Genomic DNA, 72,089 nt, shown 5'->3' on the forward strand with positions numbered 1-72,089 from the left:
TTAGGTTTGTGTGATTAAAGTGATGGAACTCAGTGTTTGGAGTTGGTGTTGGAATATTATTTTATCTGTTTGAGGTAAGTAACCCTTTATCACTGTTGGTTCATTTTTATTCCTATCGAATCGTTTAAAATCATAAATATTTATTTATAACCTTCATGTTCTCTTAAAATAAAATATAGGTCAAGTATAAAACAATATCGAATATTATTATGAAAATTATTTGAATATTTGGTGAAACTATTCTGAAAATTGTACTAAACGTTTATTCTGAAAATATCAAATGTTTTATTTAAAAGTTGTGTATTGTTTGAATTTTGAACATCACTCTAGTCTGACTATGATTTGGACCCTAGCCAATGGGGGATATTTATTGGCATAGAAACTAGTTTCTTTTGGGGTTTTACCACCGGCCTTGGGCCTTGTCACGAGCTAAATGACCGTAGTCAGTAAGACTTGGGTTTTGTGAATCAAATCATTGAACCATTTGAATATCGAACCATCGATTTCAACAACGAATTACTTTGAATTATCTTGTTGGCTTTTCATTTAAAATATATTGTACATTGTTTATTTTTAGCTATGAAACCATCTTACAAATAATTGTTCATTTATTGAACTGTAGAAAAAATTATATTTATTGGTTATCGATTTATTTATTTATTTTTTGTATACTTGATTCGGCTAGCAGTGATGGTTGGTTATTTACTGGGCTATCTAACTTACCCTTATTTTTTTTTTTTCAGATTCTGAAGAGTAGAGCTGCGCGGGATTTTTACATGTGGGAGTGCCGAGAGTAGGACTATGATTTAAATACTTGGATTATTGTTTTGTTAATGGATTTTATTAGTGGACTTGGTAGATAATTTCATATGATAAGAATAATCAATTTTTTATAGATTTTAGCATTATGATAATTAAGGATTTAATTAAAATATTTTACATTGTTGGTTATGTGTTGGACTCTTAACCTTGCATGCTTACTTGAGTGTACGGCGTTGTCACGGAGCTTGGGGCGTGACATAATGCATACTAAGAAGTTTAAAATAGTTATATAAATTTTATTTTATACACTTCATACAAAATAATGAGTTTCAAAATGTATTAAGCATGATTTTTTTACTTAATAAACTGATCTTATATGAGTTCAAATTTAATGACTTGAAGCTCATTTCTCCTCTTCCCTACAATATACTCCATATGTTCTCTCTCTCTCTCTCTCTCTCTCTCTATATATATATATATATATAAACTCAGGACATTCTTATAAAAATTAGTGGTTAACCAAAAAACTATTTTCACTACAGAATAAAAATTGAGAGCTCTAATTTTAGAACTCTAAAGAGAGCTCTAGTGATGTGACAAGAAGTGAGGGCCACATGTGATGTGATGTGTGTGCCTATATTTTTGTTTTTGTTTTTATTTTTTTCTTATCTTGCCACGTTACTAGAACTCTCTTCAAAGTTTCCCTTATAATCACAATCCTACTTTCAGCATCAAGCCCCCGAATACTGACACAAATAAGAATACGGGTTTCAAATTGGGTATACTGAAAAAATGGAAGAAAGAAACTACAGCTATTGTCAAATGCACAAAATATGGCTTTGCTCTTGCTGATAGATTCAATGGAAACACAAAAACCATGCCCACTTTGGAACTGCAGAGGAGCAAACACACAAGCAGCTTGGCAACGACAACAGATCGTAAGAGAAGCAATAGCTTAAATCGGTGGTTAGATGAATAGATCTATGAGCATTTCAAATATCCGGGGAGAAAAAAAAAATCAGTTATTTAACGGCCTGTGCATGTTGGATTTTAGTCCCCCAATAGCTTTCCCAAAAGGAGAAAGAAATGAATTTTCTTTTCCATTAGCAAAACCTTCTGGCGTCGTGCTCCACATTGCCAACAATAAATAAAAAACATTTTTAACTACAATGAATCTCGGTGCTTAAGAACATCCATCGTGTTCAAATCAAAGGTCTTGCAGACATCTGATATAATGCACTTGCTGAGGCCATCTTGAGCATCTCCACGTTGAATAAGTTTTTCAAGTTCCTGTGATGGCCGCAACACCTACTCACCAAAATGAATAAGCATCTTAGCAAGCAAACAAGTGGATTTCAAACACGTGCACTTGAAAATAAAAGAAAACAACAGAAAAATCCCACAAAAGAAAGAGAGTTGGCAATAGTGATACTGCATATTTTAACACGAGAGTAGAATTAAAACACAGACCCACACACGAAAAAATCCAAATGCATGGTAATAAAAAAAAATTAAAAATCTGCAATAGAAAAATAGAAAACTTCATGACGTTAAAAAAAAAATTCACTCTTGTACAAAAGATCCCTATGAATTACAACACATACTTATCAACCTCATCCTCCGATCATCTCCAAATAATTCAAGATAGTGTGAAATTCCTTACCCAAGAAGGACCAAGTAAATTGTGGACCCCATTTTCAGAGTCATCATGTTCAATTTTACTCCTGTTTGGTGTTGCAACGGGAGAGTTCTGCTTCTCCGAGGAGTCTGAGACTAGCTGAAGAAGTCTCTCGCTACCCTATAAAAACATTATTAACAGACAAAGAAAGTTAATACATCAGGCAACCAAAGTTCCACGCATGGCAGAAAGGAGGAAAAACTGAAAGACCAAATGAAAGCTTCAAGACTTCTTTACGAGACACTAGGGCCAAAATTAGGCTATTCCAGAAGTCTATCATACTTTTAGACACCTAGGGAAAACCAAATAAAGAATTTGGCATGCACCATCCACAAAATCACCAACTGTGTAAAAGGGAAATTACATTATGAGTTGACACTATCACAAAAGTGTGACACAAGACTAGAGCTAATTACTATGTCTGAAAACACTTTACTTACCTGGAGAGCTCTCCAGTGAGAGTAAGTTCTAAATAGGATCCAAAAGAATGGGATATTGGGCAAAGGTAGAATCTAAATCACATTAAAAGAAACAAAAAAGTAATCAGTAAATGTGCACAATACAATATAAACAATTTACAAAAGTAATGTGAGCAATAAGGACATGAGGAAAAAGTATCCAAAGCTTTGTTATCATAATCTTATGATTCGCGATTCGATTCGCAATTTTTGCAAAATTGATACGAATCTATGAAGTGAATCTATTTTGGAAGTGAATCTCTAGTGAATCGCACGATTCACAATCGATTTACGATTCGATTCACTTTCTACAATTCACGAAATTCTTAAAACCATTGTATCCGACATATTTTCGTCTCGTTTTTTCTCCATCTTTCAAGTGAAAATGACATAATACAACTTATAATAGCGTTTTATACCAAAATAACTAATATAAATACATGATTTGTTGTTATTTTACTGCTCATGGAGTTTTTAATAGGATCCAATCAGATTCAGTCAGACCCAATATGTTTTTAACCTTTCTTCTCAGTTTTTTCCTTAAAAAAATGATAATATATCTTCTAAAGATATTTACGATTAAAGTAATTTACACCATGAGTTATCTATTACTATTTTATCAAATTAAATATAGTTGAATATTATATGGGTGAGGTTAGTTATACTTTTTATAATGTTTTAGGCTTTAAATAAAATATCCTAAATAATTTTTTCTTATTATTTCGTCATTGTTAATTGGAAAGTATGTATGCTTATTGTCCAAATATCAATATTGTTGTTAAATTATTGTTACTTTGAAAATGGGAGCTTTTTCCATAAATCCATCTTTAATTACTTATGTTCCATCCAATCCATATTCTTTTTGACTATTCCATTAGGTCCTATTTGAGATAAGAAGACCAAAATACCCTTTTCATCTACTTATGTTCTATTTAGTTCATATTATTTTCTTATGTTTCAATAAGTCCTATGGGTGACATAATTACCAAAATACCCCTAATGTGAATGTTCACACCGTCAATGTGAATGTTCATATCGTCAATGTGTAGGGGCCCGGCCCATGTACAATGTGAATATTCACATTAACATGTTAACATTCACATTGATAGGAGTGCAAAATTAGCCCGCGGCCTGTGGGTAGCTCGGGGCGAACCCGGTCCTGCCCGTGACAATGTGAATATTCCATAAAGTCCCTTTTCTTGATTTACACTATTTTCTTGGACACTTATATCCTTATATTTAATTTTGATACCCTTATAAATATTTTTTGAACGGTTAGCAATTTTATGATGTGAACATTTATATTTTAAAATTCACATTGGTAAGAATGCAAAATTGGCCCTTGAGCGGTCTGAAACCCGTCTGCGAGTCGAGGCGGGTCCGGCCCGTTGATGATGTAAATATTCACATTGACATGTTAACATTCACATTGATAAGAGTGTAAAATTGACTCGCGTCCCATGGACGGCCCGGGGCGAGCCCGGCCCTGCCCGTGACAATGTGAATATTCACATTGACATATTAACATTCACATTGATAGGAGTGTAAAATTGGCCCGCGACCCGTAGGCGGCTTGAAGCCCGCTCGCTGCCCGGGGTGGGCCCGGCCTGGCCCGTGACAATGTGAATATTCACATTGACATATTAACATTCACATTGATAGGAGTGTAAAATTGGCCCGTGGCCTGAAGACGACAGCCTCGGGTCGGGCCGGTGGGCCTAGGCCTAGGCTCGAGCTTAGGCCGGGCTTGGCCATTTTTTTTTAATTCTTTTTAATTTTTTCTACCAAAATTTTATTATTTTCTACAAAAAAAAGACATTATGTCTCAGGCGGGCTGGGCCTTGGACCGAGCCTTGAATGGGCCTTAAGCGGACCGATGGGCCGGGCCGGGCTTCAAAGTGATGGCCTAGGCCCTAGCATAGGGTCTCGGACATGCTCGGGCCCGGACCCAAACGAGCTTGCCCCGGGCCGTGGGCGGGCTTCGAGCAACCTACGGGCAGCGGACCAATTCTACATTCCTATCAATGTGCATATTAACATGTCAATGTGAATATTCACATTGTCAATGGGCCGGGCCGGGCCTACCCCGAGCCGCGGGCGAGCTTCGGGCAGCGGGCAAATTTTACACTCCTATCAATGTTAATGTTAACATGTCAATGTGAATATTCACATTGTCACGGGTCGGGCCAAGCCCGCCTCGGGCCGCGGTCGGGCTTCGGGCTGCCCACGGACTCCGGGCCAATTTTACACTCTTATCAATGTGAATATTCACATTGTCAATGGGCCGGGCTGGGCCCGCCCGGGGCTGCGGGCGGGCTTTTGGCCGCCCATGGGCCGCCGGCCAATTTTATACTCTTATCAATGTGAATGTTAACATGTCAATGTGAATATTCACATTGTCAACAAGCCGGGCCGGGCCCGCCCCAAGCCACCCACGGGCTGTGGGCGGGTTTCGGACAGCCACGGGGCACGGGCCAATTTTATACTCTTATCAATGTGAATGCTAACATGTCAATGTGAATATTTACATTGTCAACAGGTCGGGCCGGTCCCGCCCCAGGTTGCCTACGAGTCGTGGGCGGGTTTTGGGCAGTCACGGGGCGCGGGCCAATTTTATACTCTTATCAATGTAAATATTAACATGTCAATGTGAATATTCACATTGTCAACGGGCCGAGCCCGCCCCGGGCCGCCCACGGGCCGTGGGCAGGTTTTGAGCAGCCACGGGGCGCGGGCTAATTTTACACTCATATCAATGTGAATGTTAGCATGTCAATGTGAATATTCACATTGTCAAACGGGCCGGGCCCGCCCCGGGCCGCGGGCGGGCTTTTGGCCGCCCACGGGACGCTGGCCAATTTTATACTCTTATCAATGTGAATGTTAACATGTCAATGTGAATATTCACATTGTCAACGGGTCGGGTCGGGCCGGGCCGGGCCCGCCCCGTGCCGCGAGCGGGCTTTTGGCCGCTCATGAGCCGCGGACCAATTTTATATTCTTATCAATGTGAATGTTAACATGTCAACGTGAATATTTACATTGTCAACGGCCCGGACTGGGCCTGCCCCGGGCCGCCCATGGGCCGCGGGTGGGTTTCGCGCCGTCACGGGACGCGGGCCAATTTTACACTCTTATTAATGTGAATGTTAACATGTCAATGTGAATATTCACATTGTCAACGGGCCGGGCCCGCCCTGACTCGCAGACGGGTTTCGGGTCGCTCACGGGCCAATTTTACATTCCTACCAATGTGAATTTTAAAATATGAATGTTCACATCATAAAATTGCTAACCGTTCAAAAAATATTTATAAGGGTATAAGTGTCCAAGAAAATAGTGTAAATCAAGAAAAAGGACTTTATGGAATAAAACTATACATACATGGGACTAAATGGGTTAAAAAATTCCTTCATGGACTTTTTGGGTTAAAACACTTCTAAATAGAATTTATCAATAATTTTCCCTTTGGAAGTTGATGGTTTATCTTTATTTACTGTCTTTATTAAGAATGGTTGGTTGATAAGAAATATCTAAAAAAGGAAAGGTAAGATGGTGATCATAGGAACCTTTATTAACTTCTTACCTATTAAACTATGTGATTATCATTCAAAACAACATTTTCGTTGATTTAAGTCTAAATATTTCATATTCATAAAATATATTTAACATCAAAGTGTGTAGTTATATTTTCTAAGTAATTTACAAAAAGTAACTGAATCTTTACTATTCACGATTCGATTCGATTCGCGATTCGGTACGAGGCCATTTTGATTCACAATTCGAATCCTAATTTGAAAACTATGATCCAAAGCGATAGTGAGAATAATTTTGAGAATGAGCAAAAATAACAAAGGGAAATTGAAGTTGATATTTTGATAGCACCCATATACATACGGTGAAAGCAGACGTAAGTGGAAGCAATGAAACTGATCCATAGAAGTATTTCTTGTGAATAGCGTTTCCCCTGGTCATAGATGCAACACTTGCATTAATATATCATCCATTTCTTGAAACCATAAGAACCATGAGGAGGAGGTATACTAAGCATATGCAGATCAAATGACAACAAAAACACATTCAAAGCTCTGATGCAAGTGCATGGTGCATTCGTGGTTATAAGTAGATGAAAGTGCAGGTTGATGTGCTAAAAAGAGTAGAATAGGTCAAAAAGTCTTACCCATGCCACTAGCAGTCGATTACGTAAATCCCATTCCATTGATCTCTCAAGTTAGGCTATGTCTCTCAAAAGATGAGCCAACCAATAATGGAAAAACTTAAAATCCATCAAACAGTCATTACAGTTATTTGTCATGATGAATGACGAGAGAGGAAAGGAGATGCCAGTTTATAGCTGTAATTAGCCATGGAACATCTTCTCTCACCGTTGAGCATCTTATACAGAAACAGTTATTTTTTAATTTGATTCCCTTTACTGTAACTTTTACAGCAACAAGTTTCATCCTAACTTCAGCCATTCTAAATGTTATCTACACTGTTCTTCTTCCATCCGTGGTTCAAAAGAGTGAAATAATACTTTTGTTCTTTGTTAACTTCTAAGTTCATATCATGTTCAGTGGTTTGGTCTCAACATTTCCAGATTTGAGTTTGAACACATCCAGAGTTGTCCTCGGAATATTATAGTTTAAAGGATACAAGGAGTTATAGTAATGTGAAAAGTAATTTTTTTGGGTGAACCAAATATATTGGGTGACCCAAACTCTATTTCCAAATGAAAAGCCACTACAGCATGACTAAGTGATGCAGCACAATTCTTGCTAAAGAATAATGATCAACTCCAAACCTTCAGGTTTTTAATTCATGAAAAGGGTAAATAGTTACCTTATGGCGATATGCCTTAACCTTCGGCGCACAAATCGTGCATTTAAACTGCAACATGACAAAACATTATTAAAATAGTAAACCATAAGTCACCAAACCAAGATAGCTACGCAAATATAGAAATATACACATCTATTATAAAGATAATATTTTTATTGATCCTGCATTCTCTCTTTACATGCATGCCTCGCCATAAAGTGAACATAGTGTCAGGATCACATATAGATCACACCATTATCATGCAATCACAAGAATAGATGATTCTACTTCAACATAATAAAAGGACATGCTAGCAAATCAATAACAATTTGAACAAACTTAGACAATAAAACAATTGAGGATATAAAAAAGATTCAGGGTGCTAAACAATATTCGAGCATTTAAAACTTCAGCAATTAAAAACAACAATGGCCCTGTTTGGTGCAGCTTAAAAGCTGCTTATTTAAGTTTTCAGCTTAATTTAAGCTATTTTGATGTGTTTGGTTTAACTTATAACTTATAGCTTATAGCTTTTTGGAAGTCAGAAATCAGCTTATTCTTTGAGTGGGGCAGGAGATGCTTAATTTATAAGTCAGAAATCAGCTTATGTTCATAGTTATAAGGTATAAGCTGTTTAAGCATAAGCTATAAGTACTTTCCCACAGCTCTACCAAACAGGGCTAATAATTCCAAATGTTTAAGTGGGAGAACCACACAGAGTAATGAATGTGCCATACAGGCACAAGAAATGCATTATGGAAAATTTCTAAACTTCAGCATGACAATACTGAACTCCAGAAATGCAACATCCTAATTACTTGTCATCGTTTGCATGAATCCATTTCACCATTCTACTCTATTTACAGCCATATCTGATTTTAAATCAAAGGCTATCATGATTTCTCCCAACACATCAAATCAAATCCTTTCTGACTGCCCTTTGCCATGCATTACTCCTCAGTTCTGAAGTTTTTGGTAAGCAATGGATGCGACAAGTCTGAACCATGATCCTTTTATCTTATCCCTGTTAATACCAATTCTAGCTTCTCTATGACTTGAGTCAATTCCGACTCTGTACCATCTTTTTTCAATTATTATTTCTTTTTTTTTTTATTTAAGTCAACATATTCATTATCTTTGTTTAATACGCTCAACAACCATCTCAACATCTCTTCTTTCATGTCTCTAAAATTTAGCATAACTAGTCTTTATTACTTTTAAACCTAATTAAAAAAAATAGGAACCTACCCCCAAAAAAGAATCCCAACATCTTCTAGTATCACACCATCATAGGCATCCTACGGTGACATAGTTTGCTTTCCCAACATGCCTTCATATCTCTAGCTTTTTGTATAACTACTCTTTTATTACTTAATTAAATACATAAATAAATAGAATCCCAACATCCTCTAGTATCACAGGCATCTGACAAAGATGTAGTTTCTATGAAGCACGGATACTTCGAAAAGGGTGACGTATCCGTATCGGATACTTATCAGATACCGATACTCCTCGGATACTCGCGGATACGTATCAGATACTTCTTAAAAGTATCAGATACTTCTTAATTAATTTTTTATTAATTTTGAAGTATCGGATACTTAATTTTGAAGTATCGGATACTCGAAGTTATATATTACTTATAATATTTTGTTTAGTTCTTTGATAAGAGGAATATAGTGAGAGTTAAAGTAATAGAATTTGTCAAATTGATGTATCCTTGTTGTCTCTCTCACTTCTCTCTCGCTTTTTCACTCTCTCACGTTTCTTCTCTCTGCTCTCATTCTTTTTTTGGTGTTGGCATGTAAGGATGATGTTTAATTTGCATTTGCATTTGCTTTTGCTTTTAGTTTTGGATGTTTTATGAATGTTTGAGCACTTTTAGGTTAATAGGAATCCCTCTCCTTATTTATTAATTTACTTTAAGTTTTATTTTCATACATATTACATTATTAAAATTATATAAAAAAAAAATTATGAATGTATCCCCGCTGTACCCGTATCGTACTTTTTCAAATTTTGACATATCGCCATATCCACATCCCCATATCACCATATTCGTATCCGTACTTCTTAGGCTATCATTGATGACTTAAAAAAGTATATTTGCTGAAATTTTTATTTAAGAATGATTTTTTGGCTTTAGCTAAGGTCTTGTGATATTCAATGATGAAGGGGAACAAGTTGAAACTATTGACCCTGAAGACCCTTAGTTTTATAGGAATCTTTCTTCTTTATCAAGTTGTCTTTTGCTTTAGGTTTTATTTTTATGCATACTGCATTACTAAAAATTGTTAAAATAATATTTTTTACGAACGTATCCCCGCCGTATCCGTATCCTAGTTTTTCAAATTTTGTCGTATCGCCGTATCCGTATCGTATCGTATCTGTATCCCGTATCCGTATCCGTGCTTCCTAGTGTAGTTTGCTAACCCAACATTCTATACCATAGAATATAGATATTATGGAATTATTTTAAACTTTCCTTCAATTTGATTGTTATGTTTTTATCACAGAACACTCTAGGAGTGCTCTTGCACTCCATCCATGTTCTTTGGTTCTATATGGACAAACACCCTAACAATGGACTAAAAAATTCTTAGGATTCATGTTCAATATGAGTGGCTGTAAGTTTTATGTACACCATCTACCTACTATAACTCTCCTTTCTACAAGTTTGGGACCAGTTGTGTCAAATATAAGGCATTAATGATGAACACCAAACTTGAAATCTCTCCACTCTAAGTCATCAAACATAAAATTTCTAAATTTCCACTCTGAAAATGCATGTCAATATCAGCAATATGCATACTCAAAATAAAATCTACTGACCATACAGCATATCTATCTCCTCCACCAATTTCATGGTTTTTGTTTCTCAACCTCAAGGTATGGAGTTGGATCAATCTTCAAATGCTTTTGTTTAATGTTACAGACTTTTCAAACCATTCTCCAAAGTTCTATAGTGTTATATCAACACCATTTTTATTGTTGATTTTTAATTGTCTCGTGTCGTCTGTTCTATCATGTATGTAGGCAATAAGATACTTCTTCACTATTAATTTAGAAACTTCATATTCTCCCCCACCCCCCAAATAGACAAAAAAGAGTGTCTACAACACAAGCACTCTAGCTTCATAAAGCTTTGGAACCCTTATCTAAAGTAGAATACCTAAATCCATATCTAGAAAACCTAATCTACTTCTCAAAACAGCATTTCAACCACTGTTTATGCATCTTGAACCAGTTGGTTTCTTTAATATGATCAATAACATCAAAGCTTTTAACTTTAACAAGTTGGCAAACATAAAGCAGGTCTTTTATTTTTAAATTTTCCTCATTCCTAGTGTTTGCTAAACTTTTTCACAATGTTCCATTTACCGTCAAAGTATGGTCACCAAAAATTGATAGAAACCAATCCTTGCATGCCCACTTAGTCAGAAAAGTAACAATTGAGACGGAAAAAGGGCATGAAACGTTTTGACAAGTTTTGCTATACATTGTCTAATAAAACAGGAGAAAGTGCAAAATATGTAAAGGTGATAAAAGGGTACCAATCCTTGCACATAAAATTTTAGTAACTAATTAATTGCAAAACGATTGCTTTATCAAATAACTAAATTGAGGAAAGGCGTGGCAGCATTTAAAAATGAGAATGTATTAAGCATCAAAAAGGTTGAGGAAACTTAAGTGCAAGAAAACAAACCTCGAGGGGAATGTAACTTCAACTTTTGTAACCTCCTTAGAGATAGATTTCAATAAAATCTCAGAAGGATTAACACGAGCCAAAAGGCGCAATCCCAAACTGAAATTAGTATCAAATTCATTAGAATTATACCCAACAAGCAAAAAATGAAAAACCCATTTCTGACTTGGACATTTTCACAAACAATTGGTACCCATAAAGCTTGTTTTTGAAACTACCCGGAGGCGCCTTTTCAAGACCCGTCCAAGCTTTATTCATCTACAAATATCGAAATAAATGTCAGTTATCACCATTTTCAAAACCAAGAACCCACGAAAGAAAAAAAGAGCAGATTTTCAAATATGAACCTTGTCAGAAGCGAAATCAATAAGAAGCTCGGCATTGGAGCCAGAGGACTTGACATTGGAAGATGAGATCTTCTTCCAGAGTTCTTTGAACGTAGAAGGAATATGAGAAGACTGTGATTCAATCGTCGAGTGATCAATCGATCTGCTAAAACACCAGTTCCTTCCTTTGATCGGAAACACAACCAATCTAGCTTTCATGATTCGTTTAAAAAAAATAAAATAAAACAACGATTATTTTATAAATATATGTTTATGGAATGAGATTGAAAAAATTGTATAGCGGTGTCGAAATCCGATAAAAGTTGGGTTTTTTTCATTCGAAGCCATCAACAGCTTTGTGGGTATGATGTGAAGACGAAGTCAATGAAATGAAATTTGAATTGAGGAAGAGAGCAGAGACAGTTTTGTGTCTCCATAGCTGAAACTGGTGTGGATTTGAATGAATCTCACGCTGCTTCAATATGAGAAAATAAAAAACAAAAACAGAATATGGGGGCTAAGCGGCGGGCTTGTAGAGAGGAGAGAGAGAGAGAGTCAGAGGTGGATATCCAGTGTAGTGCATGTTGGCGAGGTGGGATTATGTGTAATTCTTTTACACGTGTCATTTTTTCTATAGTCAATTTTTTGCTTAGTGGACACTTAGAGCAGGCCACCTCAGCCCTAATATGGATACAGTTTTATTGAATAATTTTGAATTACCATATATCTAGTAAAAGTTAGATTACAATATTATCTTATGAGGGTGTTTGGTACGTACTAAATTAATATTCTCTCCGTCTCAAGGTATTAGTTTTTTATTTTATTTTTTTATTATCTCAAAATATTAATTTATTTTCAAAAATTAAGTACAAAAATAATATAAATTTATTATTTTATCTTTTTTTTTAAATTCATTAACAATATAAAAAGTACAATTACATTATTAATATTCTCAAAAAAATGTACTATCAAAGGGTAATTTTAATTTTTTTTAAAGTACAATAATTGTACTATAAAAAAATTATATTTTTCAAAAGGGACCATTACTTTAAGACAGAGAGAATATATTTTTTAACTTTTTATGAAAAATCGTGAAATATAAGTTAAATTTAAAGTGATTCGATAAAAAGGTTATGTAATCCAAATAAAATAATGTTAGCACATACCAAACAATGCCTAAATTTTATTCTCCTGACTTATTTTATTATCGGAAAGATAATTTATGGTTCACTAAACTAGCTATTGATCTCTCCAACTCATTATTTTAATATATTTATAATTTTTAATTTATATTCAAATGATTAAATGGCAAACTAAAATAGAAGAGTGTAAAAATTTAGAAAAGAATAGTAACTAATACAAGGGAACACAAAATGATGTATGAAATTATGGAATAATTAAGGAGAGGAAGAGTGAATGAAAAACAGTGATTAAAGGTACCTACTACAAGACTTAAACCTAAACTAACCAAATTAAGTAAAAGGAAGTAGTTATTGTAATTGACTTTTTAGTTTTTTATTTTCATGAAAAGATATGAAAAAAATAGAGGAAAATTTTTTAATTATTTTAAGTAATTCTCAAATTTATCCTAACCTTTAAAACTAGCATAAGTATAATTTGTATTAAAAAAGAATAGTGAATGAAAAAAACAGCCAAATCATGGTTGTGATTCATCAATCCATCCATATGCGACCCCGAGAAAAGCGCGGTGCATTATGTCCACCAACATTCCCACTAACTAATATGGCATTATGCACTTTAACAAAAAATTAAGCACATTCAATTCAATCATTTTTATTTCGGATATATAACAAATGAAAAGTGGTCAATCCAATCAAAGCTTGCACTAGTGTCACAATTGTTTGGTTAAGCATTTCTTCAACAGCCTGTTTGGATTGAGCGATTTAAAAAGAAAAAACAGAAAGTACGAAACATGTTTGAGATAAAAAGTACGAAAATTTGTTTGTTTTGGTTTTTTTTTCAAAAAGATGTTTTGAAAAATTATTTTGAGAGAGTTTTGAAAAAAGTGATTGATTTGATGTGTATGAGAGAGATTTGTTTAAAAAATTTGTAAACTAAACAAGTTTAAAAAAAAAAATTTAGAAAAATTTATTTAGTTTAATTATTTTTGAAAACTAATTTGTAGAGAATTTTTCTCAAAATTTTTTGAGAAACATAAACCGAACAAGACCAATTCTCAACCAAATTTGATTCATTCGTCAATGAATCAAATCCAACACCAATACCGCCCCACCCGTTGTTATCTTCCCGTTCTAAATGCAATTTGTAGATTCCTCCAAGGTTCGATGGCATAGTAAGCTGACAATATACCCCAGGACACCCTTTTCGAGTCCGGATTCTCGGCCGCGCTTTCCGGCGGCCGTTCCATCAGCCCCCCAAAACGACGTCGTTTTGGGGGTTTTTTGATTTTTTTTTTTTTTTTCTTTCTTCTTCTTCGTTTTTTTGACAGAACCAGAGGGAGGGGAGGGGAGGGGAGGGAGAGAGAGAGAGGGAGGGGAGGGGAAGGCGAGAGAGGAAGGGAGAAGAAGAGGGAGCACCGGACTGGAGGGGGCCTAAATCACCGGGGGAGGAGGAGGAGGAGGCGGAGGCGGGCCGGACGCGGAGGCAACGGCAGATCGGGCGACGATCGGACGGCTGGCGAGCTCGACGACCTGCGACGGCGAGCTCGACGACCTGCGACGGCGAATCCGGACCCCTCCCCTCCGGCGAGCTCCCCTCCCCTCCCCTCCCCTCCCCTCCGGCGAGCTCCCCTCCCCTCCCCTCTGCTGCTCTGGTTCTGCGAAAAAAAAAAAAAAAAAAAACGAAAAAACCCCCCAAAACGACGTCATTTTGGGGGGGCTGCTGGAATTGCCGCCCAAAAGGGCGGCCGAAGATCCAAATTCACCCTTTTCTGGCCATGTCAGCTGCCAATTTGTCATCTCAATCATAAAAATCTATGGATTGTTTTGAAAAGTCAGTAAAAAATTGACTTTTGATTTTTTATCAAATTTTTTGATTTTTTTGGAAATGATTTGAAAAGTTGATAAAAAGTTGACTTTTTGCTTTTTTAGTTTAATATTTATTTATGGTGTCAAATCAAATTAAAATGATAAAAATATCTCTACCCAACATAAGAGATTTATTTTTTTATTTTTTTTATAGGCCGTAATTTGTAATTTTAAGACTGCATTTTTGACACTTCCCAAAGGGATTTGGTTGCGTTTTTGACAGCCACATTTTTTGACATTTTTGTCTAAAAACGTGACTTTTTACTATGTCTCCAAAATGGCACTATATATAAACGACAGTCCAGTGCATGAAACTCCTGATATTGCAACGTCCGTAGCAGGTTATAGAAAGAATCTATGTATCATTGATTTATTCTCTCTAGCAGAATAAAAAAACGTAGCCATCACTAATCTTACACCTGGTGAATCAAACAAATAACACTCGACCACGGCTTTAAAAAAATGATTAAAAACAAAAGGAACTGTAAATCAGAAATATAAATTGCTACTATCATACACTAGAATACACATCGATGTAAATCAGAGTGAGCAAACCATCGGCGGAGCATCCGTGGGTTAAAGGTGAACAGAGATAAGGGGCTTCGCATCTCTTCTTCATTCATTGTCGGCAATAAAATTTGGCAGTTCACCTTGGCAGAGGTATTCATCGCAAAGTGAGACCGATCCCCAGTCCTTTCGGATCCGACGAATGTCCTCTGTGAAAGTCGATCCAGAAGCTCCAATAAACACAGTGGACATTGCACAAATTGTTTTATCCAGCATGGCTTCCACCTTCAAAATGAAAATTTTAAATTTAAATAAGAAAATGTTAAAGCTAAATATACTATTTCAAAATAAATGTCAGCAAAGCTCCTGCGTCTTTTCCCCAAAAGAGGTTCTAACTTCTAAGTAACCATAATTTAATCCAGGGTTAGGTCCAGATGTGTGGCCTCTACCCACTGTTGAACAATAACATAATATTTTCCTAAGGCGTGGGCAGGAAGCAGCACACCTTGAGAGCTAATGAGTTTTCAAGACATCATTCAACATCAAGTCTATATCGATATCTCAAAATATTTCATGACTTGTAAGTTAAGGTATCATACCAGAAATTCTAGTTATGTCACCTCATAGCAATAATACGGTTCTATCATTCAGAAGTTCACATTTTCTACAACAATTGGACCACGGGAAGCCCTAGTAACCCACAAATCAAAAGAGACAAGGACCTATGTTACATGGACTCGAGTACGGGTGTCGGGTGTAGGGGATGTATCTAAAGGTCAGATTCATTAAACCATAAATTTAAGGGTATGTGGACTTGCCAAAAAATTGTTATATTTTTATATTTTTAATTAATAATCATGTATGTGAGATAAAATAGTACTATATGTAGCTTACAGTGTCAAAAAGACATTTATAGTAATTATACAATAATATGTACATATAATAATTGTATTATATACAATTATATAAGAAGTGTCCGTTGAAAAGTATCCGACACATATCCCATACCCTTGTCCGAGTATTGGGTATCTGACACGGGTACTTGATTTATTTTGAAGAGTCCGTGTAACATAGACAACGACAAATGATCATTAAATCTGCATAAGCATCGGGTCATTGTATAAATCGCCATTATGCAGAAGTTAAAATTTTACGACCAATGTTTTACAAAAAATTCCCCACAGCTAAAACACACCCACAACCAATGTTTTACATGACCTTCTCCACAATTATGTTTTGCTGCATTGTACAGTGGCCATGGGGATTTGAAACTTGCTCTAGCTTGGGTCAGTGAAGGACCTTTTTACTTGTTGGCATAGAGGATTGATTGAGGCCGAATTATATATCATTGAGGCCGATAATTGAGATTTAGCTGAAAAAGTTACTTCTGCACATGTGGAGTGTCATTCCTGCACATGTGGCTTCCCGTCCAGAAGTCAAGCATACTAAAACAATTGCCCGTGCGGAGTGTTGTTTTCCCGCACGTGCGGCCGACTTGGTTTTGCGTGCGCAACATTTTAAACTTGTTTTGAAGCCTGGTAGGTATAAAAGGAAGAAAGAAAAGCTGGAAAAGGGTTTTGATATTTTTTTTTCAAAAGAAAAAGGAGGCTAGGGTTTGGAGAAAAAGAGCTTAGAACTTCAAGGATGTCTTCCATGGTAGTTTACTAGTTTCTTCTTTTACCTCTTCCTACTCCTCCATGAGTGAATAGTCTCCCTCTTTCTAGGGTTTTAATGATACCCTAGCCAAGTAAATGGAGTTTTTCTTAGGTTTTCGGTTGTTGTAATGGTTTGAACAAGTTGTATGGTATTTAAGAAGCTTTTCAATATGTTTTTCTTTCATTCTCCTTAATTGTTCTTCTTTCTGTGATTGTTGAATGTTTTCCATACAATTGTTATTTTTTCTTTCGTATTCAAAGTATGAGACGAGTCATGCCACAAGAGACGAGCCGTGTTGCTACCCTAATTCAGAGCGAACAACTCATACTACTTGAGATGATTCGTGCATATACATTGAGCGCGATAATCTTCTTGATCAATACTTCAATATTGTAGCTGTGAAGTACTAGATGGTTCGAACCATCACACAATCGATTTCTAATTTTAAACCTTATTTATGTAACTAGTAGTGAATTCATTATCCTAGAATTTTCTCCCAATTAATATCTCAAACCCTAGTTTTCATTGTTGATTTAGTTTCTCTTTTTCATTTAAATTATCGTTTCGATATAAGTCTCATCAAGCTTTTCATCAAAATTAATCTAGGAACCTAGCAATTAAATTAATTTAATTTCACAATTGTCCATGTAGATCGATATCTAAACTTACCTCTATTCTATAGAATTAGAATTCAGTTTAGTGTTTATTTTTGGTGTGCAAAACGACCCATCAAGAATGCTTAAGGAGGGGTAATAGGAAGGCTTGGAATGTGGCCCTTTATGCTTCATGTGGTGCAAATAGAGAGAAATTATAGATCCTATGAGAAGAAAGAAAGCTTAACAAGTGCCTTGAAAGGAACTGGACTGGCATCCCTTTTTTTTGGCTTACAGTGATTTTCATTTTTTGTACTCTTTTGTATATTTTTGGAGGCATTTGTACATTCCTGTAGATACATAGGTGGTTTTGGTTTCTATTTTGTTTTGGCTTTTATATATGCTGTGCATAAATGGTTATGGGTGCTCTTCTACAATACATATTTACTTATCAAAATAAAAATGCATGTCCAACATGTAACACTTACATAAAATATGTAAATTAAAAATGCAAACAGACCTCTATCCATATGTGCATTGCTGAATGTGAAAAATATAAAGGCTTCTTTTAGTAAATATTCAGAACAACAAACCTGAATGTATGTATTTGCAAAAATATAACCAGCTATTATAGGTCTTCTAGTAACCGATGTCTATCACGTTTTAAGTAATTTACCCATGTTAGTGTAGTGGTAACCACTGCCCTATTATAATAAATATGTTATGTCCATACTATATTATTATTGTTGTTTGGGATAAACCGTTTGATTTTTAATCTCATTATTAGTTGGATTATGTTACCTCATCGTCATGGCTAAACCAATCATTATCAATAGCTAAAAAAAAGTACACACAATTTAGTCCTTATTGGATGGGGTTTGAGAGGGGTAGATTGGGTACAAATCTAATCTTTGGCATTATTTGCACAGAACAGGTTCCCTCAGGTTCAAAGCCACAACCACAAGGTTAATATCCCAAGTTTTAACCACTAGACTAATGGCCCTGTGTTAACTATCACCAATAGCTAAACCACATTAAAACCACCTCGCTTCTTTCGCCTTGCACCCAAACCCGATCAATAGTAAATGCAAGTGCAAACACCAGCATAACTAACAGTCAAACACCATTGACTTGACTCCTTGGTAGCCTCACATCAGTCCCCATAAAAAGGGGTGCACTATTTCATTGACAACCTGCCACAATGCATAGACCGCCATACATCTGAATACCAACAGACTGCTTTTCTCAATCCTTTCTCCAGGATTTTCTCTACTGCTATGACCTCACAAAACCTTTTATTTTCTCACAATTTTCAGCTTTTGCAACCTCTTCTTGAAGAAGACAAAAACTTGACTATGCTGTTCGCTATTTAGAAAATGGCAAGTCTTACACTTAAAATGAGATGGAAAAACAAACCAACACCAACTGATAAGCTAAAGTTCCTGGAGACACCAGTAATAATTGCTCTCACTGAGTCACTGGACTCTTACATTCTAAAGATTAAAAGCGGGGAAAAAATCAAAGCCCTTTTCTTAATTAAAAAAAGAAATTGCAAAAAAATGTAAAAAAAGTTTAAGAAGCTTTTCATTTCTAAAAAGTCTCTTTGTGTGCAATCTGCACACATCAAATAAAAATAAATAAATACTATTACATAGAATCTCAATGCATACGAACAAACAAATTCTTATTTACTCTTCACCCAGGCAAATTCAATCACAGAAGCATTTCTCTGCCTTTGAATAACTTACTGAGCAATAGTTCCATTACGTGGAGATCAAGATGCTTTGATTAACGACTTACACTACCTAGTATAAATACATAAACCATGTCCATCACAAATAGATCTAAAATATCTAGGATGAACCAAACCCAAATTCAAGAACAATCAGCAATCACGATGTTAGAGAAGTTATAAACTGACCTGTGGATCTCCCTCGAGGCCATGTCTGTATAGCAAAGCATCCCATTTTTCATCTTTATTACGAGCTGGACGCTGAACAAGTGGTACAGATTTCCCGTTCAGTACAACCAGTGACTGCAATAAACTGGTTTCACTTTCAGCAGCATCTGTGGAGAGATATACAACAGGTGCATTGGCCCTTTCAACCACCTGACTGATGCATTCCGCAGCTTGAGGAACGGGATAAAAACAACTTGGTTTTTTAGCATTGCTGACAAAATAAGAAAGGATTGTTAGAGGTGTATTTTGAAGGCAAAGTTCTAACTGTGAGGACAAACACGCAGGCACAAACACACACTATGCATTATAATTTATAAATGATGTACAAGCTCAGAAGCTGGCAACCAATAGATTAAACATGCCCCAGGATGACCAAAGATTTTTATTCATTTATTTATTTTTAAAGTGGGAAGATCTGAATTATACAGTCCATGAAGAAGTTATGGTAATGTGTTATAAAGAAAGTTAATCACGATTCTTCAAGTGTGCAGTTAGTTATGTCCAGTGAAGCATTTTCAAACATAATTCTAGCAATAGATGTGCCTTGCATAAAGGCAGGGAAAGAGGGGAAAGATGCACAACAGAATGCAAATTCCCCATGTTAATGATTTCACAATGTCCAAGGGTTTGGTAACCGTAGCACAAACCCTGATAATTGGGATTTTTGCATACAATCAACTCAAATTAATATAACTTTCGATCTACTGTGACTAGTCATGATGCATAGCTATAGCTTTCTATGCTTCTACACAATAAAGCCTGATATACTGTACTTTAAAATATCAAGGTTGAAAATGAAGGAAACTGATACCAAAACACCAAGAAGCCGTGTCGCCGGAAATGAAGAGCAATAAATCTTTTCCCCAAGAATGTTTGAATAAAACGTTGTGCAGTGAGCATGATAAGGCGACTCGGCTCAATCAGAGTCTTGCATTTGTGAGCAAGAGGACCACCGGGTTGCATCACCATATCTTGCTCCAAATCAGCAAAGAAGACATCTCCGACAGCAATAACATTGTCGTTGGAAGAAAACTTATCCATGACATCTTGCATTGTCCTTTTCGTTGGCTTCTTAACATCCTCAACCCAAGCAGGCTCAAGCTTATTCATCGAAATGCCCAAGGACTTCAACTTCTTAACACGTTCAGCATCCATAAAACACGGCTCAGGCGATGAGAAATAACACATGAACTTGTCTATGTGCAAGTGGTTCTTTTTAGCTTCTGCAAACTCTTCAAACGTGACAACAACTTTCTTCCCCAAGCATTTATTTATGTGATCGATATCCAGCACACGACTGAATTCATAATCGACTTTCGGGCTTGGAATAACCAAAACCCGGTTGAGTAAAGCAGCAAAGAACATGTGCTTCTCTAAGCAAATCAAATGGTTAGACATTTGCCCAGATACACAAATTGCAAACAAGTACTTATTCGATTTCGGGTTCCACTCAATTGTTTTCCTCCCAGACAAATTCTGATCAATATTCCTGCACCTATCAACACCACCATACCCACCAACAGTAGGATCAGTAACATTATCCTCAGAATCCAAAGAATTCCCGGATCGATGAGTGGATAAAAGAACTTTCTGGATTTGTTTGTTTATCGAAATCTGACTAAGAACCCCAGATTTCAAATCCTCAAACAATGCTGTGGAATTGGGATTGGGATTCGAATCAGTGACAAATGTGTCTTTCCACAGCTTGAAAAGCCCTAATTGTTGTTGTCTAAGCAAGTACAAAGCTTGCAATTCGGAATCGCGCATGAGATTTTGAGAAGAATCGAAATTGGTGTTTAAAACCCCAGTTTGGAATAGGTTTTTAATGTCGGTAGTGAAATAAACGATGATGATGAAAAGAGGGAGGAAAATGGCGAAGAGGAACCTCTTGTTGAAGGTGAAGCTATGGAGGTTGAGATTGCGAGAGTGATTGTTACCACCATTTCTGAGCTTGAACTCATCTTCATTGTCGTCGTCAATGTGGAAAGTGGAGCGTTTTGGGGGAGATCTAGTGGGAAGTCTTTCGTTCTGATCGATTAGGGTTTGTCGATCTTCTTCTTCGTCTGAAGATGATTCTCCTCTGTCCATTGATACAGATGAGAGCGATAGTGAATGCAGTGTTGCTTCTCTCTCTCTCTCTCTCTCTCTCTCTCTTCAGTTGAGTGTGAGGTGGAAGAGAGATCTGGAAGAGAGCTGGTAAAGGTGTGTTTGGTTGTGTGAGAAAGAAGGGATTATTTGAGAAGGACTTCTTGGTGGAAGAAAACGACCCTCCACTGGCTTAACAACTTATAAATATATAAACTATAAAAGAAAAATTAATGTGAAGCTTGATGACGCCCAATGTGTTGTACTTATGAATGGTGACAAAAATAAGTACATTTTAAAAAAAAAAATGTTATACGTCTTAAACCATGATTGTTAAATTTATACTCATATAGGCGCAGGAATTGAGTCTTATCTATTAATTTTTATGAGAAAATTACATATATATATATATATATATATATATATATATATCTTTTGAAATTTGTTTAAAATATGAATGATTTTTTATATTTTAAAAAATTACAAATATCTTATTGTCAAAATTTTTTATTTAACATAATTAATTAAAAAAGTTAAATTTCTAACTTTTCACCTATACAATAATAAAATTATCCGAATTATTAATTGAATAAAATTTTAACATTATTAAAAATTATTAATTAACTTAATGATTTATTAATAAAATGACCGATTTATTGTGAAATTAAAAACCTTAGGGGGCATAATATAATTTTTAAAATTATAAGGGGTAATTTATAATTTAAGTAAATCTCAGACAGTGTATTTGTAATTTATCTAATTTTTAAATAAATTAATAATTGCTATGTAATAACCCACATTATTTTAATGATACAAAATGTATCTTGTGGTAGGGGTGCAACGCGGTCAAGTTCGGTCGGGTTGAGAGGTTGTCCAAGCTCAGCTCAAGTTGTGCTGAGATCTGTCCAGGACCACCCAAGCCCAAATTGTAACCCGAGGTTGCTTGCCCAAGCCCGACCCAAGTTAAATCCGAGTTGCCTGAGTTGTATTTTTTTTTTTGCATCTATATTATTAAAATATTAAAATTTAACTGTATTTACATTTTTTTTAATATATAGAAAATCATTAATACCATTAAAGCAAGTAATTTATAATATGTAAGAGAGAAGCCGTTATAATAGTCTTTATAATTTATGAGTGGAAAAAAAAAGAGACTAAGATTTTAGTTATTTGTATATATAATATATATTCAATATGATTTAATAATCTAAATTATTCTAATATCATGTAATGACTAATAATTTATATATATATATATATTTAGTATTTTTATATATTTATATATGTATAATTCAGGTTTCGAGTTGCTCGGGTTATTTGATGCTTTTACCTAAGCCCGTCCAAATTTAATTCGGACTTTCAAATTTTTACTCAAACTCGTACCGAATTTAAAAATATTTTATTCAAATCTTAAAAAAATTTAAATTAGATTCGGGTTACTCACGCTGAACTCGCCCAACTTACCCCCTTAGCTTGTGGTGAGAAAATATAGGCACATATATTTTCAGGCAAACAAGTTATAGACTCTAGTAAGGCTCACAAAAATACGTTAAATTCGGCATGATTTCAAAAAATAACATAAGTAGTAAAAGAAAGTATTGCTCAGTCAACTTTGATAACAAGGGCTCCCGTGCCTTAATAATGGTGGAAATCTTGTTTGGCCAAGCCTAACCAAACACACATTTAAGAGTGATATTTTCTTAAAAATTAAGCATTTTCTGTGATATTTGTGGGTTTTATATATAAAAAAATGTTATTTTTGATTTCTTAAAATGGAAGGGTAATAAAAAAAAAAATGCTCATTCCTTATTATTGTAAAATAATAACTTCTCATTTGCTATTGTATGAATGTTTTTGAAAAGTAAAAAATAAAATTAGTGATTCAAAGGTGAAAATAAACAATCTAATAGAATTATCATTCGATTCCACATTCATTCAAATGAATCAAATATTACAATAGAAAACAATTTAAGTGCATATAATTCGATCACAAAATTATATACAATTCTGTCACATGAGGTAAACCAACTAAGAGTTTAGATTTGCTAAAATTGTAAATCCAGTGAAATTGGTGCATTGTAAGACCAATCGGTGTCCATCTTAGTGATCTAAACCATTCATCTCATGTGATAAGTTAATGCAAAAAATTAAGTTAATCAGATATAAGTAATCATATGATCAAATAACATCTAAACCGTTCAAATGGACAATGTATTATTAAGATTTTCAATTTTAACAAATCCAAACTCACCCACCAAATGCATCAAAACATCGTTAGAGAGAACTGTGTCAGATTTTGAATAAAATTGTATATAGTTCAGTATTGTCATTAGAGAGAATTGTGTTAGATTCTAAATAAAATTATACAGTCTAAAATGAGCTTTTTGCAAGGCCATTACTTCCATAACTCGAACATGGATACAATAAAATTTTATACAAAACCAGAATAAATAAAATAAAATTATATGGATCTACGATGACATGGATGTACCTAATTCAATTGTAACTGCAAAGATACATTACAGCAATAACTACACTAATATACCATCCTTCCGACCAGAATTTTAGTAACCCAGGAAATTGTGATTATGATACATATAGTAGTTGGCCATAAATATGGTGAAACTCACACGACAACTGCGGTAGCACCTCAATGTACAAGGTTAAACTGCAACATTCTCGCGCCAAAATGGCCACAACAATCAAGATGTGAACTGTAAGTCAATTTACCTTCTAACAGATGAAAACTCGGCCAACTTCACAACATTCTTGTACACTAGCCTAATCTCCATCCACCACTTCAACCAGCCTGCCACGAACCCATTTCTTCGCGACAGTAATTGAATTAGGTGGTGTTTCCTCTTTCCTGGACTGAAATTCTGCTCCATTCCCATTCAGTTCAAGCTGACTCAGTTGCTCAGCGAAGCTGCATTGCTTTATTATACCATCCAGTTCTGATGGAGGCAAACCATAATCACTCATGCTTGTTTGATAAAGTTCCTCCTTACCATTAAGCAAATCGTGGAAGTTGAATTTACCAAAACCAAAGTCGTTATAATCGCTCTTACTTGATTCTACTGTTTGGGTACCATTGATTTCTCCGTTATCTCTTTGGCTCAGACCTTGAATACCTGGATTATTTCCCTTCTCAGCCTGGTTGACCAGTTCTGCTGAGGCGATTGAAGGGTGTCTACCATTCCCATGAGAATCAATCTGTCCAATTTCTATGGATTGAATTGATTGAATTGCTTCGGCTATGAGATTCCTAGTTTCGACGAGGGAAGCTTGAGCGAGAGGGCTCTTTGTTGCAGCTGCCTCAAGAGCCTTTGCAGCCTTTTCAGCTTCAGCAATCAATAACCTGTAAAATGTTATAAATATATGAATAGAATCCTCAGATAAATCTTACCTAAACCAGCCTAACATATCAACAGGGACTCGATGTCAATTGAGAGAGAGAGAGAGAGAGAGGGGGGGGGGGGGGGAATTCATTTCTGACTAATGCATGTGATGTGTAGTGACAGATGTACAGGTACAAACAATAACTCAGCCAGCCACCGATTGTTAGTGACTCAGGCTTGTTTGGTACAATTTATTGTAAGCTAAAAGCTAAAAATAAGAAAGTAGAAATTAAAAGCATCCTTCCTCAGTTTCTCGACAATCAGTTTTTTCAGTTTATTTAAGATATTTTTGGCTTGGTAGAGCATCTTACATAATGGTTAAAAGTGTGCTCCAACTTTTTCATCAAATCTCAAGGGAGAGGCAATTTTTTCACAAATCAATGATGAACCAAATCTTTCACCAAATTCCCAGCAGTCATATTTTTACTCAAATTTGATGAAATTTTGAAAAGAGTAAGGATTGGAGATGATTTTCTTTCACCAAAAATGGTTAAAACAAGTTTTTTGGAGAAGTTCGAAATTTTTCAAAAAGATTGGACCAAAAAATGAAGAATGAAAAAACAGAAAGGATGGTAGTGTTCTATATCAGATTTAAGCTTTTAATCAAATTTTCATTCAAATTTGATGAAAAAAATATCAAAGATTGGAGGTCCTCTTAGTTGTAAGTAGAAACTATACCAAACTCTCACATAGATTCCCAAATAAAATAAAGTAATTGATAAGTAGTCCCCATAAGCTGCACCAAACATGCAGTGGATTGCTTCCATATTCTCTTAATTCCTTGTTAAATATATAATACAATAGAATTGAAGAAGAATTGGCACTTACTTTGCTCGTTCAATGGCTTCAGTCTTCTTGGTTTCGGCAGCTGCTCTCTCTGCTCTAATGTTCTTTATCATCTCTAGTTTGGAGCTTGCCAAAGGATCCTTAAATAAGGGCATATTACTTCTTAACCTAGTACGACGCTTTTGGCTTTCAGTCACATTCCCTGTGGAATTATCAGTGTCATTAGCTTTCTTCTTTGTGGGATTCTGTGTTCTGGGTTGTCTCTCACTGCTTCTTGGCCTTCGCTTTGGCTTCCTTTCTGCTCCAACTGGTGTGCCATGATATTTATGAAGGGCAGTGCAAACCCTGTCACGGTATGCCTAGTGGGAAAAGATAAAACTTGCTTAACAAACCATGTTTCTGCAAATTTAATGTGATATATTAAAAAAAAAAGTCAAAACGGATTATTAACTTATAATGACTATCTCAGTCAGAGTGGGAAAAATATTACTATCTTTCTTCTGATACTTTGCAATGAAATATATAGATCATCACCACGAATCACAAGTGAGCCTTGGACCCAAAAGGGAAAACTTATATTCAGTCCAACTTACCAATCGTTTGATACTTCTCTCTTCACAAATAATCAGTAGATGTTGGGAACTTACACACACAGGATAAAAGAGAGGGCAAAAAAAAAAAAAAAGTCAGAGAAATTCTATGTAGGAAGTAGCAGAGAAGTTCAAGTCTTAAATCAGAAAACGGAGGCTATAAGGATTTATTCACTGGACATTCAATGGTGTATCACAAGACAAAAAACAAAGTAGGTTGAAACATCATCAAATCGGTATCTTGGAATGTTGAGCTCCGATAATATGTTATAGATTTTTATCATCAACTTGATGAATTAATTTCAAGATATAAGGCTTTTCTTATTATAACACGCTCAAAAGGATCCCTGTTCGTCCATCAAATATTCTACATTTTTCTGTATACGTGGATTCAATTCAAATACCCATCAATTAGCTGTTTGCACACCGTTTTTGTGCTGATGTAGTCTAAGGGGCATATGCATAGCTAGTACTAGTAATAAGTTAGTCATCCATTTAGGAATGGCAGCAAAACCCAGAGCTTGATAGGATTAGGCTACCACCACTTTTTCAGAACATTTATGCTCCGCTTGTTTTAGCAGAAAATATTTTCCACGGAAACTTTTTTTTCAGGAAAACATTTTTCTATGTTTCATTACATTCTTCAAACTTATGTAATTAGTGGTGGTGGTGGCCATGGCGTGGTGGTTTTAGTGGTGATGGTGGAAAATATTTTCTGCCCCAAATAATTTTATTTTTCGTTGACCATGGAAAACATTTTCTGTTGGCTTTTGTTTTCTGTTGTACCAAACACCAAAAATCGGCAGAAAAAGTTTTCTGCATTTGGAGGGTTAGACAAAGTGAATTAAATGATCACTTGATGAAAAGCAAACAAGATGGACTAGGCCAAATAAACAGCATACATTCTCAGCAGAAAATGCAACATATGCCCTTACAGGATCAGCCCATTTGGCAGAAATGGCCTCCGAAATTTTCCTCCTTTGCTCAAGAGACTTGGGTGCTCTCTTGCTACCTTTCGGTCTTGCCATTTTTCTCCTTTGTTCAACACCCTCCAACCATTCCTGCTCGAGCTGTTCATCCAAGATCTTATAGGAGTTCCACTGCTTCTCCTCCTCACCAACAAATCCCTTTCTAGAAGCTTTTGCTATCAAATTCTGCCACTCAAAGTAGCAAGTTTCCTGCAGCTTCAGTTTTTCACGGCGCCTTTCCCACCCCATTCGCACTCCAATGCCAATTTTCATCCTTGTTTCTTCGCTGCACAATCAATAAAGAACATGGTAAATAAAGTGATTAAAGCAGTATGTGGAAAATTACAAACTGAAGGTCAAAAACTCAAAACTCCTGTTAGACTTAAAGAAGGCCCTAGTACAAATCCAGGGTAGTGCCAAACATCTAATTCACTGAATCTTCTCAAGTTCCAAAATCTCATATTTGAAGAAGAAATCAGACTAATATTAACAGTAACAAAGGCACAAATTATTACAAAATGACGGAGGAAAAAATTAAAATAGTTTAGTCTTGTTCTGGCTTCAGCCTCCAAGAACCAACAAAAGAGAAAAATAAATAGTCCTTTTAATGCCTTGCGTCCTCTGCAATTAATAAACATAGAAGCAACTAGTTGTGTTTTGGTTGTAAATAAGAGACATTGGACTCTTGTGACTGAATTAAGATTATAATCACCAAAGGTACAGTCATATGAGTGGGAAATCAGGAAAATGTGAGTGCATGAATTTAAGGTTGTTTAGCGTATCATCAATCAATGTTGCACATTACCAAACTTCTCTAGTTGGCAGTCTCATTGTGTACTCCATTAGACATTAGTGGTTCCCCTAGCTTTCTGTGTACACACAGATTTCTTGTTTTATTTATTTGTCTTCCATACACGCATCTCCATTTTCATTTAGCTGTATTATTCATTATACGAGCATTGTTGTCATCTGCCAACCATTCAGACCTAAACACAAGCCTTGAGTTCTCAATTGAAAAGGGAACAGGACAAAAATTAAAAAATCAAAAAAATAAATTCTTTGTTTTCATCAATATTTGTTGCTCAAAAATTGTATGGTGTTATATCCATTGACAAATTGTATGAGAAATATACTCTTCAATCTCTTCCTCCTGTGAAGAAACAATCCAAGATAGCAAATCAAGAGTTATTTCCCCCAAATCATATGGAGTTCTTCTTTCTACATATTTTTCTCAAGATAGCAAATCAACAGTTATTTCCCTCCAATCATATGGAGTTCTTCTTCCTACATATTTTTCTCAAACTACTCTTTCATTTTTCCTTATTGCTGTCATCACAACTAAATCTCTTTCATTTTCTTCACAGATATATTGAATATAATCCCATTTTCTATTTTTTATTTCTAGTTATACTACTAAGTTCGCGTATGTATTTCTTCCATATCCATAAAATGTATCAACCAAATGAGTTGACAATTTTAAGTAATTAGGTATCAACAATAGCAACATTTAAGTCTGAAAGGTCACCAACGACAAGTTGAGAATTCACGATCCGTCACAGAGAAACATATATTTTTCAAAGCTGGAAACAAGAGCTAATTTGTTCATGGCCTCAAACAGTTATACTCTCCACATTTCAAATTACAAAATTAACAAATAAATCTAGAAAGAAAAAGCAACAACCTCCATAGTTACCCCAAATGACTGAACCCATCTAAGATTCAATCTAAAAGACCAGAACATCAATTAACAAGACAAGCAGACTATCCAGGATTTTTTTGTTAGTGAATATCCAGAAAGTTTATGAATAACCAAGTACTTGTAAATTCGATGATAGAAAGAAAAATAGCAGAACCAAAAATCGAAATAACAAGATGGAATGCCATGAGATTCTACCTCTGAGCATGTCCCAGGTTAACTAACTTCATCTTAACCTGCATAGCTAGATATTGTTAATACAATGAACAATTTGAACAAAACCTAAATGAGACTGTTTTATGAATAAAATAAAATTAGAACACCACTTTGTTCCTCATAATCAGATGCAAAATATCAGTAGGCCATTTCATAAGTTTAGATTATTCATGAACGCTCCAATGGAATTGGCCACCGACGGAGGGTTGATGAGTAATTACACATTTCATATAGAAGTTAATGAAATGGAAAATGAAAACGAAAAGAGAAAAACTCATACTGCATGGGCACAAAATGGATCCAAGTTGGCTTGTCAAAGACAAAACACCAACTGAAAGACAAGGCAACCTGAATCAATCATTTGAATATGGCTTCTTCACCATGTCTTCTGTTACTCCTCCATCTATACCTACCGCCAAAAAAAAAACTCCTCTGTCTATTTTTTACCACACAAAGTAGATGGTCGCTAAGCATTATAAAATTAAATTTAGTCATTACATCACCTTAGGATGCTGCATTGCAAGCCTGGTTCTCTCTCTGATCCGCTGTTTTGTTTCTGGACATAATTTACAAATTTGTAACATATGGAAGCAAATGGTTGAACCAATTTGAAAGCTAGTTCATAATTGATTACCTGCACTGTGCTTCCTGCCTTTGTTCCAAGGAGTGTTCCCTTTATTTGCTTTTGAAATCCTCATCCGTCTCAACTTTTCTCTCTCATCAACTTCCTCTGAGTCTTCATATGAAGAGTCATACTGAGCCACTGAGGTATTTCTAGAATCAACACCTAGGTTTAGATTATCATGACCCTTGTGCTCACTGTTGCTTTGAACCAAACACTTGGGTTCAAGGGTGGCAACTGCCCTAATCACGAGCACACGACGCTGCATCTCAATATGCCCCACGTTAATGTTTATTCCCTTGTTTGGTACTCGGAAGGTCTTGGCCAACCTCTTCTCATTGCCACATACAATTTTATTGTGCAAAAAAGTTTGAGCCCTAAGTGTAAATATATGGTTTTGGAATGAAGATTGTGCAGTAGCAATATCTGCAGCACAACAAAATATTAAATTTGTCAATGAAAACCCTAGTAATGACCAGAAAGAAACATTTTTTTCTTGCTATTTGCTACTAAGGTTTTGTCCAATGACATTTCTCATTTGGATAAAAGTTTCAGAGCACTAAAGATAACTCTCAAACTAAGTTTGTGAATTTTATTTTTCCAAATTGAGTTGAGTTAAATCGTAAACTTGCATTCTCTTTGCATTGATCATAAAAGCATTCAAACCCCATTTACAAGCGAGACTCAATTATGAGCTTAGAATCATGAGTTGAAACTTGTATACCTATATGTGGTTACTATTTTAATATTATGTTTTCAATAAGCATTCATGAGCCTAAGGATGTGAAATTACACCACATTGAATAATGAACCCATTTAAAACCGAGACTTAGAATCACGAGTTTTGATTTTTTGACATTATATTTTGGATTCACGTTCATGTGCCTAAAGATGTGAAATTATATCACATTGAATTATGTTTTAGTAATTTTTAAATAATTGAAAACTTATTACAAATTCAACCCAACCCTTTAAACCACACTCTACCCTAGCTCGAGTTCCGTTCTCCCCGCTCTAGCCGCCAATGTTCAATTCCTACCTCAGCCCCCACCTTCTAATCTATCCTACCACTAAACATCTATAAATTAATCACCACCAAGAACATTAAATAACAGAACATAGCTAAAATAAGAATTAGAAGCTAAAAAAAGAGAAAATTTCACATTTGTTCACAGTGAGAAAATCAAAACCCAGTTGGGTAACAGATAGATGTGAGATTTGGGGCAAACTAAGAGTAAGATAAGTGAGACCCAGTAAAATTAGGAGGGACAACGAGAGAATTTGATTACCTAACAAAGGCATGGGGAGAGAGAGCTCATTCAGACAGAGAGTTGAAAATCAAAGTGTTGAGAAAAAGGAAGAGTACGAGTGTTGTCGAAACTCCATAGAGCTTTTGCTCTTAAATCTGTTTGGCCTAGCAAATTCAATAGCACAACTTGTTGTTTATAGCTGTTGGATTGAAAGGGTACACAAACAGAGAGTCTCGATTGGTGAAAACAAGTAGTTGGATTCGGAGGAGACCATAGAAAGATGGGGGAAGCGAAGCGAAGCGAAGCGGGAGCTTTGGAGACGCGGCAGCAGCAACAGCCACATACGCTCACACGTTTTTGTCTAAATCTTGCAGACGCAGAGATAACGAAATGAATTTTAAAAAAATAAAAAACATGAAAGTGATTTGGAAATGGAGCGGAATAAAAATCAAAAAGAGAATTTTAGGCCGTGTTTGGTAGAATTTTTTAAACAATAATGATTCATTCCATTAATTTGGGAGTATTAATTGACTATTAATGAGATGAAAATTCAAAAGAAAAAAAGAACAAAAATGCTAGAGGTTCAAAAAATGCTACCAAAAGTTTTACCAAATGTCTCACGTGGGTGTGGGACCCACATGGGACCCACATTGTGTAGGTCCCACACCCACGTGAGACATTTGGTAAAACTTTTGGTAGAATATTTGGGGTTTCTAGCATTACGCAAAAAAAAAAGCACGAGCAAAACATCCTATCATGTGGGACCCACACCACTTTAGAGTTATTAGTACTCTTATTTTTAGTGGTCTCATTCATTTTTGTTTTTCAAATATGATTTAAAAATAAGAGTTGTATTTTGAGTTTGTGAATTTTGGAATTATGATTTTAGTGTGAAAAATTTGTTTGGTGGATGAATTTTGAAAAGAGTTTTGAATTGAGTGAGAAATTTTTGATGTGACATATGATATTTGATATAAAAATTTACAACTCATAACCAAATATACAATTCAAAATTCTATTCAAAACTCATAAAAATTTTAAAAAATTAGAAAAATATTTTTTATTGAACATATAAAAATTAACATGTATCAAAAAAAAATTATTGTTCCGATCAACCGGCTAGACAACCGGTTAGCCCAAATTTTTCCACCTTAGACAGAGTTTTCAAAATTGAATATGAAATTGACTTTTGAAAACTATAAACAAACGTCAAACACAAATAAAGAGGTAGAAATATATTTAGAAAATACAACCAAACACAGTCTCAATTTTGGAACTCTAAATAGAGTTTCAGTGATACATAGTTTTTTTAAAGTTTTAAAATTAGAGCTCTTAATCTTTATTTTAAAAATTAATTATGTGGGTCTATATTTTTATAATTAGAAGGTGACAATATATGTATAATTCAAATAAATAATAACAAAAATAAATAATAAAAAATTTAATATTATAACATATATGTTGTTTAAGGGATAAATATGTTCTTAATGAAACCCAAGATTTTGGATTCAAAACTTACTTACGCTGTATATAATAATTTTTTTTATGGGTCCAGCATGTCTCATATTGAGATCAAGACTAAATCCGTACAGTCCGGACCATGGCTCATTTTTGGGTCCTGTTTTGATAATCCGAACCGTTTAATGTGTAGAAATCGTCGAATACTATATCCCTGTAAAAAATCACGTTGATCGGATATCGGTAGCTATTTAATCGGATCAAATTTGTATTAAAAAAAATGAACGGTGAAAAAATAAATCGCTGATAGAATTTTGATTCGATCAAATAACTATCGATATCCGATCCACGTAATTTTTACGGAGATTTAGCACTCAACAAGTTCTACAAATTGAACGGTTTAAATTTTCAAAACGAAACCCAAAAATGAGCCTAAGGACCGGACTGGACGAGTCCAGTCTTGATCTCAACGTGAGACAAGCTGGACTCTTTTCTTATTTTAACATATATAAAGTTGCCACGTGACATGAGAAAAAGAAGAAGAAGGTTTCACTAAACTAATTTAGACTTCCACTTAATAATAATACAGATATTAGAAGATTAATTTGGACATCAAATCTCTGACTGTTCAATATGATTGTTCAATAGCTAAAATTGTTTTATTTTATAGATGGCGATTGCATAGTAGTCTAAATCATATTCTTCGTTAGGTTTTTTCATAAGTATTAAATTTTTATGTCCGTACAACTATAATCATCATATTTATATAGTATTATATTTACATATTAGAATTATTAATTTTGTTTATTATAATTATATTGGTTGAAGGGTAATCATTGGATGTCTTATGGTATTTTAAATACTCCATATAAATGTGTTTATTGTAATATTATTTTTATAAATAAAAAGATTATTTAGAATAATGTGTGACATTTTTTTTAAAAATATGAAAATAATAACAGTGAAATGTAGAATTACATTATTTTGTATAAAATTTTGATTTATATCTCATTATTCTATGAATATTGATTATATTGTTTTTTAGAGAAATTACACTAATGAACTTGAATGTATTGCAACCCAATATTTAAAAAAAAAAAATTCAAAATAAATAAATAAATAAAATAATTCATTCTTTCTTGTCCCTCTTGTTTTAGCCGCTAACTTTCTCATCAATAATCTTCTCTGACAACTAACTCTTGCCACTATTGCCAACCAACCCCACCACCAACAACCACTTTCAATTACCACTAAAAAAAATCACTTTTGACCATTACTTTTTGTTAGATATATCTCTTCAATGAATAACGAATTTACAGAACATTAAAAAAAATAAATAGAATTTAATTCTTAACAGAATAATAAAACAGATTATAAATCAAGACAGAACTTACAACTTTTCTGCAGAATCAAACTAAGAATAAATTTGTGATTGAGGCCAGTGTTTGGACACTGTGTCTTTAAGACAGAAATTCGTCCTCTCCTAGGTGCTTGAGAATAACGGACGTCCTGCCTCCAGGATTCAACAATCACCCCAAACAGATGCAGCACTACAAACTGAATGTACTACGAACCAGATTGTATTTTCAAACTTACAAAAGATGCAAAATGAAGATGAAGAAAAGCAGAGAGTTGTGAAGACAGTTACGGGTTCAAAAGTATTTCCCAAAGGAATGGAGGGTTGATATATATAGGCTTGAGAAGTGCCTATTCCGGAATAGAAGACTGTTGTGAAGAACAGCCACCAAGTTGGAGACGCGACTGTTGGAGAAGAAGAGAAGTTGCAACCGAATAATTTTAAATTCAAAAATTCAGATTTCGAATTTTCCTGCAGAAACTTATTTGAAAAAATTCAAATAATCTTGGTGCAAAAAATAAAGAACGGCCTAGACCCACACCCGCGCCGACTCGGATGGCGGCGCGCGCGTGTGGTGATGGTTTTGGGTTTGTCCATAACTCCTCCTCCTACAAAACTTGGGTACCCCTTGGGGCCCAACCCAAGGTCTCCAACTTAGAGCTTATAAACTCAATGAAACTCTTCTAAGTTTCCTATGTGGGACAAGGTTTTGGATACCAACTCAAAGGAACCACACAAAACATTTTTCATGTTTATGAGGCTCACTTCGGTATCAATTTCTCATTCACTCGTAAATGGTTTCGACCACCCGAGTATATATTCTTGTTTACCACATGGCAAGGAACGTATCGCCACTCGGACCCACCCAAACCGAGGTGTGGGACCTACATTAATTAAAGCTCAAAATTACCGGAAATTAATGGTGAAAATACCATTTCTCTAACACTTTTGACGTCCGAGTAGTATTTGTAATTTTCAATAATCACTTTTAACCACCATTGACAATAATCAACAATTAACTCCGGCCACAACTAACCAACTCTAGCCGTGACAACTACTTTTGCTTGTCACGTCTCATTGGCCACCCCAAAACATGACAACTACTTTTGGTTGCCATTTCTCATCGGCCACCCCAAAACAGGTTGTTAAAAATATGTATTACATATATGGACTTTTCTCATGTGTGCCTTGCATATGGTATGCAAGGCAGTTACACCCTTCCATTTTGCATTTACACATTTATATGTATTGGGTTATATCAAAATATTTGGAAACTTACACATTGGTGACCTGCTAAGCAGGTCAGTTTCCAGGTAAATTAATAAAATAATATATTATATGACTAAAGGTGTAAATGGTCTCAAGAAAGGCGTAAGGAATTTCAGAAAAGGCGTAACTGATTACTGAAAAGTATAAATCATTTACACCTTTTATGAACACTTACTCCTTTTGTGTAAGAATTTTTGGCATAAGATTTATACCTTTTGTGGAAGCCCAACTTAAAGCTTTTCGGAAGTCAAAAATTCTTACACAAAAGGAGTAACTTTTCAAAATATATATAAGCACTTCCACGAAAAGGTATAAGGTTAAGAAAAAGGTGTAAATTTGATGAATTTTTTTTTCCACGAAAGGTATAAGTGACTTCCGAAATAGGTTTAAATTGGCCTTTCACAAAAGGTGTAAGTTCGAAGAAAAAGTATAAATCTCATGCCAACAATTCTTACACAAAAGCAGTAACTTTTGAAAAATGGTGTAAATATTTTCACGAAAAGTATGACGGAGTAACATTTCAAAGCGTTGATAACGAGAAAAGGAGTAACAAAGGGTTCATTTAAAAATGTTCGTAAACACAGAAGGAGTAACATATGTTCATCTGAAAGTAGTAAACACAGAAGGAGTAACATTTCGAAGTGTTCATAAACCCAATTGAGACAACCACTGAACAAATCAAAGGGTCGTGACCACCGCTGACCACCCAAGCGTCGGTGGGCTCCAGTGCTCACAGCCTTCTGAGATCGGCACCTCCACTGGCACCGCCGCCGCAAATCAAAGGTTTTTTGAAAGATTGGCTATCGATCTTGGTCTCTCTGTGTCGATGTCGGTCTCTCTCTGTCGATCCCTGTTTATCTCGGTCTGTCTCCAGCGATCTTGGTATGTCGGTGTCCATGTGGGTCTCTTCTCTGTCGATCTCTGTCGATCTCGGTCCCTCTGTCGATCAGTGTCCATCTAGGTCTCTATGTCTGTGGATCTCAGTCTATCTCTCTCTCTCTCTCTCTCTCTCTCTCTCTCTCTCTCTCTATGTCTCTGTCCGTTGCTCTATACTAAAAACGGTATCTATATCTGTCGATAACAGTCTGTCGATCAGTTATACCTTTTGTGGAAAAATAAAGTCATCAAATTTACACCTTTTCCCTAAGCTTCTACCTTTTTGTGGAAGTGCTTATATTTTTTTGAAAAGTTACTCCTTTTGTGTAAGAATTTTGGCATAAGATTATACCTTTTCTTCGAACTTACACCGTTTGTGGAAGGATAACTTAAAGCTTTTTCGCAAGTCAGTTATACCTTTTGTGAAAAGATAAATTCATTAACTTACACCTTTTGCTTAAGCTTATACCTTTTCGTGGAAGTGGTTATATTTTTTTTGAAAAGTTACTCCTTTTGTGTAAGAATTTTTGGCATAAGATTTATACATTTTCTTCGAACTTACACCGTTTGTGGAAGGCCAACTTAAACCTTTTTCGGAAGTCACTTATACCTTTTGTGAAAAGATAAATTCATCAAATTTACACCTTTTGCTTAAGCTTATACCTTCGTGGAAGTGCTTATATATTTTTTGAAAAGTTACTCCTTTTGTGTAAGAATTTTTGGCATAAGATTTATACCTTTTCTTCGAACTTACACCTTTTGTGGATGCCCAACTTAAAGCTTTTTCGCAAGTCAATTATACCTTTTGTGAAAAAATAAATTCATCAAATTTACACATTTTGCTTCGGCTTATACCTTTTCGTGAAACTGCTTATATTGTTCTTGAAAAGTTACTCCTTTTGTGAAATAATTTTTCTCATAAGATTTATACTTTTTCTTGAAACTTACACCTTCTGTGAAAGAGTATATAAGCACAAAAGTATAAATGTCATGCCAAAAATTCTTACACAAAAGGAATAACTTTTCAAAAATGGTGTAAGTATTTTCAGTAAAAAGTGTAAGCTTAATCAAAAGGTGCAAAATTAATGATTTTTTTTTTTCACAAAAGATATAAGTGACTTCCGAAATAGGTTTAAGTTGGGCTTTCACAAAAGGTGTCAGTTCGAAGAAAAAGTCCAAAGTATAAATCTTATGCCAACAATTCTTACACAAAAGCAGTAACTTTTCCAAAATGGTGTAAATATTTTAATGAAGGAGTAACATTTGAAAGCGTTGATAACCAGAAAAGGAGTAACAAAGGGTTCATTTCAAAATGTTCGTAAACACAGAAGGAGTAACATATGTTCATCTCAGAGTAGTAAACACAGAAGGAGTAACATTTCGAATTGTTCATAAACCAATTGAGAGAACCACTGAACAAATCAAAGGGTTCGTGACCCCCGCTGACCACCCAAAGCGCGGTGGGCTCCGGTGCTCACAGCCTTCTGAGATCGGCAACTCCACTTGCACCGACGCCGCAAATCAAAGAATTTTTGAAAGATTGGCTATCGATCTTGGACTCTCTGTGTCGATGTCGGTCTCCCTCTGTCGATCCCTGTTTATCTCGGTCTGTCTCCAGCGATCTTGGTCTGTCGGTGTCCATGTGGGTGTCTTCTCTGTCGATCTCTGTCGATCTCGGTCCCTCTGTCGATCAGTGTCCATCTAGGTCTCTATGTCTGTTGATCTCAGTCTATCTCTCTCTCTCTCTCTCTGTCCGTTGCTCTATATTAAAAACGGTTCTCGTTTACATTGACATACTTGGTTGGATTTGGACTCGGAGTCGCTATTGGAAGCCTTCCCAGAGTCGTCTTGTATGAAACGGAGTTCTACTGGGAGAAAGGCCAAGCCCTCCGAAACGCCCTTCTCTCTCACATTGCCATTATCTGAACAAGACAAATACAGTGTGATTGGATTTTAGGAACTTGCAAAAAAAACGGAACTTGGACGTTTTGCGAAGTTACTTACATCTCTTTGTGGCATAGATCTATACGTTTTCTCCGAACTTACACCTTTTGTGAAAGTCTAACTTAAAGCTTTTTTGGAAGTCAGTTATACCATTTGTGAAAAAATAAATTCATCCAATTTACACCTTTTGCTTAAGCTTATACCTTTTCGTGGAAGTGCTTATATTTTTTTGGAAAAGTTACTCCTTTTGTGTAAGAATTTTTGGCATAAGATTTATACCTTTTCTTCGAACTTACACCGTTTGTGGAAGGCCAACTTAAACCCATTTCGGAAGTCACTTATACCTTTTGTGAAAAGATAAATTCATCAAATTTACACCTTTTGCTTAAGCTTACACCTTTCGTCGAAGTGCTTATATTTTTTTCGAAAAGTTACTCCTTTTGTGTAAGAATTTTTGGCATAAGATTTATACCTTTTCTTCGAACTTACACCGTTTGTGGAAGGCCAACTTAAACCCATTTCGGAAGTCACTTATACCTTTTGTGAAAAGATAAATTCATCAAATTTACACCTTTTGCGTAAGCTTACACCTTTCGTGGAAGTGCTTATATTTTTTTCGAAAAGTTACTCTTTTTGTGTAAGAATTTTTGGCATAAGATTTATACCTTTTTTCGAACTTACACCGTTTGTGGAAGGCCAACTTAAACCTTTTTCGGAAGTCAATTATACCTTTTTCTGAAAAGATAAATTCATCAAATTTACACCTTTTGCTTAGGCTTATACCTTTTTGTGGAAGTGCTTATATTTTTTTGAAAAGTTACTCCTTTTGTGTAACAATTTTTGGCATAAGATTTATACCTTTTTTCGAACTTACACCGTTTGTGGAAGGCCAACTTAAACCTTTTTCGGAAGTCAATTATACCTTTTTGTGAAAAGATAAATTCATCAAATTTACACCTTTTGCTTAGGCTTATACCTTTTCGTGGAAGTGCTTATATTTTTTTGAAAAGTTACTCCTTTTGTGTAACAATTTTTGGCATAACTTTTATACCTTTTGTTCGAACTTACACCGTTTGTGGAAGGCCAACTTAAACCTTTGTCGGAAGTCACTTATACCTTTTGTGAAAAGATAAATTCATCAAATTTACACATTTTGACCCTCTCGTGGAAGTGCTTATATTTTTTTTGAAAAGTTACTCCTTTTGTGAAATAATTTTTGTCATAAGATTTATACTTTATCTTCAAACTTACACCTCTTGTGAAAGAGTATATAACCACAATAGTATAAACTTGATGCCACAAATTCTTACACAAAAGGAGTAACTTTTAAAAAAAAATATAAGCACTACCACGAAAAGGAATAAGGTTAAGAAAAAGGTGTAAATTTGATGAATTTTTTTTTCCACAAAAGGTATAAGTGACTTCCGAAATAGGTTTAAGTTGGCCTTTCACAAAAGGTGTAAGTTCGAAGAAAAAGTATAAATGTCATGCCAACAATTCTTACACAAAAGCAGTAACTTTTCAAAAATGGTGTAAACATTTTCACGAAAAGTATGAAGGAGTAACATTTCAAAGCGTTGATAACCAGAAAAGGAGTAACAAAGGGCTCATTTCAAAATGTTCGTAAACACAGAAGGAGTAACATATGTTCATCTCAGAGTAGTAAACACAGAAGGAGTAACATTTCGAAGTGTTCATAAACCCAATTGAGACAACCACTGAACAAATCAAAGGGTCGTGACCACCGCTGACCACCCAAGCGTCGGTGGGCTCCGGTGCTCACAGCCTTCTGAGATCGGCACCTCCACTGGCACCGCCGCCGCAAATCAAAGGTTTTTTGAAAGATTGGCTATCGATCTTGGTCTCTCTGTGTCGATGTCGGTCTCTCTCTGTCGATCCCTGTTTATCTCGGTCTGTCTCCAGCGATCTTGGTCTGTCGGTGTCCATGTGGGTCTCTTCTCTGTCGATCTCTGTCGATCTCGGTCCCTCTGTCGATCAGTGTCCATCTAGGTCTCTATGTCTGTCGATCTCAGTCTATCTCTCTCTCTCTCTCTCTCTCTCTCTCTCTGTCCGTTGCGCTATATTAAAAACGGTTCTCTTTTACATTGACATACTTGGTTGGATTTGGGGTCGGAGTCGCTATTCCAAGCCCTCACAGACTCGTCTTCTCTGAAACGGAGTTCTACTGGGACAAAGGCCAAGCCCTCCGAAACGCCCTTGTCTCTCACATTGCCATTATCTGAACAAGACAAATACAGTGTGATTGGATTTTAGGAACTTACAAAAAAAACGGAACTTGGACGTTTTGCGAAGTTACTTACATCTCTTTGTGGCATAGATCTATACGTTTTCTCCGAACTTACACCTTTTGTGAAAGTCCAACTTAAAGCTTTTTTGGAAGTCAGTTATACCATTTGTGAAAAAATAAATTCATCAAATTTACACCTTTTGCTTAAGCTTATACCTTTTCGTGGAAGTGCTTATATTTTTTTGGAAAAGTTACTCCTTTTGTGTAAGAATTTTTGGCATAAGATTTATATCTTTTCTTCGAACTTACACCGTTTGTGAAAGGCCAACTTAAACCCTTTTCGGAAGTCACTTATACCTTTTGTGAGAAGATAAATTCATCAAATATACACCTTTTGGTTAAGCTTACACCTTTCGTGGAAGTGCTTATATATTTTTCGAAAAGTTACTCCTTCTGTGTAAGAATTTTTGGCATAAGATTTATACCTTTTCTTCGAACTTACACCTTTTGTGGAAGTCCAACTTAAAGGTTTTTCGGAAGTCAGTTATACCCTTTGTGAAAAAATAAATTCATCAAATTTACACCTTTTGCCTAAGCTTATACCTTTTCGTGGAAGTGCTTATATTTTTTTTGAAAAGTTACTCCTTTTGTGTAAGAATTTTTGGCATAAGATTTATACCTTTTCTTCGAACTTACACCGTTTGTGTAAGGCCAACTTAAACCTTTTTCGGAAGTCAATTATACCTTTTGTGAAAAGATAAATTCATCAAATTTACACCTTTTGCTTAAGCTTATACCTTTTCGTGGAAGTGCTTATAATTTTTTGAAAAGTTACTCCTTTTGTGTAACAATTTTTGGCATAACTTTTATACCTTTTGTTCGAACTTACACCGTTTGTGGAAGGCCAACTTAAAGCTTTGTCTGAAGTCACTTATACCTTTTGTGAAAAGATAAATTCATCAAATTTACACATTTTGACCCTCTCGTGGAAGTGCTTATATTTTTTTTGAAAAGTTACTCCTTTTGTGAAATAATTTTTGTCATAAGATTTATACTTTTTTTCAAACTTACACCTCTTGTGAAAGAGTATATAACCAGAAAAGTATAAACTTGATGCCAAAAATTCTTACACAAAAGGAGTAACTTTTAAAAAAAAATATAAGCACTTCCACGAAAAGGTATAAGGTTAAGAAAAAGGTGTAAATTTGATGATTATTTTTTTCCACAAAAGGTATAAGTGACTTCCGAAATAGGTTTAAGTTGGCCTTTCACAAAAGGTGTAAGTTCGAAGAAAAAGTATAAATCTCATGCCAACAATTCTTACACAAAAGCAGTAACATTTCAAAAATGGTGTAAACATTTTCACGAAAAGTATGAAGGAGTAACATTTCAAAGCGTTGATAACCAGAAAAGGAGTAACAAAGGGTTCATTTCAAAATGTTCGTAAACACAGAAGGAGTAACATATGTTCATGTCAGAGTAGTAAACACAGAAGGAGTAACATTTCGAAGTGTTCATAAACCCAATTGAGACAACCACTGAACAAATGAAAGGGTCGTCACCACCGCTGACCACACAAGCGTCGGTGGGCTCCGGTGCTCACAGCCTTCTGAGATCGGCACCTCCACTGGCACCGCCGCCGCAAATCAAAGGTTTTTTGAAAGATTGGCTATCGATCTTGGTCTCTCTGTGTCGATGTCGGTCTCTCTCTGTCGATCCCTTTTTATCTCGGTCTGTCTCCAGCGATCTTGGTCTGTCGGTGTCCATGTGGGTCTCTTCTCTGTCGATCTCTGTCGATCTCGGTCCCTCTGTCGATCAGTGTCCATGTAGGTCTCTATGTCTGTCGATCTCAGTCTATCTCTCTCTCTCTCTCTCTCTCTCTCTCTCTCTCTGTCCGTTGCGCTATATTAAAAACGGTTCTCTTTTACATTGACATACTTGGTTGGATTTGGGGTCGGAGTCGCTATTCCAAGCCCTCACAGACTCGTCTTCTCTGAAACGGAGTTCTACTGGGACAAAGGCCAAGCCCTCCGAAACGCCCTTGTCTCTCACATTGCCATTATCTGAACAAGACAAATACAGTGTGATTGGATTTTAGGAACTTACAAAAAAAACGGAACTTGGACGTTTTGTGAAGTTACTTACATCTCTTTGTGGCATAGATCTATACGTTTTCTCCGAACTTACACCTTTTGTGAAAGTCCAACTTAAAGCTTTTTTGGAAGTCAGTTATACCATTTCTGAAAAAATAAATTCATCAAATTTACACCTTTTGCTTAAGCTTATACCTTTTCGTGGAAGTGCTTATATTTTTTTGGAAAAGTTACTCCTTTTGTGTAAGAATTTTTGGCATAAGATTTATATCTTTTCTTCGAACTTACACCGTTTGTGAAAGGCCAACTTAAACCCTTTTCGGAAGTCACTTATACCTTTTGTGAGAAGACAAATTCATCAAATATACACCTTTTGGTTAAGCTTACACCTTTCGTGGAAGTGCGTATATATTTTTCGAAAAGTTACTCCTTCTGTGTAAGAATTTTTGGCATAAGATTTATACCTTTTCTTCGAACTTACACCTTTTGTGGAAGCCCAACTTAAAGGTTTTTCGGAATTCAGTTATACCGTTTGTGGAAAAATAAAATCATGAAATTTACACCTTTTGCCGAAGCTTATACCTTTTCGTGGAAGTGCTTATAATTTTTTTTGAAAAGTTACTCCTTTTGTGTAAGAATTTTTGGCATAGGATTTATACCTTTTTTCGAACTTACACCGTTTGTGGAAGGCCAACTTAAACCTTTTTCGCAAGTCACTTATACCTTTTCGTGGAAGTGCATATATTTATTTTAAAAAGTTACTCCTTTTCTGTAAAAATATTTGGCATAACTTTTATAGCTTTTCTTCGAACTTACACCTTTGTGGATGCCCAACTTAAAGCTTTTTCGCAAGTCAGTTATACCTTTTGTGAAAAAATAAATTCATCAAATTTACACCTTTTGCATCGGCTTATACCTTTTCATGAAACTGCTTATATTTTTCTTGAAAAGTTACTCCTTTATGAAATAATTTTTCTCATAAGATTTATACTTTTTCTTCAAACTTACACCTTCTGTGAAAGAGTATATAAGCCCAAAAGTATAAATGTTATGCCAAAAATTCTTACACAAAAGGAGTAACTTTTCAAAAATTGTGTAAGTATTTTCAGGAAAAAGTGTAAGCATAAGCAAAAGGTGCAAAATTAATGAATTTTTTTTTTCACAAAAGGTATAAGTGACTTCCGAAATAGGTTTAAGTTCGGCTTTCAGAAAAACTGTCAGTTCGAAGAAAAAGTATAAATCTTATGCCAACAATTCTTACACAAAAGGAGTAACTTTTCCAAAATGGTGTAAATATATTAACGAAGGAGTTACTTTTCAAGGTGTTGATAACCAGAAAAGGAGTAACAAAGGGTTCATTTCAAAATGTTCGTAAACACAGAAGGAGTAACATATGTTCATCTCAAAGTAGTAAACACAAAAGGAGTAACATTTCGAAGTGTTCATAAACCCAATTGAGACAACCACTGAACAAATCAAAGGGTTCGTGACCCCCGCTGACCACCCAAGCGTCGGTGGGCTCCGGTCCTCACAGCCTTCTGAGATCGGCAACTCCACTTGCACCGCCTCCGCAAAGCAAAGATTTTTTGAAAGATTGCCTATCGATCTTGGACTCTCTGTGTCGATGTCGGTCTGTCTCTGTCGATCTCTGTTTATCTCGGTCTGTCTCCAGCGTGGGTCTCTTCTCTGTCGATCTCTGTCGATTTCGGTCCCTCTGTCGATAAGTGTCCATCTAGGTCTCTATGTCTGTTGACCTCAGTCTATCAACGGTTCTCTTTTACATTGACATACTTGGTTGGATTTGGACTCAGAGTCGCTATTGGAATCCTTCCCAGACTCGTCTTGTATGAAACGGAGTTCTACTGGGAGAAAGGCCAAGCCCTCCGAAATGCCCTTCTCTCTCACATTGCCATTATCTGAACAAGACAAATACAGTGTGATTCGATTTTAGGAACTTACAGGTTTTCGGGGGAAAAAACCGAACTTAGACGTTTTGCGAAGTTACTGACATTTCTTTGTGGCATAAGATTTATACTTTTTCTTCGAACTTACACCGTTTGTGAAAGCCCAACTTAAACCTTTTGTGTAACAATTTTTTTCATAAGATTTATACTTTTGCTCCGAAGTTACACCTTTTGTGGAAAAAAAAATTCATCAAATTTACACATTTTCCTTAAGCTTTCACCTTTTCGTGGAAGTGCTTACACCATTTTTCAAAAGTTACTCAGTTGGTGTAATAACTTTTGGCATAACATTTATACTTTGTCTTCGAACTTACACCTTATGGGAAAGCCCAACTTAGAGCTTCGTCGGAAGTCACTTATACCATTTGTGAAAAAAAAAATTCATAAAATTTAGACATTTTGCTTAAGCTTACACCTTTTTGGGAACATATTTACACCATTTTTGAAAAGGTACTCCTTTTGTGTAAGAATTTTTGGCATAACACTTATACTTTTTCTTCCAACTTACACCTTTTGTGAAAGACCAAGTTAAAGCATCTTCGGAAGTCACTTATACTTTTTCTTCCAACTTACACCTTTTGTGAAAGACCAAGTTAAAGCATCTTCGGAAGTCACTTATACCTTTTGTGAAAAACAAAATTAATGAAATTTACACCTTTTGCTTAAGCTTACACCTTTTTGGGAAGATAGTTACACCATTTTTGAAAATGTACTCCTTTTGTGTAAGAATTTTTGTCATAACATTTACTCTGTGCTTATACAATCTTTCACAGAAGGTGTAAGTTGGAAGAAAAAGTATAAATGTTATGCCAAAAATTCTTACACAAAAGGAGTACGTTTTCAAAAATGGTGTAAGTATTTTCTCGAAAAGGTGTAAGCTTAAGAAAAAGGTGTAAATTTGATGATTTTTTTTTTTCCCAAAAGGTGTAAGTGACTTCCGAATAAAGCTTTAAGTTGGGGTTTCACAAAAGGTGTAAGTTGGAAGTTAAAGTATAAATGTTATGAAAAAAATTCTTACACAAAAGGAGTAACTTTTCAAAAATGGTGTAAGCCCTGCCACGAAAAGGTGTAAGCACAAGCTAAATGTGTAAATTTTTTGTTTTTTTTATCACAAATGCTATAAGTGACTTCTGACGAAGCTTTAAGTTGCCGCTCACAAACTTAAAGGAGTAACTTTTCAAAAATGGTGTAAGTATTTTCACGAAAAGTATGAAGGAGTAACATTTCAAAGTGTTCAAAACCACAAATGGAGTAACAAAGCGTTCATTTCAAAATATTCGTAAACACAGAAGGAGTAAAATTTCTGTTTATATTTACAAAAATTTAAAAAACTCAAATAAAAACTTGTTTGGCAAAATTTTTGATTTATAAATCAGTGGTCTCAGTTTATAAATTTGGCCAAAAAATAAAAACACAAAAAATGTGTTTCCATTTTGAGCTTTCAGTTTTTTTTTTTTTTACCACCGAACACTAGCCACCACCCGCCACCATTTTCCACCACCGTCTTCCGCCTCCACCACCACCACCCACCCCCACCCCCACCCCCACCACCACCACTACTGCCCACCACCCACCACCCACCTGCCATCCAACCGCCACCACCCACCACTTGCCATTACCATCCACCGCTCGCCACCACCACGTACTTGCCACCACCCACCTGCCACCACCACCTGCCACCACTAGCCACCCACCACCACCTGCCACTCACCTGCCACCACCACCGCCCACCACCCACCACCACCATCACCTATCACCCACCTGCCACCACCACCCGCCACCCGCCACCACCACCCGCCACCCGCCACCACCACCACCCAGTCGTTACCACCTATCACCCGCCACCGTCACCCACCACCACCACCACCACCACCACCACCATCCGTCACCTACCCGCCACCACCCACCACCACCCGCCATCCGCCACCCACATGCCACCACCACCCGCCGCCACCACCACCCGCCACCGTCACCCACCCACCCACCATCACCACCCGCCACCACTCGCTATCCGCCACCCACCTGCCACCACCACCCGCCACCATCACCACCACCACCTATTCGTTACTACCCACCACCCGCCGCTGTCACCCACCCACCCACCCACCCACCCACCCACCATCACCACTCGCCACCACCTAGCACCTACCACCACCCGCCATCCGCCACCCACCTGCCACCACCACCCACTTGCTACCACCCACCACCCGTCACCGTTACCCATCCACTCACCACCACCACCCGTCACCTACCCGCTACCACCACCCACCACCCGCCACCACCACCACCATCACCACCACCCACTCGCTACCACCTGCCACCATCACCCACCCACCACCACCACCACCACCACCCACCACTCACCGTCACCACTTTCCACCACCGTCTTCCGCTGCCACTTGCCACCACTCGCCATTTCTCACTCTTTTTTATATTTTAAATTTTTTTAAAACATTTTGTCAATTACGAAACGCGTTTGTAGTTTATGTTTTTCAAAAAATAAACAAAAACTAGTTTATAAATTTTTTGTAAATATAAACTGAAAACGTAAACGTTACCAAACACACCAAGAAATTATTTGACAAAAGGTATAACCTTTTCAAATATGGTGTATGTTTGTCCGTAGAAGGTGTAAATGACCATAGAAAAGATGTAAGTTTTGTTTTTCACTAAAGGTGTAACTTGAAATAATAAGTGTAAATTTTACGAAAAAGGTTTTTCCACAAAATGTGTCATTTTTCAAGAAGTTGTAAATATTTCCGAGAGGAGGTGTAAATTTTTAGGAAAGGTGTAAACTTTAGGAATAGTTGTAAACTTTGTGATTTTTTACAAAAGGTACAAGTTCCCAAATAAGAGCAACCATCGAAGCTGAATGTTTCGTTTTTACAAAAGATATAAGTTCCCAAAGAAGACCAATCCGAATTAAAGCTGAATGTTTCGTTTTTGGAAAAGATCCAAGGTGTAACTTTTACTAAGAAAATTAATGTAATGTAAAGATAAAGTTCCAAGGTGTAACTTTTATGAAGAAAATTAATTTATAAATGATGTCAGTTTTCATTAAAAGGTGTAGGTTGTCAGAACAAGTATAAAACTTAAAAAATTGCCGAAGTGTTCAGAAGAGGTGTAAGTTCCGTCGGCCCGTCCGTCTCTCTTCCATCTCGGACCTCTCTCTTTGTTTGTCTTTCTGTCTGCCCGTCTCTCCGTTGTTCCATTTCCCCGTAGCTGTAGGGTTTTACAGAGAACAATATTTGAGTGCTGAGCTTAAGTTCTTGGGAAGGCTAGCCATGGAAGTGGATGCGTAAATACTTTTTTTGAGTTGATTTTTGTCGGTGGAGCACAACCGCAAGGGTTAATCGAGCACCACCGTCGGGTCGTCTGATCCGGTTGGTATTTCCTTTATTTCGTGCTGGTACATTATCTGTCTCCTTGTTTGTCTTCTATCATTCGCATATACCTTCACACCCAACCCGAAATCGACCCAATAGGAACTGTTCTGTACTCCATTTTGGTATTTTGTGCTATTCGAATAGGAACTCTTCCCTCTGCTAACCGAAATGAACCCAATAGGAACTGTTCTGTACTCGATTTTTTGTATTTTCTCCCTTCCGAATAGGAAGTCTTCCCTCTGCTATCAGTGCTGCAAGTTGAACATAGGTATGATAGTAGTTAGCAACAAGAATAAAAGGTGTTCTGCATTTACATGGTGAACTTGTTATGTTGGGTTATATATAACGAAAGAAGACTTTAAAAGAAATTTGTGTAATGTTGGCACGGGAAAAACAATTTTTTTTTTCTTTTCGAGTAGCCAAAAAAGCAAAAATAAGAAACTCGATAAACAAACAATGACTAATCTTGTTTCCGCAACAGGTAGCACACTCGGTTGAATTGTGCTTTAAATTTTGCTGTACTCGGTGATTTTATATTGCCGGAACTTATGTTTAGAAACAATCTGTGGTACACGGACTCTTCAAAATAGATCAAATACCCGTGTCGGACACCTGAGAGTCGGACAAGGGTATGGGATATGTGTCGGATACTTTTCAACGGACACTTCTTATATAATTGTATAAAACACAATTATTATATGTGCAAATTATTGTGAAATTACTATAAATGTGATTTTGACACCGTGAGTTACATATAGTACCATTTTATGGCACATATTAGATTAAAAATATGATATTTTTTCCCCACACCGTGTACCATTGAATGTAGGGTTAAGATATAATGAGTTGGACCTGTACATGCATACCGCACCTGGGACCCGTACCCGAGTCCGTGTAACACAGTAAACAACTCTTTCTTTCAGTGCTGAAGTTCATGCATAGTTGACGGTATTCAACTTAAAACATAGGAAAGCCAATTGAAAGAGTTGAAATGAGGATGACGATTTCCAAATTTTGTAGAGAGCTATTCGTTCCCACACCCAATTCTGAATCAAGAGTTGAAGCATTCACTTTCATGGCTAGCCTTTCCAACAACTTAAGTGGCCGGAGACGATGGCTGAAAACCAATACCTTCTCCCCACCTGAGTCGGAGAACCCTAACAGATTAAGGAAGAAGTTTGCCTTCAGTCCTTGTCTAATATCCAACTTTTCTAAGATGTGGTCCATCCGGGCATCGTCAATGCCCTCTGTTTCTGTGGTTGACGTGTCTGTAGGTGAAATCTTTAGGAGGGATCTCAACTGTGCGTGCACATACAGTGTGCTCCCATCGCAAGTGATGTTCAACTGCTTAACGAAGTTGTTCAGTTCTTCAACTTCACGAACTGTCGTAAGGGTGAGGTGAAGAAATTCAGAGAAGTCAACAAGCCCAGGCAATTCACGAAGAAAATCTAATTTGTAGAAATGGACAACCTTGCCTGTCATTGCACGCAACTTTTGAATGACGGTTACCTTTCTGTTGAAGTTATCATCTTGCATATATATACAGCAGTTACATTTGAAGAGGAAGGTAGCTGTCATTCATGAGTTGCGGGCTGTTTGAACTTCATTGAGCGTAGAAATGAAATGCGTACTCTCATTTGTCTTTTTTATGACCTTCGTACAGAATGAGAATGGATGGGTACGTTAGTAATATTTTTTGGCAGGCAGTGGCAGTCTTGCTTGTTTCATTGTCGCATACAATTGATGAAACTTGTTTGTCAACCACAGAAAAGTATTCTTCTCTGATCTGCCCACTGTCTGAGCACCCGAAGGTAATGGAGCACGGGCCAGGATGCAGCCACCTCGATTCTCTGCAACCAAGTTGCTCAGTAGGAAATTGAAGCCCTCAACTTGATGGCTGGCCTTGCCAACAACTTAAGCGGCCGGAGAGTGCGTGCACACTGTATGTGCACGCACAGTTTAGATCCCTCCTAAAGAGTTCACCTACAGACACGTCAACCACGGAAACAGAGGGCATTGACGATGCCCGGATGGACCACATCTTAGAAAAGTTGGATATTAGACAAGGACTGAAGGCAAACTTCTTCCTTAATCTGTTAGGGTTCTCCGACTCAGGTGGGGAGAAGGTATTGGTTTTCAGCCATCGTCTCCGGCCACTTAAGTTGTTGGATAGGCCAACCATCAAGTTGAGGGCTTCAATTTCCTACTGAGTAACTTGGTTGCAGAGAATCGAGGTGGCTGCATCGTGCCCACTGTCTGACCACCCAAAGGTAATGGAGCACGGGCCACGATGCAGCCACCTCGATTCTCTGCAACCAAGTTGCTCAGTAGGAAATTGAAGCCCTCAACTTGATGGCTGGCCTTGCCAACAACTTAAGTGGCCGGAGACGATGGCTGAAAACCAATACCTTCTCCCCATCTGAGTCGGAGAACCCTAACAGATTAAGGAAGAAGTTTGCCTTCAGTCCTTGTCTAATATCCAACTTTTCTAAGATGTGGTCCATCCGGGCATCGTCAATGCCCTCTGTTTCCGTGGTTGACGTGTCTGTAGGTGAACTCTTTAGGAGGGATCTAAACTGTGCGTGCACATACAGTGTGCACGCACTCTCCGGCCGCTTAAGTTGTTGGCAAGGCCAGCCATCAAGTTGAGGGCTTCAATTTCCTACTGAGCAACTTGGTTGCAGAGAATCGAGGTGGCTGCATCCTGGCCCGTGCTCCATTACTTTCGGGTGCTCAGACAGTGGGCAGATCAGAGAAGAATACTTTTCTGTGGTTGACAAACAAGTTTCATCAATTGTATGCGACAATGAAACAAGCAAGACTGCCACTGCCTGCCAAAAAATATTACTAACGTACCCATCCATTCTCATTCTGCACGAAGGTCATAAAAAAGACAAATGAGAGTACGCATTTCATTTCTACGCTCAATGAAGTTCAACCAGCCCGCAACTCATGAATGACAGCTACCTTCCTCTTCAAATGTAACTGCTGTATATATATGCAAGATGATAACTTCAACAGAAAGGTAACCGTCATTCAAAAGTTGCGTGCAATGACAGGCAAGGTTGTCCATTTCTACAAATTAGATTTTCTTCGTGAATTGCCTGGGCTTGTTGACTTCTCTGAATTTCTTCACCTCACCCTTACGATAGTTCGTGAAGTTGAAGAACTGAACAACTTCGTTAAGCAGTTGAACATCACCTACGATGGGAGCACACTGTATGTGCACGCACAGTTGAGATCCCTCCTAAAGATTTCACCTACAGACACGTCAACCACAGAAAAGTATTCTTCTCTGATCTGCCCACTGTCTGACCACCCAAAGGTAATGGAGCACGGGCCACGATGCAGCCACCTCGATTCTCTGCAACCAAGTTGCTCAGTAGGAAATTGAAGCCCTCAACTTGATGGATGGGGTTTCATCTGGTTTTTGTGCCTAGGATGAGCACCAATTTCTGTCACAGAAGAATCGTGTCCTGATTGTTTAACCCCGTCATGAAATAGTTCAGTTGCTTCTTTGTCATTTGTAGGCGGGCCTTCATAAAAGTATGTGCGTGTAGTCCTTCAGCCCTAAATGAAAAACACAATGTAGTCCTTCCTCTTGAATATTTGTGAAATTATGCATTTATCGCTTCTACACATAATTGTTTTAATTGTAAGCTGTGTGAAAGAAATGCAAAATTTCCATGTGTGCCCTTTCTTTTGTCTGTTTCAAAATCTGTATGTGTTGGGAAATTCTGCGTGTTGTTGTCTGTGTTTACGCAAAATTTTAAGGTTAACAGCCACATGTTGCAGCCGTTTGTTTGTGTTCCTGTAAATATTGATTGCAATACTTTGCAGGAGTTGTCGTCATTGCATCTGATGGATATTGGTCACCTCGCACCAACAATGTTAGTTTTCTCCTTAAAGACTTGCTACCAGTTGGTTTGGTACATATGTTTGTAAACAAACGAAATCCATCACCAAGGAATACGCTGATTTTTTTCCGGATCAATTCTTACAGCAGCCCTTGTACTTTTGTGTTTGTGTTATTTGTTTTGCAGTAGGAAATTTTGAATGGCCTCGCTTTGCACCATCAATTTTGAACTTTTGTTTCAATTACGTCCATTTGATTTCAACTCTTCACTGTTTTGTATCAGAAAATATGCATATACGTGGCAACTGTATTTTTTGTTGTAGTCAACTTATAACTTTACTGAACTTACATAATCTGAATCAATTGACATTACAATCTTTGTTTTAAAAATGACAAACGGCATTAGCAATTTGACCGAAAATGTCCACGAAATTTGAAATGGACTGTCACAATTTAGGTAGTTTAAAGTGCATCGATCGAAATTAGACGACGGACAAAATGTGTACACCACCCCTGTAATTTTCCCTTCAATCTAATTTGTATGATTTGCTCTTTCATAAGGGGAAGGAAAAGATTGAAGACAATTGCCGAACAACATATCCAAATGTCTGACACTATCGCTGGCTCTTGTCGAAAGCGGCCAGTTGCACCATTCATTTGTTACAGGTACTAGTTCTTTATTTTGACAATCTGGAATTACATATTTCGTACTGAAATTACGCGCCTCGTCGAAGTTCAGTTTGTGATGTTTCAAATTGGTTTTGTTCCGCATGTCTGAAAATGTTTAACTTGGTGTCGATTCAGTCCCGGATGTACGAAAGCTGTCTTATGCCGATTTCAGGGCCAGCGTGACATAAAAACTTGCATATATATATATATATATATGTATTCATATTTCACATTTAGTGATGATAAGCTTGACGATGCTTGCATGCAGCCAGCAACAATTCAAGGAAATGCAAGGGCCAGACAACACTCGACGAAAAATGGTGAGTGTTGAAATCTGTATTCTCTATAATACAGTATGATGGAAACACATCGCTGGGTTGCTATCCACACGTTGTATTGAATGGTCGTAGTGGGCTTGTGATTGTTTCGCGTTTGTAGGATTGTAGCATGTAATAATGTCACCTTCCTATTGTTTTTGTAAATTTCAATTCGTTGTAAAAGTCCAGCTACGTTTCGTCGCTGACTTTTTGCTGCAACTGTTATTTGTATTTGCAATCTTATTTAATTAGCAACAATGCACGCGGATTGCGTTTGGCATAAAGTTGTAGTTACAGTAATTTCGGACTCATAGTTGTTACTTGTCTTGTACGTCTGTCATTTTCTTGGTTAAAGACTAGAAAGGAGATTGGGGAAAGGTGGAAGGCACTCCCCTCTGATGAGAAAAAGAGGTTTGTCGAAATGGCTAAGGCGAGCGCTGAGGAACACGCCAAAGTAGTACCATGTGCAACGAAGTCTGAAAAGGTCATTACGTACTTCATGTTTTCGTAAATGCATTTGCCTAGGTCCTGCTTTGCTGACATTGTTGGTTGTATTTTTTTATTAATTTAAGGGTAAAAAATGTGCAGGGTAAAAGGCAACTCCGCATATCATTGAAGTCAATTGTTGAGCTAGTTAACCGGTTCAACGAAGCACAAAAGCAGGCAGTCATTGACATTGGGTTTGCTGGCCTCCTGGGGATGAAGTGTACACGTATAGATCACGACTTGTGCGCATGGTTGGTACAGAACTTCGATCCTGACAGTAGTTCATTGAATGTCCATGGTTGTCAAGTGAGGCTCACGTGTAAGGCAGTTAATGTTTTATTGGGAATACGGTGTGAAGGCGATGACGTGCAGTTGGCTGGGTCATTGGAAGCATATCCCAATATCTACGATGAGGTTGGAGTTGTTAACGGAGTCATTCCTTTGAACAAGTTGAGACTTTATCTGACCGAGACTGCTGGTGCGGAGGACGAGTTTCGGCGAAAATTTGCGCTGTACGTGTTGGGGGCCATGTTGTGTCCTACCACAATGACCGGGTTGAAGCCATCGTTCATTCATGCCGTGAAGGACGTGAATCGTATGCGAGCTTGTAATTGGGCAAAGTTGACACTGCAATTCCTTCACAACGGTGTTCGCAAGTATAAAGGTCATCGCGGTGCAACTGGATGTGTTTTCCTGCTAATGGTATGCCAATACCTTGAATTTTTTTTTTCCATTCCCCCCTTCATGTGTTTCATGCATTGTTCTGTCATGGTTCAACAAATTGGCCTTGATTGGGACATACAATGGTACCTGCTTTGTGAGTACGACAAACAGCACTCTTCCTGACCAAGTATGGTACTTGCAGAAATAAATTTTGTGTGACTACCGTCATGAATTTAAGAACAAAGAGTACAGGGCAAAAAGTATGCTGAACCTCAATGGAGGAACCAATTAAAACTACGTTGCGAAGAGGGGAACATGTACATAAAAATTTTTTCTTGGTTTCATCAATAAAGTCCTTGGTGTGCTGTACAATTTTTTCCCCAAAAAACATTGCATGATATGTGCCTATAAAGTTGACAACATCCTCAACAAAATCGGTATGCTATGTACGTTCCACTGCAAAATTGAGAATAATGAATGTCATTGTTACTGAATATAGTTCATTTCTGTGGGAAGAACAACTTAATTATGGTATGCCCCTTAATGTCCACAGCTGTTGTACCTTGATTGTGTTTGTCTGAGCTCGACTACGACGCGGTCCACACCTCGGCTTCATTATTGGGGTGATACCCAAATACGGGAGACGCTGCGACGTATCAGAAGGAAGCAAAATTTCCCAACAATTGCGGTAAGCACTCCTACCACTGTGCACATTTCACACCATCGACCCACTTGTCTTCAACATACAATGTCAGACTTCATTTATGCGTTTCTATGATTAGGTGGAGTTTGATTACAGTAACGCCGATGATGCTGACATGGATGCATGCCATGTCGAGAACCAACAAACAGGACAGTACAATGAAGTCCGTATGAGCAATTTGGAGTCCGACATTCGTGAACTGAAGGAAATGATGAAGCAAGTTCTCCACAACCAAACAGATTTAATGGAGATGTTGCGACATTTCGAAGGCAAGCAAGTTGTTCGCAATGACAAGGTAATCCATCCAAGCATTACGCAATTTTCACACAGTTGAGCCACATCATTTGAAGATGGTTTGTAAGACTAAGTTCACGAATGTGTATGTATAATTAGGTGGAAGGCAATGATGTGTGTATCATTAACCTCTCCTCCAATGTTGCTCAACTGAAGGACATGCTGAAGCAACTGCTTCAACGTTTCAGTTTGGGCTGCAACGAACCGTTCACTGAACAAACCAATTTACGTGAACTGAAGCAAATGCTACACCACCTCATCGAAGGTATATTCTCTACACCGTAACCGGCAGGCGTGGCCAAACAGGGTGTGGACCCTGCTGTTGGAGTCGAGGCGCATGAGGATGGCGTGGTCAAACCATCGGACGAAGTTAACCCAATGGAGTGTAATATTTCAGATGTACAAGGGGTGGATCACCAACAACATATTTTGAAGGGAACCTTGGCAAGGGACAAAAGTCATTTGCATGATGGGCACAAGCTGAACATCGAAGAAGGTGGCGACAACAACAAGAAGGGAGGCCTTCAGTCAGGGGAAACATATGAAACTGAAGATAAATACAGTCCTGACCTTCAGTCAGTGGGCGTGAAGAACGTGGCGTGCGATGTGCATACTTCTCCTATTAAGCTTGGCAAACCATTGGGAGCAACTGGAATCGTTAGAAGAAGTGCAAAGGGAAGACGAAAAGGAAAAGGAAAAGGAAAAATGTGCGGAAGTGGAGTTCAAGCCACTGAGGTCGGGGATATGCAATTGTGCATCGATAGCAAAACAAATAGTGGAGTTGACGACAGCAGTTCACCTGTGGATGTTGATGGTGTGGACAACGTGAACAAGGTACAAATACTGCCTTTAATGCCCCACAAGTTGTGAATACCCAATTCATGCCCACATCAATAATGTGAATCAGTAATTTTACAATCATCTGTGTTGTATTGTACTAGTTGTCAAAGAATTGCATGTTTGCAGTTATGATTGCTGCCATATGTTAGTACACATTTCTAACAAACTCCGCACCAAACATCACAAGTTGGGAAAACTCTGGGGCTCACAGTTTTTACATCATTTCACGTTTTTTTTATGACTACAGACCTTGTAATATAAGCTTCAATACTTTTATGAAATGTGTACTGTTAGTTGGCTGTTTATTTTTGTAGGACTCGTTGACGATGTTGGACAGCGAAGGGTTGTTATCGGCGGAGGAACTAAAACTTCTTCACTATGTATTTGACGATAGCAAAAATGAAATGTATTGTTTCATTTACTACTTGCAAATTTTCAATGACAGTCCACTGTGAAATAACTATCGTTCTAAGGATCATTTATTGCTTGTAGGGACATTGTTGTTTCCATGAATCTTCATGGACGGGCATGTGAAGTTGGCACCCGGCGTGACATGCGCACGCTCAAACCAGGGTCGTGGCTATCCGACACTGTAAGTGTTGGCTGCACAAATATGAATCTGCGTTTTTCAGTACCCCTAACTCAGAAACCTTTCTAATCAACTTGCCTTGTGTCTTGCATACAATGTTCCAGCCAATCAACTTGGTGGTGGTGCAATTGACTAATCGACAGAGGGATTTACACAATGACGGGAGGCACACTGATTGGTTCTTTCCCGTATATCTGTCGGTAAGTAAGTGTTTAAAGCTACGTTGTGTATTGTGTATGACATATTTTGACAAATGTTTCCGTCAATGACCTTTACGCATTACACATGCAGACTATGATTCTAAATAAAGATATGCAACCTCTGGACCATGAACATATCGTCACATCATTTTTCGGACATGACAGATACACTGGTGCGATTGATGCATGCCAGAGGGTAATATCAATGTTCATCCCGTTATATTAAAACGAAAATATGAAAGCCATTACATGTTTGCATGGCCTCTAAACAAGGTCTGCCGTTGTGTTTTCGTGTAGATTTACGTGCCTTTCAATTACAGAGGAGTGCATTGGTTGTGCGTTAAAATTGATATGGTGGACCGTGTAGCCTACCTATTCGACTCAGTCCCATCCAACCGACCGAACAAAAGGAAGCTAAATGCAGCTAAAATTTTGGTATGTCCTTCTGGTGCATTTCTGAACACTACAAAAAACTTGAACATCCTTTACGTAAACCAACTTCAACCTTGTGGAACAGGTTGAAACTATGCACGACTTGCTGCAACTACACTTTGGAAATGATTATGTTACAGACGTGCGTACCTTCCACCGCTGCATGTTAGACGAGAGGCCAGTACAACAACTGGATGAGTAATCCACAATCCCTCCCTCACATTAATGTCTAAGCTGCATGACTGACTTAATGAACCTATTACGTATTGACGACAACTTTAATGTGAAATTATTTTTGTAGCACGTTTGACTGTGGGATGTTCGTCATCAAATTCATGCAGCAACCTGATTTAAGCCCCGGTCCACACAAGGTACATTCTACCGCTTAATTTCCATTTGTCAATCAAATCCTTCCTCGTACGTCCTCCAATTTTAACTGATTTGTCTTACGATTTTTGTGGACAAAGTTCGCTCCCTCTGTGCGTCATAAGTTGTTGGTTGACATCGTTATGGATGTCAATAATGCAAAGATCGCAGAGTACCGGGACTGCCTTCATATGAGCAATGCCACAAGCTAGGCCAGTGATGGGAATGGGCTGCCAGTACGCCACTAATTTGGGTGGCAATAGGACTTTAACTAATTTTTTATTCTTTGATTTCAATATGGATGTTAATTATGGGTCCCCAGTATTGTTTTTGCTGGACGATGTAAATATGGACCAACTGTAAACATGGATCAAACATGTCGATGTAAACATGGATCAAACATGTCGACGTGGCTGCTGACTTAGTACTGTTTTGTTTACGCATGTTTCTTGTTCGGATGAATGCGACTGTAACTGTATATAATTTACGGCTGCTTTTGTTACCGAAGTTAATTTATAATTTAATTACAAAAAAGGCAAAATTAATTTTCAAAAATGAAAGAAACCACATTATGAATGAAAACTCAATACTCTTCGTAGGTAAGTTATATATCAGCCCATTAGCACATATGACTCCAGCCAAAAAAAAACTTTCATGGCTTACAGGGAAGGATAAAAAAAAAATAAATCAAATCTACATATCTGCTGCATCATCAGCAGCGTCTTCTGAAGAGTTGTCCGTACTATCTGACTGACTGTCCTCATCCATTGTCTTATCAGACTTCGCTTCGTCCGCCGCCAATTTGTCATCGGTCAGCCAATCAACGTTCTGCTTGATAGCGCCGACTTGCCGCTCCAAACTTGACAACCGTGTGTCCACTTCATTCAGCCTTTCGTAGATAGCTTGCAACTGCTGGAATACAGGAGCAACATGAGCTTCAACAATAGCTTCAATCTTGTTCGAATCGGACATTTTGTAGGAATATGTGTATGGTTTATTTTACTGACTACTTTTTTAAAGGAATGTACAGATTCATAATATTACACAACACTATGCTGTAAGTATTTGTAATATATGGTACATGACTTGTATGTTTGCAGAAGACCTCATGCATTGTGACATACATCGTATTAATTTCTCAAACTGGCCGAATTCATCTTGCAAAAATTCGTTCCTTCTTGCATGCACCAAGTCATCCGTTCAGTACCCCTGATCGTCCATTATTTGGCATTTCCAACACACATGCATTGTACCTTCCATCAGTACTAGCCCACTGTCATTGATTTCCACACCCACAGTTCATCATACAGTCACATTCGTCATTTGTATTTGTGCCCCAAGCCAATTACATGTCTACTCATCCATAAAGGTTAGCAAAATTGCTCTTATCAGATACATATGCCGTTCCAATTGCACCGAACCTTTAAATGCAATACCCGCAGTCATTAAGTTGCTTTTACGCAGTTTGGGTAGTTGTTGCCACCAAACAACAATAAGTGTGTTCACGTCTTTAAACCTACCACCAACGTATTAATGACTATGGGTTGAAGGTAATTTAACATTTACAACCAACCACAAAAAGGTTGCAACCAGTGTTGTTTCCTTTGCATTTGGGTTTGTTTTTGCGTCCATATATTCTTCGTGAACCTGCGAAAACAAAGTTGGACTCAATCAAGAAGCTTCACACCTATGGATGCACACCACGGTAAACGTGGTCGTGGACAATCACTTGCAACGGCTGGCAGCTCCCGACCGAAGTCACCAGAATTGGATTATGCAGGTGGGTATATTGATTCCTTCGGTGATCGACGTTTCTTTGAAACAGGGTTCCCACTGTGGAGTTTTGAACCTCTACGGGATTACAACTGCACCCCAATACAAGATGCTTGCCTGGGGAAGTATTTTGGAATTCCAGTTTCACTGTTTGCCAAACGAGTTCAGTGTGAACACCACTGTCGATGTGCTTTCCTGAAGGTCACAAAAGCCCGATCGGTTGAAATGCAGCGGCAATTCCCTCATGTCAGCGACTCCCAACTTAGGCATCGTTTGCAAAGTGAGGTTGATCAAATGACTCGTCGACTCATTAGGAACTCACAGATAGAGGACGCAAAGGCAGAGTCGAAGATACATGGATCGAACCCGGCATCTGCGATAAAGGCTATAATGGAGGATCCTGCACTGGTGTCGGACCCTGACCTTTCAGATTACTCAGACTCCGAAGTTGTTGATTTGAGCGAGGATTAGCAGACCTGGACATGTGTATGACATAGTAAGCGTAGTCTTGTGAGATGGCATCGTCGCGCGAAAATAAACGACTTAGAAACTAACAGACCGTCATACTCTGCTAACCATTGCAACGGTGCATGCATTAACGTCTTCATCAAAATGATTTGTTGAAGGTATTTTTTTGGCTCACCGTCCTCGACTAAAATCTGTCTTATGATTTTTGTTGGTACGATGACAAGGTAATATTTTTGTAATGTCAATGACCGATATCAGAAACTATCATTAACCTACGTTTTGTTGATTACTTCATGTTTGTGAATCGTTCAATATGGACAACAAGGTTTAAGTGTCGGAATCATTGCCTGGAATCACAAGCTGTAATTGCAAACAAAAATTGTGCACAACCAGCCAACGGTCTCATACACTCTTACCATCAATATGGGCACAAAATGTTTTGTTTTTTCAAAGACGACGGTTGTGTGGAAGCATACCCCATGGGGTCAACCTGTGCATTACCAATTTTTCTCCCATTGTGCATTGTTATGAACTAATCAGCTCCCCTTCAAACAAAAAAATATACAATAGACCATGCAGAAACAGAGTATTGATATTCATTAATGAAGAAGTCAGCACGATGGTGAAGAAATGTACCACGCATCCTACATCTGCTTTCAACTTGCTAACAGATAATAGTTGAGGCCACAGATAAGTGACAAACAGATACTAGTTGACAGATAACAGATTTGCCAAATCTGTTAATTACAAACAAACCTGCAACACATAACAGAAGTTGTTCATTACAACCAAAATTGATGCACCCAGATAAGAGAACCTGCAACAGAAAACAGGCCACAGATAAGTGACAATGCACCGAAAAAATTCAGTCATCCACAAAGCATCCACAAAATTCATCCACAGAGCATCCACAAAAATGAATCCACATACCATCCACAAAATTCGTCCACAGATCTGCCAAATAGCATCCACAAAGCTCTTACAATGACACCAATGTTTCCCAAAATTCATTACAGACTAACATTATAAGTCACATCATAATAACTTATAAAATTCATTCCGTACATTCATTCCATAATAAAATTCATTCCACAAAGCTATTAAGTTACATAAGTTACATCATAATAAAATTCATTCCATAAACATTACTTACATAATGAAGTACAATACAACAAAAACTGGTACAAACTTCCATTCAATTTCCCAAAATACAAACAAGTACGAAAGTTACATGATCAAGTACAAAATGATAGAAGGGCTGTGCTACATCCCCCGAATTTGGGGGCCCCTAATCCCCCGAAAAATCAGAACAAGGCAAAAAAAAAAACATGCCCAAAACGACGTTGCTTTGGGCATTAGGGGGATTAGGGGGGGCATTTTTAGGGGGACAAATCATTTCTCAATGATAGAAAATAGCAAAATGATTTGTCCCCCTAAAAATGCCCCCCCCCTAATCCCCCTAATGCCCCAAACGACGTGGTTTTGGGCAAATTTTTTTTTTTTTATTTTTTTATTTTTTTTTACCGTTTTTTTTTTTTTTTTGCCTTGGTTTGAAATTTAGGGGGATTAGGGGGCCAAAAATTAGGGGCATGTAGCAAGGCCCTAGAAAAAATAATGAAATACACCATCGCTTTGATTATATTTTCTATCCTTTCAAGCCTTCGACCATGGTCATTTCCCAAGTCATGAAGCCTCGTCCTTACATCGTTGAAGTGTTCTACTGTTAAAGCATCACCAGCTCTAGTGTTGGAAGGGATTGTGGACATAACGCCTTCATCATCTTCAGCCACGAAGTTGAAGTAATTGCAATGGGGAGTGGGAGTGGTACTCTACAATGCATGACAATCAGTTAGTTGAATACGACAAATATTACTGTGACTACTAAAGGATTAAAATTTCCAATACATACTTACATATTTTGATGGGCAAACAAAGCACAAACGCCCTTCATTTCCATTCTTATTGTTCTGACAATACGTATGGCAGCGGTTCTTCCACAATTGCACAGCCTCGTTTGTAATCTTATGTTGCTAATGTTAGAAGAAGAAGCCATTTTTAAAATCCGCATACATGAGAAATTTGTAGTGGTCTGCTATGCTTCTGTTTGATGGGGTTAATAGCAGGTCTAGGTTAATTTGAGGGACAGAGTGTGTCTTTACTGAAAACATCTATTTGTTCAAACTGCCATGTTTAATAGCATTTGCACAGAGGTTACACAGACTAAACTGTTAATAGCATTTGAACAAACATCGCAGCTCAATGTACACACGTAGCATTTTGAAACTGAACAAATACAGCAGTTTCAAACATAGCATTTGTGATTAATTACAGACATGTTACACACATAGCATTTTCAATCTGAACAAACATGGCAGTTTTACAAACATATCAGGTCAATGTCAAGTAAATTATCAATCACACATGTTAAACAACTATTATCAACAAATCATGCTGAAGTGAAATGATTAGGGGCAGATTGTTGGAGACTGTGATTCAGTAGTTATCAAACTGAAATAGTTATCAACAAATGACACATGTGATTTTCAACAAAGCACACTGAAATACTTATCAACAAATCAGTAATAGTTATGAACATTTAAGTTCAGTTTGATAATAGTTACCAATGTTGATAATAGTTAATTCAAGTCACGCAGCTAACACATTAGTTGATAGCAGTTCATTACAACAATTCATGCGTGATTGACAACAAATTCAGCAAAATCACATTATCAATCACACATTGAAAATTACACAACTATATGCATTCGTTCAACTAATTATCAATCTGCATAATCATACTATGTTCTGCAAAGATGTGATCCTTTCATTTTATGTTGGATCAGTTTCTGCGTATTCATACTACGTTCTGCAAAATTTATACTTTAACTCTAAAAGGTAAATGCATAAATGTTCGTCACAATATGTGCCGCATTTTTCAAGCATACCGTTTATCTATCTGCATAACAGTAATTTTCAAATATATTTTGTGAATCACAACCCTAACTTTTTTATTTCAGCGTTTGGAGGACGAACCTGGTTCATCTATGGCCTGAAAGCCCACGTTATCATCAACAAATTCCTTCTCTACAGCCGATGGTGGTCGCGGTCGAGCTATGGTTCGCGAAGCAGAGAAAATGAGGGCTACAGCGGTGGGTTGGGTTTACGAGTGGGTGGCCGTCGGGAGTGGTCGCCGGTGAGGCTGGGTTCGGTGGAGGAGGAGTGATTCGGTGGAGGAGGAGTGAGTGTGACAGTGAGGGGGAGTGAGAATGAGATTGAGGTGTATACTCTGTATAACCTGTATAGCAGAGCCGGAAAACGGAAATTTATGTTTGGTTTGCATTTGGGAGACGAGTTTTAAAGAAAAAAATTTCTAAAAAATTGTTTGGTTTTAGTTTTTGTGAAAAAAATTTCAAAATCACTTTCTCTCACTTACATATCAATCAATCACTTTTTCTCTCTCCTCTCTCCTTTCCAATCACTTTTTCTCTCACACACATCTACTCAAATTCTCCCAAAATATCAAATCATTCCAAACTCCCAAAAAAACAACTCTCCCAAAATACACAACCATTGTTAACATAAATTTCAGAACATAAACCTTACACTTTTGATCATTTACCATGTGTATTATCAAGAAATCAAGACAAAATGACATACCTGAATCCATTGATGAACGGTTAAACGGAAGCGTGATTATCAATGAACTCTTTGTTATTGATTATGTTATTGCCTTCTAATCCTTTCCCCTTTGGTGCCTTATGTTTTTCCTTGAGAGGATTTAGAAAATAAAATGGCAGTGTTCTTCTTTTTTCACCTTTTTCACTTGGGAAGGAATACGGACCATAACCTTTTAAAGGTTGTAATTGGTTTTCAAAACTGAAAGGTTGTGGAAGTTAAAAATGAATGAAAACCAACTTTAACCATTATTGGTTTTAATTTCTATTTATTGGTTTTCAAAACTGAAAGGTTGTGGAAGTTCAAAAGGAATGAAAACCAATTTTAACCAATATGTTTTAATTTCTATTTCTGCCTGTCATAGAAATAGAAATTATACAACTAGCTAGTATCTACACATTAGGTCCATAACACATATACCCTTAAGCCTATTAACTAAATTGAATCACTTAAATTGTAGGCTTCTTATAAATGATAACACCACATTTAATTATGTGGTCCCATTGAGACATTATCTAACAATCTCCCACTGGACCACATATGTATCCTGAAAAATGTGCTTAACTTTACTGAGCTCAGAAATTTGTTATCATAACTTGAGGGTATCCAAACAATCTTGTCCATTAACTATATTAATATAGGATCAAAGCGGTCTTCATTACATCAATCGTAACTCGACCCACCAATGGTCACGTATACTAATACAGCTAAATGACATAGATCAATCATGGATGCGTAGCATGGAAATTACATGTGATGTGATCCATACATGCCTATTTCCAACTGGTCCTACTTAACTTTATTGAGATCAATACTTCACAATACGTAACAGAGCGTAATAAACAGAATATTTCATTTCTGCAGAAATTAATCCAATTACATAGCTAAAACTCGAGGCTGACATAAAGCAGTAATATAAATACAAACTCCCACTAAACCAGAATGTTCTCAAATAGAACAACACCCATCTGAGCAGTGTGCTCATGAAAAACCTTGGGTGGTAGTCCCTTCGTAAGTGGATCCGCTATCATGGAGTTTGTCCCAATGTGCTCTATGGAAATCTGTTCACTCTGCACTCTTTCTTTTACAACTAGGAACTTGATATCAATATGCTTTGATTTTGTCGAGCTGCTGTTGTTATTTAAAAGAACAAACCTAAAAATTTTTAAACTCTCTCCCCAAATTTTTTTTCAAAAACAACTCTCCCAAAAACAAACCAAACAGTCTTCATTTTAATTTTTAGTCCATAAGCCAAAAAATCACTAACAAAAGACAGAATGAATTAAGACTGGGACCCCCTTTCCCCGTACAAGGATCCTCTCCTTGCAAGCCCCTCCTTGTGCCCGTCCTTGCAGAGCCGTCGGGCCTACTTTTAGGCCCAATTTTGATAATCCAAACCGTTCAAATTTTCTGATTTATTCAGTATATCATACCTGTAAAAAATCAAGTTGATTTATTCACTGTAACGCCCTAAAAATTTACCCATTATATATATATCAATGACATGCATTATTTAAAGAAAACACTTCAATAATTCATTATAATATTCATCAGAGTCTTACTAAACAAAAACATTACATGTAACATCAAATTTAATGCCCTAACGGCTTACATCTTTCCAAGCCAACACTTGGACACAAAAGTATGAGTTCTAACTCAAATATAAATAAAGCCCTAGGCTTGAGTGTTTACTTGTACTAACAATAAAATAAAACAAATAACTAGAAATAGTCTTCAAAGTCCAAGTCCTTCCAAGCTAAGTCCTTGGAGGTAGCTTATCACCTGAACCTGAAAATGATGTTCCCATAAAGGGTGAGCCACAGCCCAGTAGAAATATACTAAACCACATATAAGCAATGAATAAAGCAATAGCGTTCAACAGATGGTTAACCAAGATAATCAATTACTTCATTTTACAGTCTCATGACACTATTGTCTAAGATACGTTTTACTTTCCAACTTTATCAACATGGCTCAGAACCTGGCCAAACTTACAACAGTGAATTATATATATCATATTCACATTCTTCCAATATCAACAAACAAATGAGACTCAAGCTCAAATCAAAACACTTCATACTTCCAGATTGATACACATTTTAGTGTTGTATCAATAAAACACTTCTATATAAATAAGCACACATAAAAGTGATGCTAATGGAGTCCATCCCCTATCTCCTCCCAAACAAAATCCGGTTTAGAGGTCTATCCCCTATCTTCCCCTAAACCGTGGAGTACATCCCCTATCTCCTCCCACACAAAACAATGTATGCAAATGCAATGCTCAATCAATACACGTATTTTCTGTATCAATGCAATAGTCAAAAATTAATGACTTAACCAATGTGATTAGTTTCAGTTATTCCTAATCCACATGCAATGTCTACAACAATCACGACTATCCTCCACCGATAGCCCAAAACAGTTATTTCTAGACTGCAAATAAATATATCAATATCAACAATTCAATAGGTGAGTGATTTAAATTACACAACTACTCCATTTAATCAATGAATTCCTCAATTTCATGAATTTAACAAAATTCCCCAATCTCCTGAAATTAATTATACAAATTAATTTATTATTACAACTAGGGTTTTTCCCAAAATTACCAAAGCATTTCCAACATATCAAAATACCAAAACTTAGAACAAAACTTATAAGATGGAGTAGGAAATCCCTACCCTTGAAGAAAAGAACTGGAATGAAAAAGATGACGAAAACCAAGGTGCTCCAAACCCACGATTGTTCAGATTAAACGGAAGCCCTTGACCCTCTCTATCTTTTTAACAAAGGACTTAGGGTAGAAATACACTCTAAGTAGATCAAACCTAAGAGAGAAGGTGTGTAGGGAGAGGGAGAAGACGGTTCTAGGGTTTTAAAATCAAAAAGGAGATGAAAAATGATCCAGAAAGTCGGATCTCGGATTTTTATACCAGTCGCCCCGCTCGAGCGTGGAAACCCCCGCTCGAGCGCCACTCACAGACTCCCGCTCGAGCGGCCAAACTCCCGCTCGAGCGGCGAATGCACACTCGCAGAAGTTTTTGCAGACATGTCCCCGCTCGAGCTCCCAACTCCCCGCTCGAGCGTTATTCACGACTTCCCGCTCGAGCGTGTAATCCCCCACTCGAGCGGCCAACACTACACAGGACATACTGGATGGGTGTATTCCCCGCTTGAGCGTCCAAACCCCCGCTCGAGCGGATAAGCCAAAATCTGGGCAACCAGACTGGGTTCCTAAGCTCAACCAACCTACTCCAAATCTTCCCAACACAACCCAAGACTGAAAATAAGGATTAAAGGGTGCAAACAACATACTCTCAACAATCAGCTCCACAGAACCTAAGTCTATATATAACAAGTAAAGAAAAGGGAAACCGGGATCGCTATATTCACTCTCTCTGCTTCCAAGTCCCTATGGAGCCTCCCTTTCTCTTCCCTGCCTTGGCGCGCTCGCCCTCCAATTCCCTCTAGAGATCGCCTACTCTGCTATCCACCTCGTCCTTCTGCCTGACCAGCTCCTCATTATTGCTCATAGCCTCTTCATGTCGCTCGACCGCGGCGGCACAGGCTCTTTGGGCCTCGTCGATCTTCTTCTGCTCGCCAGCAAGTTGGAACTCGAGCGACACAACCTGGCGGCGTGTGTCCTCCAGCTCCGCCTGAACCGTTTGCAGCTCAGTGTGGACACTCTCCCAACTTGCACTCTTCTCCTTCAACTTTGCAAGCTGGGCCTTGGCTTCATCTGCCTTGAGTTTGCCACCCCCCGCCTTCCTCAGCAGGGCCCCTGCTAAGGTGGTTACCTCCATTTGAGCGAAGTATAACCCCCTTAGCAGCTCAGCCTCGTTGAATCTGGAGGCCGAGCGCAAGGCTGCCTCTTCTACAATCCCTACAAGGCGATCTGCCCCTGCTTTGGCTGGGCCTTCTTCTCCCTCCAGCGGCCCTGCGGTCCTACCGACTCCTCCTTCTTGAGGTAGAAGACCCCCCTGAGGCTGTCCCTCCCTCCTTGGCCCAGGGCCAACATCCTCATCCTCCACTTGCCTTTCGGGGACGACCTTTGCGCCCCCTACGGCGATCGCCGCCGCCACTGGCACCACCTCCATGACCTTTGAGGCAAGCATTTATTACGACAACACCTCTCCGTCGGAACAGGACCCCCTTACCCTGAGCAAGGTAAGGTACAACATAGGCTTTCGGCAAGGAGAGCAGGTCGGAAGGGACAACGAAATGATGAGAAAAGGATATAAGCAAATGTTGTAGACAAGAAAAAGGTTAAGTTCTCTATTTGGAATCCTCTCCCATATACTCTGCTTCTTTCCAACAACTTGCTCGTCCGAGAGTTCGCTGGGGGACTACTACGTTCCCCGTTGAACTTGCCTGCAGGTTATCTGGTGGGCTTGATCATTTGGACACGGCCTGGAGGAGCTTAGACCTGTCTGATCCATACACTGGGACGAACAACATTAACACATAATCAGTGCAAATTTCCTGTCACAAACATCATATCCAAGTACAACAAAATCTATTACTTTGAAAACACAAAAAATTAAATTTAAAAAATATGAAAATACTAAAATAACATAAAAATAGCAACTTCCTAACCACCTTTTAGGGCTGGTTTGGCATGTTTACAAAAAGCCAAAAGTCAAAAAGTCAATATTTTTACTTTGATCACATTATTTTAAGTCACATCACCTGTCACACACATCATTTCAACCCCTAACCCAAACGGAACTCATATTTCACAAAAAGTGAAAAAATACATTTATTTATATTTAAAAAGTGAGGAAAAAAATTGGACTAAAAAAGTGCAATTTTTGTCTTTGTGGATGAAAAAAATGTGGATGTTTGGGTTAACTTTTTGACTTTTATAAAAAAATGTGTATTAAAAAATTGTATAAATTAATGTGTAAAGCAAAATTAGAATTCGGAATTGTGTAGGCCTAATTTTTGACTTCCTGTGAATAGTAATAACTTTTTGACTTTTTGGTTTTTTTTCCCAACTTGCCAAACTTGGCCTTAATATGTAGTGTCACGTACGTTTCCGTTTCCCTCCCAAATTTGGAACAAAAACCAAAGTCGGCAGACAGCGCTTTTGAAATCCCACAGACGCAGTACTTTTCATGATGACACACATGCCGTAGCCTTTCTAATCTCACCAACTCATTTCCATTTCCCATACAAATTTCGGCTACTTTGCTGTCCCTCCTTCTCTCTCCATTTCGGTTTTGCTGTCCACCTCCAGTAACACACTCTCTCTCTGTGTCTCCATTTCGACTGCGCCAGGTCGCCGACGGTAACAGTCACCATTTTCTCCGGCATGTGTGAGTCTGTCTATTTTTTATTTCGGAGCACATTATTATTATGACCTACTGTGTTCCACTCGCACGACATTACCATTTATGAACTATGAAACTGTTCCTCCTTAGGTAATTGAAACCATACGTACGATTAGGTATACAAACTACACGGGTGACAAACTGATATTGCCATTGAGGAGTTCCAAACTGACAGACGGTCTTCGTTGAGCAGTGTAGTCGGGTTTTTATTTCTCTGCATGAAGATAAGTTGCGTATGGGTGCTGTTGGGTTGAATGTCCGATGTGGCCCTGTTTCAAGTGTGCGCATTGGTTGTTGATTCGGGCTTCAAGTCGTAAATACTATAAAACGAGTACAACATATGGCCAATTAATTTTCGTAAAACAGTGGCATGCCATATCTGCATAAATTAACGACAACATATCGTAGTTGAAAATAAACGAAAAGTACCACTCGTACAATGCACGTACGACTCAATGGTCCGTTGATTGTAAGTTGTTAACAGTCAATTTCGTTTTGTTACAATGTGGGACTAACGTTCTTTCTGCATCCTTATGAATATTGCATGCAATTCTTTGCAGGAATTATCGTAATTGGATATGGGCGACATGTCAGACAATGCGAAGCAACTGTGAGTTTATGTCGTTCAGTATTTGATACATTTAGGTTTGCAAGGTTATGTTTCCTGTACCTACTAAATACCACGGTCTGTTCGTGTATGGCATATTGTGCCGTTATGTACTGCCATCAGGAGGTTGTGCGATTTGAGTTTGACACATTTGCGATAGCCTCAAATTGCACCATGAATTTCGTGTAATGGATTAAAACTGTGTCGATTTCTTACCAGAATATGTGCACATACGGCACATGTCGCGTATTCTGCGGAGAGCATTTGTGAAATCCATAATTCACTGAGTTATACTAAACCAATTCGGTTCATCATTTTCGGTGACAACGGAAAACGACGTTACCAATTTCACGAAAATGGCACAACTTTTGAAATGGGAAGGCAAGATTGACTAACTTGAAAGTTAACCGACGAAGATGATAGGATGCACAAAACGTACATACCACCGATGTAATTTGGCCTTGAACAAAATTTCATTTACGCTGATATTTGTTACAGGCAAAGGAAAACATTGAAGGCAAGTGGCAAAGGTTCAGGAATGGAAAGGGTTGACATTACCGAGCCCCCTCGTCGAAAGCGGCCACTTGGGCCATTTATTTTTTACAGGTTCGATCCGTGTCCTTCAAAGCGGCTCACAGTACGAATCCCTCTCGTCAGAAACATGTGACAGTATTTTTACACAATTCTGCATTACATATTTTGAACTCATAGCTTGCGCCTGTGCAGATTTCAGTTTGTACTCACAAGAAATTAAGATTTTAGAGACCAAAAGTAAGGGCCAAAATAATTTGGACCATTTATAATTTTTGTTGCAGAAATGATGTGGTTATTATATTTTTAGCAACCAAAATTGGACATTACGGATGCATTATTATGTAGTTGGGACCAAATTTGTTTGTGTCACAAATTGTGTACGTATATGTATATATATCCATCCATATCTAACATATACTTGCGCCGAAATTGACAATGGTTGCAGCCAGGAACAATTCAAGGAAAGACGAGAAGCAGACAACCCCGGACCGAATATGGTTAGTGTGCAGACATGTAGTAAGTAGAGTACCGTGATGGAAACACGTGACTGCTGTGATAGCAAAGTATGGACTTCTATTCCATGCGCGCACCAGTCATGTGCTTCCATTGTGTCGCATTCAGCGATTTCCAGCAGTCATAGAAGCCATATTGCATGTTCTTATAAACTCCGATTATTTGTAAAATTCCATGTCCGTTTTTATTTCAACTGTGTGCGAAATAGTAATTTGTATGTGCAAACATATGTAAATACTAGAAAATGTGCACACATTGCGAGTGATACAACTTTTGCTGACAATTATTTTGGACTTACAGCTCCTATTTGTCCTGTATGTGCGTCACGTTGGTGTAACACTTACAGAGCCGAAAGGATATTGGGGAAAGGTGGAAGGAACTCCCCTGTGATGAGAAGAAGAGGTTTCAGGACATGGCTAAGGCAAGTGCCAAGGAACTGGGCGAAGAAGTTGCAAAGAAATCTGCAAAGGTACTTACGTGCTTAGTGTTTTCGTAACTGCATTTGGGGAGGACCTGCTATCGACACAATGTTGGTTACTTTTTTGTATTAATGTTCACGTTAATCACATTGCAGAGTAAAATGCAAGTCCGCATATCATTGAAGGCAATTTTTGATATCGTGAACCGGTGTAACGAAGCACAAAAGCAGGCAGTCATTGATATTGGGTTCGGTGGCCTCCTGGGGTTAAAGTGTACCCGTATAGATCACAACATGTGCCAATGGTTGGTACAGAACTTCGATCCCGACACGTGTTCGTTGACTGTTCATGGCCGTCACCTGAGGCTCACCTGTGAGGAAGTGCATGTCTTATTGGGTATACGGTCAGAAGGCAATGACGTGCAGTTCACTGGTTCAATAGACGCATATCCCAATATCTACGAAGAGGTTGGAGCTGTTAAAGGAATCATTCCTTTGAACCAGTTGAGAGTTTATCTGACTGAGAGTGATGGTGCGGATGACGAGTTTCGGCGGAAGTTTGCGCTGTACGTGTTGGGGGCCATGTTGTGTCCTACCACAATGACCGCGTTGAGCCTGTCATTCGTTCATGCCGTGAAGGACGTGACCGGTATGGGGGCATGTAATTGGGCAAAGGTGACACTGCAATTCCTTGTGAAAGGTGTTCGGAAGTATAAGATGAAACTTCAGCGCCAGGCAACTGGATGTGTTTTCCTTCTAATGGTAACGTAATCGACCGTTGTTTGTTTGTACCATGCCGATTACATATTTCATCCATTGCTGTGCATATGGTTCAATAAAATGGCAGTCGTTGCGAAATACAAACTTACCTGTTATTGAACAGCATGACAAATATACCTGTACGGGCCACATTTTTTGTAACCACGAAAAGCTTATCTTTTGAACCGGAAAGCTGCATGGGGATTCTGCCATCGAGACACATAAACACATACATATGATTGTGTTGTAAGTTGTATGCATTGTTAGCGAATACGGATTACTTTGCTCGGAAGTGTATAGTAAATATCTTTTCCCCCTTACAATGCAGCTATTTTACTTGGATCGTTTTGCCCCTCCCTGCAAGAGTACGTCGGCTACTACACGCTCCATCCCTCGGCTAAATGATTGGGGTGATGCCGAAATACGGGAGACGAGGCGACTTATGGGAAGGAAGCAAATGTTGCAGCAACATGAGGTAATCAACCCATTCGTTCTGCACATTTGACAGCATTGCCCCACCTGTGTTATGGATAACGGTGACAGACAGAATATGTGTTCCTATGACTAGGTGACAAGCACCGACAAACAGTGACCCATTCCTTAGCGTACGTCATATTTTCAGTTTGTCCCTCCCTATTTACTCTGAAATACTCGAACTTTTGGGGGGAAAACATGAAGTTTCCATGTGGACGATGTTGTAGCCTTACAAATTCAATTTTATGTACTACTTCTGTTACGAAATGAATTTTCGTTAAGCCCTGAAGTCAGATTTTTGGAAAAGCTTGAAGATTTTGGTTTTTTAACCTTGTAAAAAGGTCAAAACATTGTCGTTCAGTTATTGTTAGTTAGTTTGTAATTGAAAGTTTCTCTTTGTTTATGTAATTGGGAAAAGGTAAAGTGGTAAACATGG

At 37.5% G+C, this 72,089-nt stretch overlaps 3 protein-coding genes across 4 annotated transcripts; all 3 read right to left on the bottom strand.

The window, feature by feature from the left end:
• Window positions 1-1,713: 1,713 nt before the first annotated feature.
• LOC114288954 (K+-H+ exchange-like protein) lies at window positions 1,714-12,357 on the bottom strand. The gene is made up of 8 exons (XM_028232581.2): window positions 11,773-12,357; window positions 11,619-11,683; window positions 11,426-11,524; window positions 7,741-7,788; window positions 6,796-6,865; window positions 2,881-2,952; window positions 2,426-2,560; window positions 1,714-2,070 (listed from the first exon to the last, which is right to left on the bottom strand). Exons 1-8 carry the CDS (start codon window positions 11,968-11,970, stop codon window positions 1,927-1,929), a joined length of 831 nt encoding a protein of 276 aa, XP_028088382.2. The 5' UTR covers window positions 11,971-12,357; the 3' UTR covers window positions 1,714-1,926.
• Window positions 12,358-15,101: 2,744 nt separating this feature from the next.
• LOC114288955 (O-fucosyltransferase 36) lies at window positions 15,102-21,791 on the bottom strand. The gene is made up of 3 exons (XM_028232582.2): window positions 20,287-21,791; window positions 19,437-19,686; window positions 15,102-15,551 (listed from the first exon to the last, which is right to left on the bottom strand). The coding sequence occupies exons 1-3, from the start codon at window positions 21,561-21,563 to the stop codon at window positions 15,375-15,377; spliced, it is 1,704 nt and encodes a 567-aa protein (XP_028088383.2). The 5' UTR covers window positions 21,564-21,791; the 3' UTR covers window positions 15,102-15,374.
• Window positions 21,792-23,927: 2,136 nt separating this feature from the next.
• LOC114288956 (uncharacterized) lies at window positions 23,928-31,502 on the bottom strand. 2 transcript variants are annotated; one of them, XM_028232584.2, is made up of 7 exons: window positions 31,126-31,502; window positions 29,849-30,262; window positions 29,718-29,770; window positions 29,197-29,234; window positions 27,270-27,588; window positions 25,787-26,103; window positions 23,928-24,918 (listed from the first exon to the last, which is right to left on the bottom strand). In XM_028232584.2, the coding sequence occupies exons 1-7, from the start codon at window positions 31,136-31,138 to the stop codon at window positions 24,342-24,344; spliced, it is 1,731 nt and encodes a 576-aa protein (XP_028088385.2). In that variant the 5' UTR covers window positions 31,139-31,502; the 3' UTR covers window positions 23,928-24,341. The 2 variants fall into 2 exon arrangements, with proteins under 2 accessions (XP_028088385.2, XP_028088384.2); XM_028232583.2 differs by having other exon boundaries at window positions 27,237-27,588.
• Between the last annotated feature and the right edge of the window lie 40,587 nt (window positions 31,503-72,089).

Source organism: Camellia sinensis, chromosome 15, assembly GCF_055761805.1.
Source record: "Camellia sinensis isolate YWXY chromosome 15, ASM5576180v1, whole genome shotgun sequence".
Taxonomy (NCBI): domain Eukaryota; kingdom Viridiplantae; phylum Streptophyta; class Magnoliopsida; order Ericales; family Theaceae; genus Camellia; species Camellia sinensis.

Bases quoted from the DNA above. Each gene is read 5' to 3' on its own strand.
- LOC114288955 (XM_028232582.2), bottom strand. From the start codon at position 21,563: ATGGACAGAGGAGAATCATCTTCAGACGAAGAAGAAGATCGACAAACC. The intron at 19,687-20,286 runs GTATCAGTTTCC...TTATTTTGTCAG, and splicing joins CACGGCTTCTTGGTGTTTTG to CAATGCTAAAAAACCAAGTT. The intron at 15,552-19,436 runs GTCAGTTTATAA...TTCATTTTGAAG, and splicing joins GCCTCGAGGGAGATCCACAG to GTGGAAGCCATGCTGGATAA.
- LOC114288956 (XM_028232583.2), bottom strand. The intron at 29,771-29,848 runs GTAATCAATTAT...AATTATGTCCAG, and splicing joins AGGCAGGAAGCACAGTGCAG to AAACAAAACAGCGGATCAGA. The intron at 24,919-25,786 runs GTAAGTGCCAAT...AACATTTTACAG, and splicing joins GAAGCCATTGAACGAGCAAA to GTTATTGATTGCTGAAGCTG.
- LOC114288954 (XM_028232581.2), bottom strand. From the start codon at position 11,970: ATGAAAGCTAGATTGGTTGTGTTTCCGATCAAAGGAAGGAACTGGTGT. The intron at 11,525-11,618 runs GTACCAATTGTT...TACTAATTTCAG, and splicing joins TTCAAAAACAAGCTTTATGG to TTTGGGATTGCGCCTTTTGG. The intron at 2,561-2,880 runs GTAAGTAAAGTG...ATGTTTTTATAG, and splicing joins CTCACTGGAGAGCTCTCCAG to GGTAGCGAGAGACTTCTTCA.